Source organism: Colletes latitarsis, unplaced genomic scaffold, assembly GCF_051014445.1.
Source record: "Colletes latitarsis isolate SP2378_abdomen unplaced genomic scaffold, iyColLati1 scaffold0006, whole genome shotgun sequence".
Lineage (NCBI taxonomy): Eukaryota > Metazoa > Arthropoda > Insecta > Hymenoptera > Colletidae > Colletes > Colletes latitarsis.
Genome location: NW_027488366.1, coordinates 13,221,177 through 13,293,265, shown reverse-complemented (window position 1 = coordinate 13,293,265; position 72,089 = coordinate 13,221,177).

Below are 72,089 nucleotides of genomic sequence, written 5' to 3'. Positions count from 1 at the left end.
CACGTAGTAATGTGGTACCACACTGAAACAGTCGATTAAACCTGGTTTCGATCAATATTTTAGAGGATAACGCAAGTTAAGTCTTGGATTGGTCTGGGATTTGACCTCATCAGACTCATACTTTCGCACACTTCACATACTCGTTGAACAGATCCTGGGTTATTTTCTGGTTTGGATCACATAGTAATGTGGTACCACACTGAAACGGTCGATTAAACCAGGTTTCGATCAATATTTTTGAGGATAACACATGTTAGGTCTAGGTTAGGCCTGGGATTTTCACTCATCAGACACATACTTTCGCATTCTTCACATACTTGTTGAACGGATCCTGGGTTTTTTCTGGTTTGGATCACGTAGTAATGTGGGTCCACACTGAAACAATCAATTAAACCTGGTCTTGATAAATATTTTAGAGGATAACGCATGTTAGGTCTGGGATAGGTCTGGGATTTGCCCTCATCAGACTCATACTTTCGCACACTTCACATACTCGTTGAACAGACCCTGGGTTATTTTCTGGTTTGGATCACATAGTAATGTGGTGCTAAACTGAAACATTCAATTAAACCTGGTCTTGATAAACATTTTAGAGGATAACGCATGTTAGGTCTGGGTTAGGTCTGGGATTTGCTCTCATCAGGCACATTCTTTCGCATATTTCTCGTACTGGATGGCTAGATCCTGGGCTGTTTCTGGATTGTATGACGTAGTAATGTGGTACCACACTGAAACAGTCAATTAAACCTGGTTTCGATCAATATTTTAGAGGATAACGCAAGTTAGGTCTAGGTTAGGCCTAGGATTTGCACTCATCAGGGTCATACTTTCGCAGTTTTAACATACATGTTGACCTGATCGAGGGTTTATTCTGCTTTGGATCACGTAGTAAAGTGGTACCACACTGAAACATTCAATTAAACCTGGTCTTGTTAAATATTTTAGAGGATAACGCATGTTAGGTCTAGGTTAGGTCTGGGATTTGCTCTCATCAGGCTCATTCTTTCGCATATTTCTCATACTTGATGGCTATATCCTGGGCTTTTTCTGGACTGCATCACGTAGTAATGAAGTACAACACTGAAACAGTCAATTAAACCTGGTTTCCATCAATATCTTAGAGGACAACGCAAGTTAGGTCTGGCATAGGTATGGGATTCGCCCTCATCAGGCTCACAGTTTCGCGTTTTTCACATACTTGTTGAACAGATCCTGGGTTTTTTCTGGTTTGGATCACGTAGTAATATGGGTACACACTGATACAATCAACTAAACCTGGTCTTGATAAATATTTTAGAGGATAACGCATGTTAGGTCTGGGTTACGTCTAGGATTTGCCCTCATCTGGCTCATACTTTCGCATATTTCTCATACTTCATGGCTAGATCCTGGGCTGTTTCTGAATTGTATCACGTAGTAATGTGGTACCACGCTGAAACAGTCAATTAAACCTGGTTTCGATCAATATTTTAGAGGATAACGCAAGTTAGGTCTGGGATAGGTCTAGGATTTGCCCTCATCAGGCTCTTACTATCGCATATTTCTCATAGTTCATGGCTAGATCCTGGGCTATTTCTGGATTGGATCACGTAGTAAAGTGGTACCACACTGAAACATTCAATGAAACCTGTTCTGGATAAATATTTTAGAGGATAACGCATCTTAGGTCTGGGTTAGGTCTAGGATTTGCCCTCATCAGGCTCATACTTTCGCATATTTCTCATACTTCATGGCTAGATCCTTGGCTATTTCTGGATTGGATCACGTAGTAAAGTGGTACCACACTGAAACATTCAATGAAACCTGGTCTGGATAAATATTTTAGAGGATAACGCATCTTAGGTCTGGGTTAGGTCCAAGATTTGCCCACATCAGACTCATACTTTCGCACATTTCTCATACTTTATGGCTAGATCCTGGGCTATTTCTGGATTGGATTACGTAGTAATGTGGTACCACACTGAAACAGTCAATTAAACCTGGTATCGATCAATATTTTAGAGGATAACGCAAGTTAGGTCTGGGATAAGTCTGGGATTTGCCCTCATCAGGCTCATACTTTCGCGTTTTTCACATACTTGTTGAACAGATCCTGGGTTTTTTCTGGTTTGGATCACGTAGTAATATGGGTACACACTGATACAATCAACTAAACCTGGTCTTGATAAATATTTTAGAGGATAACGCATGTTAGGTCTGGGATAGGTCTGGGATTTGCCCTCATCAGGCTCATACTTTCGCGTTTTTCACATACTTGTTGAACAGATCCTGGGTTTTTTCTGGTTTGGATCACGTAGTAATATGGGTACACACTGATACAATCAACTAAACCTGGTCTTGATAAATATTTTAGAGGATAGCGCATGTTAGGTCTGGGATAGGTCTGGGATTTGCCCTCATCAGACTCATACTTTTGCACACTTCACATACTCGTTGAACAGATCCTGGGTTATTTTCTGGTTTGGATCACATAGTAATGTGGTACCAAACTGAAACAGTCGGTTAAACCTAGTTTCGATCAATATTTTAGAGGATAACGCAAGTTAGGTCTGGGATAGGTGTGGGATTTGCCCTCATCAGACTCATACTTACGCACACTTCACATACTTGTTGAACAGATCCTGGGTTTTTTCTGGTTTGGATCACATAGTAATGTGGTACCAAACTGAAACAGTCGATTAAACCAGGTTTCGATAAATATTTTAGAGGATAACGCATGTTAGGTCTGGGATAGGTCTGGGATTTTCACTCATCAGACTCATACTTTCGCATTCTTCTCATACCTGTTGAACTGATCCTGGGTTTTTTCTGGTTTGGATCACGTAGTAATGTGGTACCGCACTGAAACAGTCGATTAAACCTGGTTTCGATCAATATTTTAGAGGAAAACGCAAGTTAGGTCTGGGATAGGTCTAGGATTTGCCCTCATCAGGCTCTTACTATCGCATATTTCTCATAGTTCATGGCTAGATCCTGGGCTATTTCTGGATTGGATCACGTAGTAAAGTGGTACCACACTGAAACATTCAATGAAACCTGTTCTGGATAAATATTTTAGAGGATAACGCATCTTAGGTCTGGGTTAGGTCTAGGATTTGCCCTCATCAGGCTCATACTTTCGCATATTTCTCATACTTCATGGCTAGATCCTTGGCTATTTCTGGATTGGATCACGTAGTAAAGTGGTACCACACTGAAACATTCAATGAAACCTGGTCTGGATAAATATTTTAGAGGATAACGCATCTTAGGTCTGGGTTAGGTCCAAGATTTGCCCACATCAGACTCATACTTTCGCACATTTCTCATACTTTATGGCTAGATCCTGGGCTATTTCTGGATTGGATTACGTAGTAATGTGGTACCACACTGAAACAGTCAATTAAACCTGGTATCGATCAATATTTTAGAGGATAACGCAAGTTAGGTCTGGGATAAGTCTGGGATTTGCCCTCATCAGGCTCATACTTTCGCGTTTTTCACATACTTGTTGAACAGATCCTGGGTTTTTTCTGGTTTGGATCACGTAGTAATATGGGTACACACTGATACAATCAACTAAACCTGGTCTTGATAAATATTTTAGAGGATAACGCATGTTAGGTCTGGGATAGGTCTGGGATTTGCCCTCATCAGGCTCATACTTTCGCGTTTTTCACATACTTGTTGAACAGATCCTGGGTTTTTTCTGGTTTGGATCACGTAGTAATATGGGTACACACTGATACAATCAACTAAACCTGGTCTTGATAAATATTTTAGAGGATAACGCATGTTAGGTCTGGGATAGGTCTGGGATTTGCCCTCATCAGACTCATACTTTTGCACACTTCACATACTCGTTGAACAGATCCTGGGTTATTTTCTGGTTTGGATCACATAGTAATGTGGTACCAAACTGAAACAGTCGGTTAAACCTAGTTTCGATCAATATTTTAGAGGATAACGCAAGTTAGGTCTGGGATAGGTGTGGGATTTGCCCTCATCAGACTCATACTTACGCACACTTCACATACTTGTTGAACAGATCCTGGGTTTTTTCTGGTTTGGATCACATAGTAATGTGGTACCAAACTGAAACAGTCGATTAAACCAGGTTTCGATAAATATTTTAGAGGATAACGCATGTTAGGTCTGGGATAGGTCTGGGATTTTCACTCATCAGACTCATACTTTCGCATTCTTCTCATACCTGTTGAACTGATCCTGGGTTTTTTCTGGTTTGGATCACGTAGTAATGTGGTACCGCACTGAAACAGTCGATTAAACCTGGTTTCGATCAATATTTTAGAGGAAAACGCAAGTTAAGTCTGGGATTGGTCTGGGATTTGACCTCATCAGACTCATACTTTCGCACAATTCACATACTCGTTGACAAGATCCTGGGTTTTGTTCTGGTTTGGATCACGTAGTAATGTGGTTCCACACTGAAACAGTCGATTAAACCTGGTTTCGATCAATATTTTAGAGGATAACGCAAGTTGGGTCTGGGATAGGTCTGGGATTTGCCCTCATCAGGCTCATACTTTCGCGTTTTTCACATACTAGTTGAACAGATCCTGGGTTTTTTCTGGTTTGGATACCGTAGTAGTGTGGTACCACACTGAAACAGTCCATTAAACCTGGTTTCGCTCAATATTTTAGAGGATAACGCATGTTAGGTCTAGGTCAGGCCTGGTTTTTTCACTCATCAGACTCATACTTTCGCATTCTTCACATACTTGTTGAACGGATCCTGGGTTTTTTCTGGTTTGGGTCACGTAGTAATGTGGGACCACACTGAAACAGTCAATTAAACCTGGTTTCGACCAATATTTTAGAGAATAATTCATGTTGGGTCAAGGTTAGGTCTGGGATTTGCTCTCATCAGGCTCATACTTTCGCACACTTCACATACTTGTTGAACGGATCCTGGGTTTTTTCTGGTTTGGATCACGTAGTAGTGTGGTACCACACTGAAACAGTCCATTAACCCTGGTTTCGCTCAATATTTTAGACGATAACGCATGTTAGGTCTAGGTCAGGCCTGGGATTTTCACTCATCAGGCTCATACTTTCGCATTCTTCACATACTTGTTGAACGGATCCTGGGTTTTTTCTGGTTTGGATCACGTAGTAATGTGGGTCCACACTGAAACAATCAATTAAACTTATTCTTGATAAATATTTTAGAGGATAACGCATGTTAGGTCTGGGATAGGTCTGGGATTTGCCCTCATCAGGCTCATACTTTCGCACACTTCACATACTCGTTGAACAGATCCTGCGTTATTTTCTGGTTTGGATCACATAGTAATGTGGTACCACACTGAAACATTCAATTAAACCTGGTCTTGATAAATATTTTAGAGGATGACGCATGTTAGGTCTGGGTTAGGTCTAGGATTTGCCCTCATCTGGCTCATACTTTCGCATATTTCTCATACTTCAAGGCTAGATCCTGGGCTATTTCTGAATTGGATCACGTAGTAAAGTGGTACCACACTGAAACATTCAATGAAACCTGGTCTGGATAAATATTTTAGAGGACAACGCATCTTAGGTCTGGGATAGGTCTAAGATTTGCCCTCATCAGGCTCACAGTTTCGCGTTTTTCATATACTTGTTGAACAGATCCTGGATTTTTTCTGGTTTGGATCACGAAGTAGTGTGGTACCACACTGAAACCGTCCATTAAACCTGGTTTCGCTCATTATTTTAGAGGATAACGCATGTTAGGTCTAGGTTAGGTCTGGGATTTGCTCTCATCAGGCTCATTCTTTCGCATATTTCTCATACTTGATGGCTAGATCCTGGGCTTTTTCTGGATTGCATCACGTAGTAATGTGGTACCACGCTGAAACAGTCAATTAAACCTGGTTTCGATCAATACTTTAGAGGATAACGCAAGTTAGGTCTGGGATAGGTCTTGGATTTGCCCTCATCAGGCTCTTACTATCGCATATTTCTCATACTTCATGGCTAGATCCTGGACTATTTCTGGATTGGATCACGTAGTAAAGTGGTACCACACTGAAACATTCAATGAAACCTGGTCTGGATAAATATTTTAGAGGATAACGCATCTTAGGTCTGGGTTAGGTCTAAGATTTGCCCTCATCAGGCTCACAGTTTCGCGTTTTTCACATACTTGTTGAACAGATCCTGGGTTTTTTCTGGTTTGGATCACGTAGTAATGTGGTACCACACTAAAACAGTCGATTAAACCTGGTTTCGATGAATATTTTAGAGGATAACGCAAGTTAGGTCTGGGATAGGTCCGGGATTTGCCCTCATCAGGCTCATACTTTCGCATTCTTCTTATACTTGTTGAACTGATCCTGGGTTTTTTCTGGTTTGGATCACGTAGTAATGTGGGTCCTCACTGAAACAATCAATTAAACCTGGTCTTGATAAATATTTTAGAGGATAACGCAAGTTAGGTCTAGGTAAGGCCTGGGATTTTCACTCATCAGACTCATACATTCGCATTCCTCACATACTTGTTGAACGGATCCTGGGTTTTTTCTGGTTTGTATCACGTAGTAATGTGGTACCACACTGAAACAGTCCATTAAACCTGGTTTGGATTAATATTTTAGAGGATAACGCATGTTAGGTCTAGGTTAGCCCTGGGATTTTCACTCATCAGACTCATACTTTCGCATTCTTCTTATACTTGTTGAACTGATCCTGGGTTTTTTCTCGTTTGGATCACGTAGTAATGTGGTACCACACTGAAACAGTCGATTAAACCTGGTTTCGATCAATATTTTAGAGGATAACGCAAGTTAAGTCTGGGATTGGTCTGGGATTTGACCTCATCAGACTCATACTTTCGCACACTTCACATACTCGTTGAACAGATCCTGGGTTATTTTCTGGTTTGGGTCACGTAGTAATGTAGTACCACACTGAAACATTCAATTAAACCTGGTCTTGATAAATATTTTAGAGGATAACGCATGTTAGGTCTAGGTTAGGTCTGGGATTTGCTCTCATCAGGCTCATTCTTTCGCATATTTCTCATACTTGATGGCTATATCCTGGGCTTTTTCTGGACTGCATCACGTAGTAATGAAGTACAACACTGAAATAGTCAATTAAACCTGGTTTCCATCAATATCTTAGAGGATAACGCAAGCTAGGTCTGGGATAGGTCTGGGATTAACCCTCATCAGACTCATACTTTCGCACAATTCACATACTCGTTGACAAGATCCTGGGTTTTTTTCTGGTTTGGATCACGTAATAATGTGGTTCCACACTGAAACAGTCGATTAATCCTGGTTTCGATCAATATTTTAGAGGATAACGCAAGTTAGGTCTGGGATAGGTCTGGGATTTGCCCTCATCAGGCTCATACTTTCGCGTTTTTCACATACTAGTTGAACAGATCCTGGGTTTTTTCTGGTTTGGATCCCGTAGTAGTGTGGTACCACACTGAAACAGTCCATTAAACCTGGTTTCGCTCAATATTTTAGAGGATAGCGCATGTTAGGTCTAGGTCAGGCCTGGTTTCTTCACTCATCAGAATCATACTTTCGCATTCTTCACATACTTGTTGAACGGATCCTGGGTTTTTTCTGGTTTGGATCACGTAGTAATGTGGGTCCACACTGAAACAATCAATTAAACCTGGTCTTGATAAATATTTTAGAGGATAACGCATGTTAGGTCTGGGATAGGTCTGGGATTTGCCCTCATCAGGCTCATACTTTCGCACACTTCGCATACTCGTTGAACAGATCCTGCGTTATTTTCTGGTTTGGATCACATAGTAATGTGGTACCACACTGAAACATTCAATTAAACCTGGTCTTGATAAATATTTTAGAGGATGACGCATGTTAGGTCTGGGTTGGGTCTAGGATTTGCCCTCATCAGGCTCATACTTTCGCATATTTCTCATACTTCAAGGCTAGATCCTGGGCTATTTCTGAATTGGATCACGTAGTAAAGTGGTACCACACTGAAACATTCAATGAAACCTGGTCTGGATAAATATTTTAGAGGACAACGCATCTTAGGTCTGGGATAGGTCTAAGATTTGCCCTCATCAGGCTCACAGTTTCGCGTTTTTCATATACTTGTTGAACAGATCCTGGGTTTTTTCTGGTTTGGATTACGAAGTAGTGTGGTACCACACTGAAACCGTCCATTAAACCTGGTTTCGCTCAATATTTTAGAGGATAACACATGTTAGGTCTAGGTTAGGTCTGGGATTTGCTCTCATCAGGCTCATTCTTTCGCATATGTCTCATACTTGATGGCTAGATCCTGTGCTTTTTCCGGATTGCATCACGTAGTAACGTAGTACCACACTGAAACAGTCAACGAAACCTGGTTTCCATCAATATTTTAGAGGACAACGCAAGTTAGGTCTAGGTAAGGCCTGAGATTTTCACTGATCAGACTCATACATTCGCATTCTTCACATACTTGTTGAACGGATCCGGGGTTTTTTCTGGTTTGGATCACGTAGTAATGTGGTACCACACTGAAACATTCTATTAAACCTGGTCTTGATAAATATTTTAGAGGATAACGCATGTTAGGTCTGGGTTACGTCTAGGATTTGCCCTCATCAGGCTCATATTTTCGCATATTTCTCATACTTCATGGCTAGATCCTGGGCTGTTTCTGCATTGTTTCACGTAGTAATGTGATACCACGTTGAAACAGTCAATTAAACCTGGTTTCGATCAATACTTTAGAGGATAACGCAAGTTAGGTCTGGGATAGGTCTAGGATTTGCCCTCAGCAGGCTCTTACTATCGCATATTTCTCATACTTCATGGCTAGATCCTGGGCTATTTCTGGATTGGATCACGTAGTAAAGTGGTACCACACTGAAACATTCAATGAAACCGGGTCTGGATAAATATTTTAGAGGATAACGCATCTTAGGTCTGGGTTAGGTCTAAGATTTGCCCTCATCAGGCTCACAGTTTCGCGTTTTTCACATACTTGTTGAACAGATCCTGGGTTTTTTCTGGTTTGGATCACGTAGTAATGTGGTACCACACTAAAACAGTCAATTAAACCTGGTTTCGATCAATATTTTGGAGGATAACGCAAGTTAGGTCTGGGATAGGTCTGGGATTTGCTCTCATCAGGCTCATTCTTTCGCATATTTCTCATACTTGATGGCTAGATCCTGAGCTTTTTCTGGATTGCATCACGTAGTAATGAAGTACAGCACTGAAACAGTCAATTAAACCTGGTTTCCATCAATATTTTAGAGGACAACGCAAGTTAGGTCTGGGATAGTTCTGGGATTTGCCCTCATCAGGCTCATACTGTCGCGTTTTTCACATACTTGTTGAACAGATCCTGGGTTTTTTCTGGTTTGGATCCCGTAGTAGTGTGGTACCACACTGAAACAGTCCATTAAACCTGGTTTCGCTCAATATTTTAGAGGATAACGCATGTTAGGTCTAGGTCAGGCCTGGTTTTTTCACTCATCAGAATCATACTTTCGCGTTCTTCACATACCTGTTGAACGGATCCTGGGTTTTTTCTGGTTTGGATCACGTAGTAATGTGGGTCCACACTGAAACAATCAATTAAACCTGGTCTTGATAAATATTTTAGAGGATAACGCAAGTTATGTCTGGGATAGGTCTGGGATTTGCCCTCATCAGACTCATACTTTTGCTCACTTCACATACTCGTTGAACAGATCCTGGGTTATTTTCTGGTTTGGATCACATAGTAATGTGGTACCACACTGAAACAGTCGATTAAACCTGGTTTCGATGAATATTTTAGAGGATAACGCAAGTTAGGTCTGGGATAGGTCCGGGATTTGCCTTCATCAGGCTCATACTTTCGCATTCTTCTTATACTTGTTGAACTGATCCTGGGTTTTTTCTGGTTTGGATCACGTAGTAATGTGGGTCCACACTGAAACAATCAATTAAACCTGGTCTTGATAAATATTTTAGAGGATAACGCAAGTTAGGTCTAGGTAAGGCCTGGGATTTTCACTCATCAGACTCATACATTCGCATTCCTCACATACTTGTTGAACGGATCCTGGGTTTTTTCTGGTTTGTATCACGTAGTAATGTGGTACCACACTGAAACAGTCCATTAAACCTGGTTTGGATCAATATTTTTGAGGATAACGCATGTTAGGTCTAGGTTAGCCCTGGGATTTTCACTCATCAGACTCATACTTTCGCATTCTTCTCATAATAGCTGAACTGATCCTGGGTTTTTTCTGGTTTGGGTCACGTAGTAATGTGGGACCACACTGAAACAGTCAATTAAACCTGGTTTCGACCAATATTTTAGAGAATAATTCATGTTGGGTCTAGGTTAGGTCTGGGATTTGCTCTCATCAGGCTCATACTTTCGCACACTTCACATACTTGTTGAACGGATCCTGGGTTTTTTCTGGTTTGGATCACGTAGTAGTGAGGTACCACACTGAAACAGTCCATTAACCCTGGTTTCGCTCAATATTTTAGGCGATAACGCATGTTAGGTCTAGGTCAGGCCTGGGATTTTCACTCATCAGACTCATACTTTCGCATTCTTCACATACTTGTTGAACGGATCCTGGGTTTTTTCTGGTTTGGATCACGTAGTAATGTGGGTCCACACTGAAACAATCAATTAAACTTATTCTTGATAAATATTTTACAGGATAACGCATATTAGGTCTGGGATAGGTCTGGGATTTGCCCTCATCAGGCTCATACTTTCGCACACTTCACATACTCGTTGAACAGATCCTGCGTTATTTTCTGGTTTGGATCACATAGTAATGTGGTACCACTCTGAAACATTCAATTAAACCTGGTCTTGATAAATATTTTAGAGGATGACGCATGTTAGGTCTGGGTTAGGTCTAGGATTTGCCCTCATCAGGCTCATACTTTCGCATATTTCTCATACTTCAAGGCTAGATCCTGGGCTATTTCTGAATTGGATCACGTAGTAAAGTGGTACCACACTGAAACATTCAATGAAACCTGGTCTGGATAAATATTTTAGAGGACAACGCATCTTAGGTCTGGGATAGGTCTAAGATTTGCCCTCATCAGGCTCACAGTTTCGCGTTTTTCATATACTTGTTGAACAGATCCTGGATTTTTTCTGGTTTGGATCACGAAGTAGTGTGGTACCACACTGAAACCGTCCATTAAACCTGGTTTCGCTCATTATTTTAGAGGATAACGCATGTTAGGTCTAGGTTAGGTCTGGGATTTGCTCTCATCAGGCTCATTCTTTCGCATATTTCTCATACTTGATGGCTAGATCCTGGGCTTTTTCTGGATTGCATCACGTAGTAATGTGGTACCACGCTGAAACAGTCAATTAAACCTGGTTTCGATCAATACTTTAGAGGATAACGCAAGTTAGGTCTGGGATAGGCCTTGGATTTGCCCTCATCAGGCTCTTACTATCGCATATTTCTCATACTTCATGGCTAGATCCTGGACTATTTCTGGATTGGATCACGTAGTAAAGTGGTACCACACTGAAACATTCAATGAAACCTGGTCTGGATAAATATTTTAGAGGATAACGCATCTTAGGTCTGGGTTAGGTCTAAGATTTGCCCTCATCAGGCTCACAGTTTCGCGTTTTTCACATACTTGTTGAACAGATCCTGGGTTTTTTCTGGTTTGGATCACGTAGTAATGTGGTACCACACTAAAACAGTCGATTAAACCTGGTTTCGATGAATATTTTAGAGGATAACGCAAGTTAGGTCTGGGATAGGTCCGGGATTTGCCCTCATCAGGCTCATACTTTCGCATTCTTCTTATACTTGTTGAACTGATCCTGGGTTTTTTCTGGTTTGGATCACGTAGTAATGTGGGTCCACACTGAAACAATCAATTAAACCTGGTCTTGATAAATATTTTAGAGGATAACGCAAGTTAGGTCTAGGTAAGGCCTGGGATTTTCACTCATCAGACTCATACATTCGCATTCCTCACATACTTGTTGAACGGATCCTGGGTTTTTTCTGGTTTGTATCACGTAGTAATGTGGTACCACACTGAAACAGTCCATTAAACCTGGTTCGGATTAATATTTTAGAGGATAACGCATGTTAGGTCTAGGTTAGCCCTGGGATTTTCACTCATCAGACTCATACTTTCGCATTCTTCTTATACTTGTTGAACTGATCCTGGGTTTTTTCTCGTTTGGATCACGTAGTAATGTGGTACCACACTGAAACAGTCGATTAAACCTGGTTTCGATCAATATTTTAGAGGATAACGCAAGTTAAGTCTGGGATTGGTCTGGGATTTGACCTCATCAGACTCATACTTCCGCACACTTCACATACTCGTTGAACAGATCCTGGGTTATTTTCTGGTTTGGATCACATAGTAATGTGGTACCACACTGAAACAGTCGATTAAACCAGGTTTCGATCAATATTTTTGAGGATAACGCATGTTAGGTCTAGGTTAGTCCTGGGATTTTCACTCATCAGACTCATACTTTCGCATTCTCCACATACTTGTTGAACGGATCCTGGGTTTTTTCTGGTTTGGAACACGTAGTAATGTGGGTCCACACTGAAACAATCAATTAAACCTGGTCTTGATAAATATTTTAGAGGATAACGAATGTTAGGTCTGGGATAGGTCTGGGATTTGCCCTCATCAGACTCATAATTTCGCACACTTCACATACTCGTTGAACAGATCCTGGGTTATTTTCTGGTTTGGATCACGTAGTAATGTGGGTCCACACCGAAACAATCAATTAAACCTGGTCTTGATAAATATTTTAGAGGATAACGCATGTTAGGTCTGGGATAGGTCTGGGATTTGCCCTCATCAGGCTCATACTTTCGCACACTTCACATACTCGTTGAACAGAACCTGGGATATTTTCTGGTTTGGGTCACGTAGTAATGTAGTACTACACTGAAACATTCAATTAAACCTGGTCTTGATAAATATTTTAGAGGATAACGCAAGTTAGGTCTGGGATAGGTCTAGGATTTGCCCTCATCAGGCTCTTACTATCGCATATTTCTCATACCTCATGGCTAGATCCCGGGCTATTTCTGGATTGGATCACGTAGTAAAATGGTACCACACTGAAACATTCAATGAAACCTGTTCTGGATAAATATTTTAGAGGACAACGCAAGTTAGGTCTGGCATAGGTCTGGGATTAGCCCTCATCAGACTCATACTTTCGCACAATTCACATACTCGTTGACAAGATCCTGGGTTTTTTTTCTGGTTTGGATCACGTAGTAATGTGGTTCCACACTGAAACAGTCGATTAATCCTGGTTTCGATCAATATTTTTGAGGATAACGCATGTTAGGTCTTGGTCAGGCCTGGTTTTTTCACTCATCAGACTCATACTTTCGCATTCTTCACATACTTGTTGAACGGATCCTCGGTTTTTTCTGGTTTGGATCACGTAGTAGTGTGGTACCACACTGAAACAGTCCATTAACCCTGGTTTCGCTCAATATTGTAGACGACAACGCATGTTAGGTCTAGGTCAGGCCTGGGATTTTCACTCATCAGACTCATACTTTCGCATTCTTCACATACTTGTTGAACGGATCCTGGGTTTTTTCTGGTTTGGATCACGTAGTAATGTGGGTCCACACTGAAACAATCAATTAAACCTGGTCTTGATAAATATTTTAGAGGATAACGCATGTTAGGTCTGGGATAGGTCTGGGATTTGCCCTCATCAGGCTCATACTTTCGCACACTTCGCATACTCGTTGAACAGATCCTGCGTTATTTTCTGGTTTGGATCACATAGTAATGTGGTACCACACTGAAACATTCAATTAAACCTGGTCTTGATAAATATTTTAGAGGATGACGCATGTTAGGTCTGGGTTGGGTCTAGGATTTGCCCTCATCAGGCTCATACTTTCGCATATTTCTCATACTTCAAGGCTAGATCCTGGGCTATTTCTGAATTGGATCACGTACTAAAGTGGTACCACACTGAAACATTCAATGAAACCTGGTCTGGATAAATATTTTAGAGGACAACGCATCTTAGGTCTGGGATAGGTCTAAGATTTGCCCTCATCAGGCTCACAGTTTCGCGTTTTTCATATACTTGTTGAACAGATCCTGGGTTTTTTCTGGTTTGGATCACGAAGTAGTGTGGTACCACACTGAAACCGTCCATTAAACCTGGTTTCGCTCAATATTTTAGAGGATAACACATGTTAGGTCTAGGTTAGGTCTGGGATTTGCTCTCATCAGGCTCATTCTTTCGCATATGTCTCATACTTGATGGCTAGATCCTGTGCTTTTTCCGGATTGCATCACGTAGTAACGTAGTACCACACTGAAACAGTCAACAAAACCTGGTTTCCATCAATATTTTAGAGGACAACGCAAGTTAGGTCTAGGTAAGGCCTGAGATTTTCACTGATCACACTCATACATTCGCATTCTTCACATACTTGTTGAACGGATCCGGGGTTTTTTCTGGTTTGGATCACGTAGTAATGTGGTACCACACTGAAACATTCTATTAAACCTGGTCTTGATAAATATTTTAGAGGATAACGCATGTTAGGTCTGGGTTACGTCTAGGATTTGCCCTCATCAGGCTCATATTTTCGCATATTTCTCATACTTCATGGCTAGATCCTGGGCTGTTTCTGCATTGTTTCACGTAGTAATGTGGTACCACGCTGAAACAGTCAATTAAACCTGGTTTCGATCAATACTTTAGAGGATAACGCAAGTTAGGTCTGGGATAGGTCTAGGATTTTCCCTCAGCAGGCTCTTACTATCGCATATTTCTCATACTTCATGGCTAGATCCTGGGCTATTTCTGGATTGGATCACGTAGTAAAGTGGTACCACACTGAAACATTCAATGAAACCGGGTCTGGATAAATATTTTAGAGGATAACGCATCTTAGGTCTGGGTTAGGTCTAAGATTTGCCCTCATCAGGCTCACAGTTTCGCGTTTTTCACATACTTGTTGAACAGATCCTGGGTTTTTTCTGGTTTGGATCACGTAGTAATGTGGTACCACACTAAAACAGTCAATTAAACCTGGTTTCGATCAATATTTTGGAGGATAACGCAAGTTAGGTCTGGGATAGGTCTGGGATTTGCTCTCATCAGGCTCATTCTTTCGCATATTTCTCATACTAGTTGAACAGATCCTGGGTTATTTTCTGGTTTGGATCACATAGTAATGTGGTACCACACTGAAACAGTCGATTAAACCTGGTTTCGATGAATATTTTAGAGGATAACGCAAGTTAGGTCTGGGATAGGTCCGGGATTTGCCTTCATCAGGCTCATACTTTCGCATTCTTCTTATACTTGTTGAACTGATCCTGGGTTTTTTCTGGTTTGGATCACGTAGTAATGTGGGTCCACACTGAAACAATCAATTAAACCTGGTCTTGATAAATATTTTAGAGGATAACGCAAGTTAGGTCTAGGTAAGGCCTGGGATTTTCACTCATCAGACTCATACATTCGCATTCCTCACATACTTGTTGAACGGATCCTGGGTTTTTTCTGGTTTGAATCACGTAGTAATGTGGTACCACACTGAAACAGTCCATTAAACCTGGTTTGGATCAATATTTTTGAGGATAACGCATGTTAGGTCTAGGTTAGCCCTGGGATTTTCACTCATCAGACTCATACTTTCGCATTCTTCTCATAATTGCTGAACTGATCCTGGGTTTTTTCTGGTTTGGATCACGTAGTAATGTGGTACCACACTGAAACGGTCGATTTAACCTGGTTTCGATCAATATCGTAGAGGATAACGCAAGTTAAGTCTGGGATTGGTCTGGGATTTGACCTCATCAGACTCATACTTTCGCACACTTCACATACTCGTTGAACAGATCCTAGGTTATTTTCTGGTTTGGATCACATGGTAATGTGGTTCCACACTGAAACAGTCGATTAAACCAGGTTCCCATCAATATTTTAGAGGACAACGCAAGTTAGGTCTAGGTAAGGCCTGAGATTTTCACTGATCAGACTCATACATTCGCATTCTTCACATACTTGTTGAACGGATCCCGGGTTTTTTCTGGTTTGGATCACGTAGTAATGTGGCACCACACTGAAACACTCAATTAAACCAGGTTTCGATCAATATTTTTGAGGATAACGCATGTTAGGTCTAGGTTAGGCCTGGGATTTTCACTCATCAGACTCATACTTTCGCATTCTTCACATACTTGGTGAACGGATCCTGGGTTTTTTCTGGTTTGGATCACGTAGTAATGTGGGTCCACACTGAAACAATCAATTAAACCTGGTCTTGATAAATATTTTAGAGGATAACGCATGTTAGGTCTGGGATAGGTCTGGGATTTGCCCTCATCAGACTCATACTTTCGCATTCTTCACATACTTGTTGAACGGATCCTGGGTTATTTTCTGGTTTGGATCACATAGTAATGTGGTACCACACTGAAACAGTCGATTAAACCTGGTTTCGATGAATATTTTAGAGGATAACGCAAGTTAGGTCTGGGATAGGTCCGGGATTTGCCCTCATCAGGCTCATACTTTCGCGTTTTTCACATACTTGTTGAACAGATCCTGGGTTTTTTCTGGTTTGGGTCACGTAGTAGTGTGATACCACACTGAAACATCCAATTAAACCTGGTTTCGATGAATATTTTAGAGGATAACGCAAGTTAGGTCTGGGATAGGTCCGGGATTTGCCCTCATCAGGCTCATACTTTCGCGTTTTTCACATACATGTTGAACATATCCTGGGTTTTTTCTGGTTTGGATCCCGTAGTAGTGTGGTACCACACTGAAACTGTCCATTAAACCTGGTCTTGATAAATATTTTAGAGGATAACGCATGTTAGGTCTGGGTTACGTCTAGGATTTGCCCTCATCAGGCTCATACTTTCGCATATTTCTCATACTTCATGGCTAGATCCTGGGCTGTTTCTGCATTGTATCACGTAGTAATGTGGTACCACGCTGAAACAGTCAATTAAACCTGGTTTCGATCAATATTTTAGAGGATAACGCAAGTTAGGTCTGGGATAGGTCTAGGATTTGCCCTCATCAGGCTCTTACTATCGCATATTTCTCATACTTCATGGCTAGATCCCGGGCCATTTCTGGATTGGATCACGTAGTAAAATGGTACCACACTGAAACATTCAATGAAACCTGTTCTGGATAAATATTTTAGACGACAACGCAAGTTAGGTCTGGCATAGGTCTGGGATTCGCCCTCATCAGGCTCATACTTTCGCGTTTTTCACATACTTGTTGAACAGATCCTGGGTTTTTTCTGGTTTGTATCACGTAGTAGTGTGGTACCACACTGAAACAGTCCATTAAACCTGGTTTGGATCAATATTTTAGAGGATAACGCATGTTAGGTCTAGGTTAGCCCTGGGATTTTCACTCATCAGACTCATACTTTCGCATTCTTCTCATACTTGCTGAACTGATCCTGGGTTTTTTCTGGTTTGGATCACGTAGTTATGTGGTACCACACTGAAACAGTCGATTAAACCTGGTTTCGATCAATATCTTAGAGGATAACGCAAGTTAAGTCTGGGATTGGTCTGAGATTTGACCTCATCAGACTCATACTTTCGCACACTTCACATACTCGTTGAACAGATCCTGGGTTATTTTCTGGTTTGGATCACATGGTAATGTGGTGCCACACTGAAACAGTCGATTAAACCAGGTTCCGATCAATATTTTTGAAGATAACGAATGTTAGGTCTAGGTTAGGCCTGGGATTTTCACTCTTCAGACTCATACTTTCGCATTCTTCACATACTTGTTGAACGGATCCTGGGTTTTTTCTGGTTTGGATCACGTAGTAATGTGGGTCCACACTGAAACAATCAATTAAACCTGGTCTTGATAAATATTTTAGAGGATAACGCATGTTAGGTCTGGGTTAGGTCTGGGATTTGCTCTCATCAGGCTCATTCTTTCGCATATTTCTCATACTTGATGGCTATATACTGGGCTTTTTCTGGACTGCATCACGTAGTAATGAAGTACAACACTGAAATAGTCAATTAAACCTGGTTTCCATCAATATCTTAGAGGACAACGCAAGTTAGGTCTGGCATAGGTCTGGGATTCGCCCTCATCAGGCTCATACTTTCGCGTCTTTCACATATTTGTTGAACAGATCCTGGGTTTTTTCTGGTTTGTATCACGTAGTAATGAAGTACAACACTGAAACAGTCAATTAAACCTGGTTTCCATCAATATCTTAGAGGACAACGCAAGTTAGGTCTGGCATAGGTCTGGGATTCGCCCTCATCAGGCACACAGTTTCGCGTTTTTCACATACTTGTTGAACAGATCCTGGGTTTTTTCTGGTTTGGATCACGAAGTAGTGTGGTACCACACTGAAACAGTCCATTAAACCTGGTTTCGCTCATTATTTTAGAGGATAACGCATGTTAGGTCTAGGTTAGGTCTGGGATTTGCTCTCATCAGGCTCATTCTTTCGCATATTTCTCATACTTGATGGCTAGATCCTGGGCTTTTTCTGGATTACCTCACGTAGTAATGTAGTACCACACTGAAGCAGTCAATGAAACCTGGTTTCCATCAATATTTTAGAGGACAACGCAAGTTAGGTCTTGGTAAGGCCTGAGATTTTCACTGATCAGACTCATACATTCGCATTCTTCACATACTTGTTGAACGGATCCTGGGTTTTTTCTGGTTTGGATCACGTAGTAATGTGGTACCTCACTGAAACATTCTATTAAACCTGGTCTTGATAAATATTTTAGAGGATAACGCATGTTAGGTCTGGGTTACGTCTAGGATTTGCCCTCATCTGGCTCATACTTTCGCATATTTCTCATACTTCATGGCTAGATCCTGGGCTGTTTCTGAATTGTATCACGTAGTAATGTGGTACCACGCTGAAACAGTCAATTAAACCTGGTTTCGATCAATATTTTAGAGGATAACGCAAGTTAGGTCTGGGATTGGTCTAGGATTTGCCCTCATCAGGCTCTTACTATCGCATATTTCTCATAGTTCATGGCTAGATCCTGGGCTATTTCTGGATTGGATCACGTAGTAAAGTGGTACCACACTGAAACATTCAATGAAACCTGTTCTGGATAAATATTTTAGAGGATAACGCATCTTAGGTCTGGGTTAGGTCTAGGATTTGCCCTCATCAGGCTCATACTTTCGCATATTTCTCATACTTCATGGCTAGATCCTTGGCCATTTCTGGATTGGATCACGTAGTAAAGTGGTACCACACTGAAACATTCAATGAAACCTGGTCTGGATAAATATTTTAGAGGATAACGCATCTTAGGTCTGGGTTAGGTCCAAGATTTGCCCACATCAGACTCATACTTTCGCACATTTCTCATACTTCATGGCTAGATCCTGGGCTATTTCTGGATTGGATTACGTAGTAATGTGGTACCACACTGAAACAGTCAATTAAACCTGGTATCGATCAATATTTTAGAGGATAACGCAAGTTAGGTCTGGGATAAGTCTGGGATTTGCCCTCATCAGGCTCATACTTTCGCGTTTTTCACATACTTGTTGAACAGATCCTGGGTTTTTTCTGGTTTGGATCACGTAGTAATATGGGTACACACTGATACAATCAACTAAACCTGGTCTTGATAAATATTTTAGAGGATAACGCATGTTAGGTCTGGGATAGGTCTGGGATTTGCCCTCATCAGGCTCATACTTTCGCGTTTTTCACATACTTGTTGAACAGATCCTGGGTTTTTTCTGGTTTGGATCACGTAGTAATATGGGTACACACTGATACAATCAACTAAACCTGGTCTTGATAAATATTTTAGAGGATAACGCATGTTAGGTCTGGGATAGGTCTGGGATTTGCCCTCATCAGACTCATACTTTCGCACACTTCACATACTCGTTGAACAGACCCTGGGTTATTTTCTGGTTTGGATCACATAGTAATGTGGTACCAAACTGAAACAGTCGGTTAAACCTAGTTTCGATCAATATTTTAGAGGATAACGCAAGTTAGGTCTGGGATAGGTGTGGGATTTGCCCTCATCAGACTCATACTTACGCACACTTCACATACTTGTTGAACAGATCCTGGGTTTTTTCTGGTTTGGATCACATAGTAATGTGGTACCAAACTGAAACAGTCGATTAAACCAGGTTTCGATAAATATTTTAGAGGATAACGCATGTTAGGTCTGGGATAGGTCTGGGATTTTCACTCATCAGACTCATACTTTCGCATTCTTCTCATACCTGTTGAACTGATCCTGGGTTTTTTCTGGTTTGGATCACGTAGTAATGTGGTACCGCACTGAAACAGTCGATTAAACCTGGTTTCGATCAATATTTTAGAGGAAAACGCAAGTTAAGTCTGGGATTGGTCTGGGATTTGACCTCATCAGACTCATACTTTCGCACAATTCACATACTCGTTGACAAGATCCTGGGTTTTGTTCTGGTTTGGATCACGTAGTAATGTGGTTCCACACTGAAACAGTCGATTAAACCTTGTTTCGATCAATATTTTAGAGGATAACGCAAGTTAGGTCAGGGATAGGTCTGGGATTTGCCCTCATCAGGCTCATACTTTCGCGTTTTTCACATACTAGTTGAACAGATCCTGGGTTTTTTCTGGTTTGGATACCGTAGTAGTGTGGTACCACACTGAAACAGTCCATTAAACCTGGTTTCGCTCAATATTTTAGAGGATAACGCATGTTAGGTCTAGGTCAGGCCTGGTTTTTTCACTCATCAGACTCATACTTTCGCATTCTTCACATACTTGTTGAACGGAACCTGGGTTTTTTCTGGTTCGGGTCACGTAGTAATGTGGGACCACACAGAAACAGTCAATTAAACCTGGTTTCGACCAATATTTTCGAGAATAATTCATGTTGGGTCTAGGTTAGGTCTGGGATTTGCACATATCAGGCTCATACTTTCGCACACTTCACATACTTGTTGAACGGATCCTGGGTTTTTTCTGGTTTGGATCACGTAGTAGTGTGGTACCACACTGAAACAGTCCATTAACCCTGGTTTCGCTCAATATTTTAGACGATAACGCATGTTAGGTCTACGTCAGGCCTGGGATTTTCACTCATCAGACTCATTCTTTCGCATTCTTCACATACTTGTTGAACGGATCCTGGGTTTTTTCTGGTTTGGATCACGTAGTAATGTGGGTCCACACTGAAACAATCAATTAAACTTATTCTTGATAAATATTTTAGAGGATAACGCATGTTAAGTCTGGGATAGGTCTGGGATTTGCCCTCATCAGGCTCATACTTTCGCACATTTCACATACTCGTTGAACAGATCCTGTGTTATTTTCTGGTTTGGATCACATAGTAATGTGGTACCACACTGAAACATTCAATTAAACCTGGTCTTGATAAATATTTTAGAGGATGACGCATGTTAGGTCTGGGTTAGGTCTAGGATTTGCCCTCATCACGCTCATACTTTCGCATATTTCTCATACTTCAAGGCTAGATCCTGGGCTATTTCTGAATTGGATCACGTAGTAAAGTGGTACCACACTGAAACATTCAATGAAACCTGGTCTGGATAAATATTTTAGAGGACAACGCATCTTAGGTCTGGGATAGGTCTAAGATTTGCCCTCATCAGGCTCACAGTTTCGCGTTTTTCATATACTTGTTGAACAGATCCTGGATTTTTTCTGGTTTGGATCACGAAGTAGTGTGGTACCACACTGAAACCGTCCATTAAACCTGGTTTCGCTCATTATTTTAGAGGATAACGCATGTTAGGTCTAGGTTAGGTCTGGGATTTGCTCTCATCAGGCTCATTCTTTCGCATATTTCTCATACTTGATGGCTAGATCCTGGGCTTTTTCTGGATTGCATCACGTAGTAATGTGGTACCACGCTGAAACAGTCAATTAAACCTGGTTTCGATCAATACTTTAGAGGATAACGCAAGTTAGGTCTGGGATAGGTCTTGGATTTGCCCTCATCAGGCTCTTACTATCGCATATTTCTCATACTTCATGGCTAGATCCTGGACTATTTCTGGATTGGATCACGTAGTAAAGTGGTACCACACTGAAACATTCAATGAAACCTGGTCTGGATAAATATTTTAGAGGATAACGCATCTTAGGTCTGGGTTAGGTCTAAGATTTGCCCTCATCAGGCTCACAGTTTCGCGTTTTTCACATACTTGTTGAACAGATCCTGGGTTTTTTCTGGTTTGGATCACGTAGTAATGTGGTACCACACTAAAACAGTCGATTAAACCTGGTTTCGATGAATATTTTAGAGGATAACGCAAGTTAGGTCTGGGATAGGTCCGGGATTTGCCCTCATCAGGCTCATACTTTCGCATTCTTCTTATACTTGTTGAACTGATCCTGGGTTTTTTCTGGTTTGGATCACGTAGTAATGTGGGTCCACACTGAAACAATCAATTAAACCTGGTCTTGATAAATATTTTAGAGGATAACGCAAGTTAGGTCTAGGTAAGGCCTGGGATTTTCACTCATCAGACTCATACATTCGCATTCCTCACATACTTGTTGAACGGATCCTGGGTTTTTTCTGGTTTGTACCACGTAGTAATGTGGTACCACACTGAAACAGTCCACTAAACCTGGTTTGGATTAATATTTTAGAGGATAACGCATGTTAGGTCTAGGTTAGCCCTGGGATTTTCACTCATCAGACACATACTTTCGCATTCTTCTTATACTTGTTGAACTGATCCTGGGTTTTTTCTCGTTTGGATCACGTAGTAATGTGGTACCACACTGAAACAGTCGATTAAACCTGGTTTCGATCAATATTTTAGAGGATAACGCAAGTTAAGTCTGGGATTGGTCTGGGATTTGACCTCATCAGACTCATACTTTCGCACACTTCACATACTCGTTGAACAGATCCTGGGTTATTTTCTGGTTTGGATCACATAGTAATGTGGTACCACACTGAAACAGTCGATTAAACCAGGTTTCGATCAATATTTTTGAGGATAACGCATGTTAGGTCTAGGTTAGTCCTGGGATTTTCACTCATCAGACTCATACTTTCGCATTCTTCACATACTTGTTGAACGGATCCTGGGTTTTTTCTGGTTTGGAACACGTAGTCATGTGGGTCCACACTGAAACAATCAATTAAACCTGGTCTTGATAAATATTTTAGAGGATAACGAATGTTAGGTCTGGGATAGGTCTGGGATTTGCCCTCATCAGACTCATACTTTCGCACACTTCACATACTCGTTGAACAGATCCTGGGTTATTTTCTGGTTTGGATCACGTAGCAATGTGGGTCCACACCGAAACAATCAATTAAACCTGGTCTTGATAAATATTTTAGAGGATAACGCATGTTAGGTCTGGGATAGGTCTGGGATTTGCCCTCATCAGGCTCATACTTTCGCGTTTTTCACATACTTGTTGAACAGATCCTGGGTTTTTTCTGGTTTGGGTCACGTAGTAATGTAGTACCACACTGAAACATTCAATTAAACCTGGTCTTGATAAATATTTTAGAGGATAACGCATGTTAGGTCTAGGTTAGGTCTGGGATTTGCTCTCATCAGGCTCATTCTTTCGCATATTTCTCATACTTGATGGCTATATCCTGGGCTTTTTCTGGACTGCATCACGTAGTAATGAAGTACAACACTGAAATAGTCAATTAAACCTGGTTTCCATCAATATCTTAGAGGATAACGCAAGCTAGGTCTGGGATAGGTCTGGGATTAGCCCTCATCAGACTCATACTTTCGCACAATTCACATACTCGTTGACAAGATCCTGGGTTTTTTTTCTGGTTTGGATCACGTAGTAATGTGGTTCCACACTGAAACAGTCGATTAATCCTGGTTTCGATCAATATTTTAGAGGATAACGCAAGTTAGGTCTGGGATAGGTCTGTGATTTGCCCTCATCAGGCTCATACTTTCGCGTTTTTCACATACTAGTTGAACAGATCCTGGGTTTTTTCTGGTTTGGATCCCGTAGTAGTGTGGTACCACACTGAAATAGTCCATTAACCCTGGTTTCGCTCAATATTGTAGACGACAACGCATGTTAGGTCTAGGTCAGGCCTGGGATTTTCACTCATCAGACTCATACTTTCGCATTCTTCACATACTTGTTGAACGGATCCTGGGTTTTTTCTGGTTTGGATCACGTAGTAATGTGGGTCCACACTGAAACAATCAATTAAACCTGGTCTTGATAAATATTTTAGAGGATAACGCATGTTAGGTCTGGGATAGGTCTGGGATTTGCCCTCATCAGGCTCATACTTTCGCACACTTGGCATACTCGTTGAACAGATCCTGCGTTATTTTCTGGTTTGGATCACATAGTAATGTGGTACCACACTGAAACATTCAATTAAACCTGGTCTTGATAAATATTTTAGAGGATGACGCATGTTAGGTCTGGGTTGGGTCTAGGATTTGCCCTCATCAGGCTCATACTTTCGCATATTTCTCATACTTCAAGGCTAGATCCTGGGCTATTTCTGAATTGGATCACGTAGTAAAGTGGTACCACACTGAAACATTCAATGAAACCTGGTCTGGATAAATATTTTAGAGGACAACGCATCTTAGGTCTGGGATAGGTCCAAGATTTGCCCTCATCAGGCTCACAGTTTCGCGTTTTTCATATACTTGTTGAACAGATCCTGGGTTTTTTCTGGTTTGGATCACGAAGTAGTGTGGTACCACACTGAAACCGTCCATTAAACCTGGTTTCGCTCAATATTTTAGAGGATAACACATGTTAGGTCTAGGTTAGGTCTGGGATTTGCTCTCATCAGGCTCATTCTTTCGCATATGTCTCATACTTGATGGCTAGATCCTGTGCTTTTTCCGGATTGCATCACGTAGTAACGTAGTACCACACTGAAACAGTCAACGAAACCTGGTTTCCATCAATATTTTAGAGGACAACGCAAGTTAGGTCTAGGTAAGGCCTGAGATTTTCACTGATCAGACTCATACATTCGCATTCTTCACATACTTGTTGAACGGATCCGGGGTTTTTTCTGGTTTGGATCACGTAGTAATGTGGTACCACACTGTAACATTCTATTAAACCTGGTCTTGATAAATATTTTAGCGGATAACGCATGTTAGGTCTGGGTTACGTCTAGGATTTGCCCTCATCAGGCTCATATTTTCGCATATTTCTCATACTTCATGGCTAGATCCTGGGCTGTTTCTGCATTGTTTCACGTAGTAATGTGGTACCACGCTGATACAGTCAATTAAACCTGGTTTCGATCAATACTTTAGAGGATAACGCAAGTTAGGTCTGGGATAGGTCTAGGATTTGCCCTCATCAGGCTCATTCTTTCGCATATTTCTCATACTTGATGGCTAGATCCTGAGCTTTTTCTGGATTGCATCACGTAGTAATGAAGTACAGCACTGAAACAGTCAATTAAACCTGGTTTTCATCAATATTTTAGAGGACAACGCAAGTTAGGTCTGGGATAGTTCTGGGATTTGCCCTCATCAGGCTCATACTGTCGCGTTTTTCACATACTTGTTGAACAGATCCTGGGTTTTTTCTGGTTTGGATCCCGTAGTAGTGTGGTACCACACTGAAACAGTCCATTAAACCTGGTTTCGCTCAATATTTTAGAGGATAACGCATGTTAGGTCTAGGTCAGGCCTGGTTTTTTCACTCATCAGAATCATACTTTCGCGTTCTTCACATACCTGTTGAACGGATCCTGGGTTTTTTCTGGTTTGGATCACGTAGTAATGTGGGTCCACACTGAAACAATCAATTAAACCTGGTTTCGATGAATATTTTAGAGGATAACGCAAGTTAGGTCTGGGATAGGTCCGGGATTTGCCTTCATCAGGCTCATACTTTCGCATTCTTCTTATACTTGTTGAACTGATCCTGGGTTTTTTCTGGTTTGGATCACGTAGTAATGTGGGTCCACACTGAAACAATCAATTAAACCTGGTCTTGATAAATATTTTAGAGGATAACGCAAGTTAGGTCTAGGTAAGGCCTGGGATTTTCACTCATCAGACTCATACATTCGCATTCTTCACATACTTGTTGAACGGATCCTGGGTTATTTTCTGGTTTGGATCACATGGTAATGTGGTTCCACACTGAAACAGTCGATTAAACCAGGTTCCCATCAATATTTTAGAGGACAACGCAAGTTAGGTCTAGGTAAGGCCTGAGATTTTCACTGATCAGACTCATACATTCGCATTCTTCACATACTTGTTGAACGGATCCTGGGTTTTTTCTGGTTTGGATCACGTAGTAATGTGGGTCCACACTGAAACAATCAATTAAACCTGGTCTTGATAAATATTTTAGAGGATAACGCATGTTAGGTCTGGGATAGGTCTGGGATTTGCCCTCATCAGACTCATACTTTCGCATTCTTCACATACTTGTTGAACGGATCCTGGGTTATTTTCTGGTTTGGATCACATAGTAATGTGGTACCACACTGAAACAGTCGATTAAACCTGGTTTCGATGAATATTTTAGAGGATAACGCAAGTTAGGTCTGGGATAGGTCCGGGATTTGCCCTCATCAGGCTCATACTTTCGCGTTTTTCACATACTTGTTGAACAGATCCTGGGTTTTTTCTGGTTTGGGTCACGTAGTAGTGTGATACCACACTGAAACATCCAATTAAACCTGGTTTCGATGAATATTTTAGAGGATAACGCAAGTTAGGTCTGGGATAGGTCCGGGATTTGCCCTCATCAGGCTCATACTTTCGCGTTTTTCACATACTTGTTGAACAGATCCTGGGTTTTTTCTGGTTTGGATCCCGTAGTAGTGTGGTACCACACTGAAACATTCCATTAAACCTGGTTTCGCTCAATATTTTAGTGGATAACGCATGTTAGGTCTAGGTCAGGCCTGGTTTTTTCACTCATCAGACTCATACTTTCGCATTCTTCACATACTTGTTGAACGGATCCTGGGTTTTTTCTGGTTTGGATCACGTAGTAATGTGGGTCCACACTGAAACAATCAATTAAACCTGGTCTTGATAAATATTTTAGTGGATAACGCATGTTAGGTCTGGGATAGGTCTGGGATTTGCCCTCATCAGACTCATACTTTCGCACACTTCACATACTCGGTGAACAGATCCTGGGTTTTTTCTGGTTTGGATCACGTAGTCATGTGGTACCACACTGAAACAGTCGATTAAACCTGGTTTCGATCAATATCTTAGAGGATAACGCAAGTTAAGTCTGGGATTGGTCCGGGATTTGACCTCATCAGACTCATACTTTCGCACACTTCACATACTCGTTGAACAGATCCTGGGTTATTTTCTGGTTTGGATCACATAGTAATGTGGTACCACACTGAAACAGTCGATTAAACCTGATTTTGATCAATATTTTAGAGGATAACGCATAGTTAGGTTTGGGATAGGTCTGGGATTTGACCTCATCAGACTCATACTTTCGCACACTTCACATACTCGTTGAACAGATCCTGGGTTATTTTCTGGTTTGGATCACATAGTAATGTGGTACCACACTGAAACAGTCGATTAAACCTGGTTTCGATCAATATTTTAGAGAATAATTCATGTTAGGTCTAGGTTAGGTCTGGGATTTGCTCTCATCAGGCTCGTTCCTTCGCATATTTCTCATACTTGATGGCTAGATCCTGGGCTTTTTCTGGATTGCATCACGTAGTAATGAAGTACAACACTGAAACAGTCAATTAAACCTGGTTTCCATCAATATCTTAGAGGACAACGCAAGTTAGGTCTGGGATTGGTCTGGGATTTGCCCTCATCAGGCTCATACTTTCGTGTTTTTCACATACTTGTTGAACAGATCCTGGCTTTTCTCTGGTTTGGATCACGTAGTAGTGTGGTACCACACTGAAACAGTCCATTAAACCTGGTTTGGATCAATATTTTAGAGGATAACGCATGTTAGGTCTAGGTTAGGTCTGGAATTTGCCCTCATCAGGGTCATACTTTCGCAGTTTTAACATACATGTTGACCTGACCGAGGGTTTTTTCTGCTTTGGATCACGTAGTAAAGTGGTACCACACTGAAACATTCAATTAAACCTGGTCTTGATAAATATTTTAGAGGATAACGCAAGTTAAGTCTGGGATTGGCCTGGGATTTGGGCTCATCAGACTCATACTTTCGCACACTTCACATACTCGTTGAACAGATCCTGGGTTACTTTCTGGTTTGGATCACATAGTAATGTGGTACCGCACTGAAACAGTCGATTAAACCAGGTTTCGATCAATATTTTTGAGGATAACGCATGTTAGGTCTAGGTTAGGCCTGGGATTTTCACTCATCAGACTCATACTTTCGCATTCTTCACATACTTGTAGAACGGATCCTGGGCTTTTCTGGTTTGGATCACGTAGTAATGTGGGACCACACTGAAACAGTCAATTAAACCTGGTCTTGAAAAATATTTTAGAGGATAACGCATGTTAGGTCTGGATCAGGTCTAGAATTTGCCCTCATCATGCTCATACTTTCGCATCTTTCTCATACATCATGGCTAGATCCTGGGCTATTTCTGGAATGTATCACGTAGTAATGTGGTACCACGCTGAAACAGTCGATGAAACCTGGTTCCGATCAATATTTTAGAGGATAACGCAAGTTAAGTCTGGGATTGGTCTGGGATTTGACCTCATCAGACTCATACTTTCGCACACTTCACATACTTGTTGAACAGATCCTGGGTTTTTTCTGGTTTGGATCCCGTAGTAGTGTGGTACCACACTGAAACAGTCCATTAAACCTGGTTTCGCTCAATATTTTAGAGGATAACGCATGTTAGGTCTAGGTCAGGCCTGGGATTTTCACTCATCAGACTCATACTTTCGCATTCTTCACATACTTGTTGAACGGATCCTGGGTTTTTTCTGGTTTGGATCAGCTAGTAATGTGGGTCCACACTGAAACAATCAATTAAACCTGGTCTTGATAAATATTTTATAGGAAAACGCATGTTAGGTCTGGGATAGGTATGGGATTTGTCCTCATCAGACTCATACTTTCGTGTTTTTCACATACTTGTTGAACAGATCCTGGCTTTTCTCTGGTTTGGATCACGTAGTAGTGTGGTACCACACTGAAACAGTCCATTAAACCTGGTTTGGATCAATATTTTAGAGGACATCGCATGTTAGGTCTAGGTCAGGCCTGGGATTTTCACTCATCAGACTCATACCTTCGCATTCTTCACATACTTGTTGAACTGATCCTGGGTTTTTTCTGGTTTGGATCACGTAGTAATGTGGTACCACACTGAAACAGACGATTATACCTGGTTTCGATCAATATCTTAGAGGATAACGAAAGTTAAGTCTGGGATTGGTCTGGGATTTGACCTCATCAGGCTCATACTTTCGCGTTTTTCACATACTTGTTGAACAGATCCTGGGTTTTTTCTGGTTTGGATCCCGTAGTAGTGTGGTACCACACTGAAACTGTCCATCAAACCTGGTTTCGCACAATATTTTAGAGGATAACGCATGTTAGGTCTAGGTTAGGTCTGGGATTTGCTCTCATTAGGCTCATTCTTTCGCATATTTCTCATACTTGATGGCTAGATCATGTGCGTTTTCTGGATTGCATCACGTAGTACTGTAGTACCACACTGAAACAGTGAATGAAACCTGGTTTCCATCAATATTTTAGAGGACAACGCAAGTTAGGTCTAGGTAAGGCCTGAGATTGTCACTGATCAGACTCATACTTTCGCCTTCTTCACATACTTGTTGAACGGATCCTGGGTTTTTTCTGGTTTGGAACACGTAGTAATGTGGTACCACACTGAAACATTCAATTAAACCTGGTCTTGATAAGTATTTTAGAGAATAACGCATGTTAGGTCTGGGTTAGGTCTAGGATTTGCCCTCATCAGGCTCATACTTTCGCATATTTCTCATACTTCATGGCTAGATCCTGGGCTATTTCTGGATTGGATCACGTAGTAAAGTGGTACCACACTGAAACATTCAATGAAACCTGGTCTGGATAAAAATTTTAGAGGATAACGCATGTTAGGTCAAGGTTAGGTCTAAGATTTGCCCTTATCAGGCTCACAGTTACGCGTTTTTCACATACTTGTCGAACAGATCCTGGGTTTTTTGTGGTTTGGATCACGTAGTAATGTGGGACCACACTGAAACAGTCAATTAAACCTGGTTTCGATCAATATTTTAGAGAATAATTCATATTAGGTCTAGGTTAGGTCTGGGTTAGACTCATACTTACGCACACTTCACATATTCGTTGACGAGATCCTGGGTTTTTTTCTAGTTTGGATCACGCAGTAATGTGGTACCACACTGAAACAGTCGATTAAACCTGGTTTCGATCAATATTTTTGAGGATAACGCATGTTAGGTCTAGATTAGGTCTGGGATTTGCTCTCATCAGGCTCACACTTTCGCGTTTTTCACATACTTGTTGAACAGATCCTGGGTTTTTTCTGGTTTGGATCCCGTAGTAATGTGGTACCACACTGAAACATTCAATTAAACCTGGTCTTGATAAACATTTTAGAGGATAACGCATGTTAGGTCTGGGATAGGTCTGGGTTAGACTCATACTTTCGCACACTTCTCATACTCGTTGACGAGATCCTGGGTTTTTTTCTAGTTTGGATCACGCAGTAATGTGATACCACACTGAAACAGTCGATTAAACCTGGTTTCGATCAATATTTTTGAGGATAACGCATGTTAGGTCTGGGATAGGTCTGGGATTAGCCCTCATCAGACTCATACTTTCGCTTTCTTCACATACTTGTTGAACGGATCCTGGGCTTTTTCTGGATTGCATCACGTAGTAATGTAGTACCACACTGAAACAGTCAATGAAACCTGGTTTCCATCAATATTTTAGAGGACAACGCGAGATAGGTCTAGGTAAGGCCTGAGATTTTCACTGATCAGACTCATAAATTCGCATTCTTCACATACTTGTTGAACGGATCCTGTGTTTTTGTCTGGTTTGGATCACGTAGTAATGTGGTACCACACTGAAACATTCAATTAAACCTGGTCTTGATAAATATTTTAGAGGATAACGCATGTTAGGTCTGGGTTACGTCTAGGATTTGCCCTCATCAGGCTCATACTATCGCATATTTCTCATACTTCATGGTTAGATCCTGGGCTGTTTATGCATTGTATCACGTAGTAATGTGGTACCACGCTGAAACAGTCAATTATACCTGGTTTCGATCAATATTTTAGAGGATAACGCAAGTTAGGTCTGGGATAGGTCTAGGATTTGCCCTCATCAGGCTCTTACTATCGCATATTTCTCATACTTCATGGCTAGATCCTGGGCTATTTCTGGATTGGATCACGTAGTAAAGTGGTACCACACTGAAACATTCAGTGAAACCTGTTCTGGATAAATATTTTAGAGGATAAAGCATCTTAGGTCTGGGTTAGGTCTAAGATTTGCCCTCATCAGGCTCACAGTTTCGCGTTTTTCACATACTTGTCGAACAGATCCTGGGTTTTTTCAGGTTTGGATCACGTAGTAATGTGGGGCCACACTGAAACAATCAATTAAACCTGGTCTTGATAAATATTTTAGAGGACAACGCATCTTAGGTCTGGGTTAGGTCTAAGATTTGCCCTCATCAGGCTCACAGTTTCGCGATTTTCACATACTTGTTGAACAGATCCTGGGTTTTTTCTGGTTTGGATCACGAAGTAGTGTGGTACCACACTGAAACAGTCCATTAAACCTGTTTTCGCTCAAATTTTTAGAGGATAACGCATGTTAGGTCTAGATTAGGTCTGGGATTTGCTCTCATCAGGCTCATTCTTTCGCATATTTCTCATACTTGATGGCTATATCCTGGGCTTTTTCTGGATTGCATCACGTAGTAACGTAGTACCACACTGAAACAGTCAATGAAACCTGGTTTCCATCAATATTTTAGAGGACAACGCAAGTTAGGTCTAGGTAAGGCCTGAGATTTTCACTGATCAGACTCATACTTTCGCCTTCTTCACATACTTGTTGAACGGATCCTGGGTTTTTTCTGGTTTGGAACACGTAGTAATGTGGTACCACACTGAAACATTCAATTAAACCTGGTCTTGATAAATATTTTAGAGAATAACGCATGTTAGGTCTGGGTTAGGTCTAGGATTTGCCCTCATCAGGCTCATACTTTCGCATATTTCTCATACTTCATGGCTAGATCCTGGGCTATTTCTGGATTGGATCACGTAGTAAAGTGGTACCACACTGAAACATTCAATGAAACCTGGTCTGGATAAGAATTTTAGAGGATAACGCATGTTAGGTCAAGGTTAGGTCTAAGATTTGCCCTCATCAGGCTCACAGTTTCGCGTTTTTCACATACTTGTCGAACAGATCCTGGGTTTTTTGTGGTTTGGATCACGTAGTAATGTGGTACCACACTGAAACATTCAATTAAACCTGGTCTTGATAAATATTTTAGAGGATAACGCATGTTAGGTCTGGGATAGGTCTGGGATTAGCCCTTATCAGACTCATACTTTCGCACACTTCACATACTCGTTGACGAGATCCTGGGTTTTTTTCTAGTTTGGATCACGCAGTAATGTGGTACCACACTGAAACAGTCGATTAAACCTGGTTTCGATCAATATTTTTGAGGATAACGCATGTTATGTCTGGGATAGGTCTGGGATTAGCCCTCATCAGACTCATACTTTCGCTTTCTTCATACTTGTTGAACGGATCCTGGGCTTTTTCTGGATTGCATCACGTAGTAATGTAGTACCACACTGAAACAGTCAATGAAACCTGGTTTCCATCAATATTTTAGAGGACAACGCAAGTTAGGTCTAGGTAAGGCCTGAGATTTTCACTGATCAGACTCATACATTCGCATTCTTCACATACTTGTTGAACGGATCCTGGGTTTTTTCTGGTTTGGATCACGTAGAAATGTGGTACCACACTGAAACATTCAATTAAACCTGGTCTTGATAAATATTTTAGAGGATAACGCATGTTAGGTCTGGGTTACGTCTAGGATTTGCCCTCATCAGGCTCATACCTTCGCATATTTCTCATACTTCATGGCTAGATCCTGGGCTGTTTCTGCATTGTATCACGTAGTAATGTGGTACCACACTGAAACATTCAATTAAACCTGGTCTTGATAAATATTTTAGAGGATCACGCAAGCTAGGTCTGGGATAGGTCTGGGATTAGCCCTCATCAGACTCATACTTTCGCACACTTCACATACTCGTTGACAAGATCCTGGGTTTTTTCCTGGCTTGGATCACGTAGTAATGTGGTTCCACACTGAAACAGTCGATTAAACTTGGCTTCGATCAATATTTTAGAGGATAACGCAAGTTAGGTCTGGGATAGGTCTGGGATTTGCCCTCATCAGGCTCATACTTTCGCGTTTTTCACATACTTGTTGAACGGATCCTGGGTTTTTTCTGGTTTGGGTCACGTAGTAATGTGGTACCACACTGAAACATTCAATTAAACCTGGTCTTGATAAATATTTTAGAGGATCACGCAAGCTAGGTCTGGGATAGGTCTGGGATTAGCCCTCATCAGACTCATACTTTCGCACACTTCACATACTCGTTGACAAGATCCTGGGTTTTTTCCTGGCTTGGATCACGTAGTAATGTGGTTCCACACTGAAACAGTCGATTAAACTTGGCTTCGATCAATATTTTAGAGAATAACGCATGTTAGGTCTGGGTTAGGTCTAGGATTTGCCCTCATCAGGCTCATACTTTCGCATATTTCTCATACTTGTTGAACGGATCCTGGGTTTTTTCTGGTTTTGATCACGTAGTAATGTGGGACCACACTGAATCAATCAATTAAACCTGGTCTTGATAAATATTTTAGAGGATAACGCATGTTAGGTCTGGGATAGGTCTGGGATTAGCCCTCATCAGACTCATACTTTCGCACACTTCACATACTCGTTGACGAGATCCTGGGTTTTTTTCTAGTTTGGATCACGCAGTAATGTGGTTCCAAACTGAAACAGTCCATTAAACCTGGTTTGGATCAATATTTTAGAGGATAACGCATGTTAGGTCTAGGTTAGGCCCGGGATTTTCACTCATCAGACTCATATTTCGCATTCTTCACATACTTGTTGAACGGATCCTGGGTTTTTTCTGGTTTTGATCACGTAGTAATGTGGGACCACACTGAATCAATCAATTAAACCTGGTCTTGATAAATATTTTAGAGGATAACGCATGTTAGGTTTGGCTTAGGTCTAGGATTTGCCCTCATCAGGCTCACAGTTTCGCGTTTTTCACATACTTGTTGAACAGATCCTGGGTTTTTTCTGGTTTGGATCACGTAGTAATGTGGTACCACACTAAAACAGTCAATTAAACCAGGTTTCGATCAATATTTTTGAGGATAACGCATGTTAGGTCTAGGTTAGGCCTGGGATTTTCACTCATCAGACTCATATATTCGCATTCTTCACATACTTTTTGAACGGATCCTGGGTTTTTTCTGGTTTGGATCACGTAGTAATGTGGGTCCACACTGAAACAATCAATTAAACCTGGTCTTGATATATATTTTAGAGGATAACGCATGTTAGGTCTGGGATAGGTCTGGGATTTGCCCCCATCAGACTCATACTTTCGCATTCTTCACATACTTGTTGAACTGATCCTGGGTTTTTTCCGGTTTGGATCACGTAGTAATGTGGTTCCAAACTGAAACAGTCCATTAAACCTGGTTTGGATCAATATTTTAGAGGATAACGCATGTTAGGTCTAGGTTAGCCCTGGGATTTTCACCCATCAGACTCATACTTTCGCATTCTTCTTATACTTGTTGAACTGATCCTGGGTTTTTTCTGGTTTGGATCACGTAGTAATGTGGTACCACACTGAAACAGTCGATTAAACCTGGTTTCGATCAATATTTTAGAGGATAACGCAAGTTAGGTCTAGGTTAGGCCCGGGATATTCACTCATCAGACTCATATTTCGCATTCTTCACATACTTGTTGAACGGATCCTGGGTTTTTTCTGGTTTTGATCACGTAGTAATTTGGGACCACACTGAATCAATCAATTAAACCTGGTCTTGATAAATATTTTAGAGGATAACGCATGTTAGGTTTGGCTTAGGTCTAGGATTTGCCCTCATCAGGCTCACAGTTTCGCGTTTTTCACATACTTGTTGAACAGATCCTGGGTTTTTTCTGGTTTGGATCACGTAGTAATGTGGTACCACACTAAAACAGTCAATTAAACCAGGTTTCGATCAATATTTTTGAGGATAACGCATGTTAGGTCTAGGTTAGGCCTGGGATTTTCACTCATCAGACTCATATATTCGCATTCTTCACATACTTTTTGAACGGATCCTGGGTTTTTTCTGGTTTATATCACGTAGTAATGTGGTACCACACTGAAACAGTCCATTAAACCTGGTTTGGATCAATATTTTAGAGGATAACGCATGTTAGGTCTAGGTTAGCCCTGGGATTTTCACCCATCAGACTCATACTTTCGCATTCTTCTTATACTTGTTGAACTGATCCTGGGTTTTTTCTGGTTTGGATCACGTAGTAATGTGGTACCACACTGAAGCAGTCGATTAAACCTGGTTTCGATCAATATTTTAGAGGATAACGCAAGTTAAGTCTGGGATTGGTCTGGGATTTGACCTCATCAGCCTCATACTTTCGCACACTTCACATTCTCGTTGAACAGATCCTGGGTTTTCTTCTGGTTTGGATCACATAGTAATGTGGCACCGCACTGAAACAGTCGATTAAACCCCGTTTCGATCAATATTTTTGAGGATAACGCATGTTAGGTCTAGGTTAGGCCCGGGATTTTCACTCATCAGACACATATTTCACATTCTTCACATACTTGTTGAACGGATCCTGGGTTTTTTCTGGTTTGGATCACGTAGTAATGTGGGACCACACTGAATCAGTCAATTAAACCTGGTTTCGACCAATATTTTAGAGAATAATTCATGTTAGGTCTAGGTTAGGTCTGGGATTTTCTCTCATCACGCTCATTCTTTCGCATATTTCTCATACTTGAGGGCTAGATCCTGGGCTTTTTCTGGATTGGATCACGTAGTAATGAAGTACAACACTGAAACAGTCAATTAAACCTGGTTTCCATCAATATTTTAGAGGACAGCGCATGTTAGGTCTAGGTTAGGCCTGGGATTTGCCCTGATCAGGGTCATACTTTCGCAGTTTTAACATACATGTTGACCTGATCGAGGGTTTTTTCTGCTTTGGATCACGTAGTAAAGTGGTACCACACTGAAACAGTCCATTAAACCTGGTTTGGATCAATATTTTAGAGGATAACGCATGTAAGGTCTAGGTTAGGTCTGGGATTTTCGCTCATGAGACTCATACTTTCGCATTCTTCACATACTTGTTGAACGGATCCTGGGTTTTTTCTGGTTTGGTTCATGTAGTAATGTGGTACCACACTGAAACAATCAATTAAACCTGGTCTTGATAAATATTTTAGAGGATAACGCATGTTAGGTTTGGCTTAGGTCTAGGATTTGCCCCCAGCAGGCTCATACTTTCGCATATTTCTCATACCTCATGGCTAGATCTTGGGCTGTTTCTGGTTTGTATCACGTAGTAATGTGGTACCACGCTGAAACAGTCAATTAAACCTGGTTTCGATCAATATTTTAGAGGATAACGCAAGTTAAGTCTGGGAATGGTCTGGGATTTGACCACATCAGACACATACTTTCGCACACTTCACATACTCGTTGAACAGATCCTGGGTTATTTTCTGGTTTGGATCACATAGTAATGTGGTACCACACTGAAACAGTCGATTAAACCTGGTTTCACTCAATATTTTAGAGGATAACGCATGTTAGGTCTAGGTCAGGCCTGGGATTTTCACTCATCAGACTCATACTTTCGCATTCTTCACATACGTGTTGAACGGATGCTGGGTTTTTTCTGGTTTGGATCACGTAGTAATGTGGGTCCACAGTGAAACAATCAATTAAACCTGGTCTTGATAAATATTTTAGAGGCTAACGCATGTTAGGTCTGGGATAGGTATGGGATTTGCCCTCATCAGACTCATACTTTCGCACACTTCACATACCCGTTGAACAGGTCCTGGGTTATTTTCTGGTTTGGATCACATAGTAATGTGGTACAACACTGGAACAGTCGATTAAACCAGGTTTCGATCTATATTTTTGAGGATAACGCATGTTAGGTCTGGGATAGGTCTGGGATTTGCCCTCATCAGGCTCATACTTTCGCGTTTTTCACATACTTGTTGAACAGATCCTGGGTTTTTTCTGGTTTGGATCCCGTAGTAGTGTGGTACCACAATAAAACAGTCAATTAAACATGGTTTCGATCAATATTTTAGAGGATATCGCAAGTTAGGTCTGGGATAGGTCTGGGATTAGCCCTCATCAGACTCATACTTTCGCTTTCTTCACATACTCGTTGAACAGATCCTGGGTTTTTTCTGGTTTGGATCCCGTAGTAGTGTGGTACCACAATAAAACAGTCAATTAAACCTGGTTTCGATCAATATTTTAGAGGATATCGCAAGTTAGGTCTGGGATAGGTCTGGGATTAGCCCTCATCAGACTCATACTTTCGCTTTCTTCACATACTCGTTGAACAGATCCTGTGTTATTTTCTGGTTTGGATCACATAGTAATGTGGTACCACACTGAAACAGTCGATTAAACCAGGTTTCGAACAATATTTTTGAGGATAACGCATGTTAGGTCTGGGATAGGTCTGGGATTTGCTCTCATCAGGCTCATTCTTTCGCATATTTCTCATACTTGATGGCTAGATCCTGAGCTTTTTCTGGATTGCATCACGTAGTAATGAAGTACAACACTGAAACAGTCAATTAAACCTGGTTTCCATCAATGTTTTAGAGGACAACGCAAGTTAGGTCTGGGATAGGTCTGGGATTTGCTCTCATCAGGCTCATTCTTTCGCATATTTCTCATACTTGATGGCTAGATCCTGAGCTTTTCTGGATTGCATCACGTAGTAATGAAGTACAACACTGAAACAGTCAATTGAACCTGGTTTCCATCAATATTTTAGAGGACAACGCAAGTTAGGTCTGGGATAGGTCTGGGATTTGCCCTCATCAGGCCCATACTGTCGCGTTTTTCACATACTTGTTGAACAGATCCCGGGTTTTTTCTGGTTTGGATCCCGTAGTAGTGTGGTACCACACTGAAACAGTCCATTAAACCTGGTTTCGCTCAATATTTCAGAGGATAACGCATGTTAGGTCTAGGTCAGGCCTGGTTTTTTCATTCATCAGACTCATACTTTCGCATTCTTCACATACTTGTTGAACGGATCCTGGGTTTTTTCTGGTTTGGATCACGTAGTTATGTGGGCCCACACTGAAACAATCAATTAAACCTGGTCTTGATAAATATTTTAGAGGATAACGCATGTTAGGTCTGGGATAGGTCTGGGATTTGCGCTCATCAGACTCATACTTTCGCACACTTCACATACTCGTTGAACAGATCCTGGGTTATCTTCTGGTTTGGATCACATAGTAATGTGGTACCGCACTGAAACAGTCGATTAAACCAGGTTTCGATCAATAATTTTTAGGATAACGCATGTTAGGTCTAGGTTAGGCCTGGGATTTTCACTCATCAGACTCATACTTTCGCATTCTTCGCATACCTGTTGAACGGATCCTGGGTTTTTTCTGGTTTGGATCACGTAGTAATGTGGGTCCACACTGAAACAATCAATTAAACCTGGTCTTGATAAATATTTTAGAGGATAACGCATGTTAGGTCTGGGATAGGTCTGGGATTAGCCCTCATCAGACTCATACTTTCGCACACTTCACATACTCGTTGAACAGATCCTGGGTTTTTACTGGTTTGGATCACATAGTAATGTGGTACCACACTGAAACAGTCGATTAAACCAGGTTTCGATCAATATTCTTGAGGATAACGCATGTTAGGTCTAGGTTAGGCCTGGGATTTTCACTCATCAGACTCATACTTTCGCATTCCTCACATACTTGTTGAACGGATCCTGGGTTTTTTCTGGTTTATATCACGTAGTAATGTGGTACCACACTGAAACAGTCCATTAAACCTGGTTTGGATCAATATTTTAGAGGATAACGCATGTTAGGTCTAGGTTAGCCCTGGGATTTTCACCCATCAGACTCATACTTTCGCATTCTTCTTATACTTGTTGAACTGATCCTGGGTTTTTTCTGGTTTGGATCACGTAGTAATGTGGTACCACACTGAAGCAGTCGATTAAACCTGGTTTCGATCAATATTTTAGAGGATAACGCAAGTTAAGTCTGGGATTGGTCTGGGATTTGACCTCATCAGCCTCATACTTTCGCACACTTCACATTCTCGTTGAACAGATCCTGGGTTTTTTTCTGGTTTGGATCACATAGTAATGTGGCACCACACTGAAACAGTCGATTAAACCACGTTTCGATCAATATTTTTGAGGATAACGCATGTTAGGTCTAGGTTAGGCCCGGGATTTTCACTCATCAGACACATATTTCACATTCTTCACATACTTGTTGAACGGATTCTGGGTTTTTTCTGGTTTGGATCACGTAGTAATGTGGGACCACACTGAATCAGTCAATTAAACCTGGTTTCGACCAATATTTTAGAGAATAATTCATGTTACGTCTAGGTTAGGTCTGGGATTTTCTCTCATCAGGCTCATTCTTTCGCATATTTCTCATACTTGAGGGCTAGATCCTGGGCTTTTTCTGGATTGGATCACGTAGTAATGAAGTACAACACTGAAACAGTCAATTAAACCTGGTTTCCATCAATATTTTAGAGGACAGCGCATGTTAGGTCTAGGTTAGGCCTGGGACTTGCCCTGATCAGGGTCATACTTTCGCAGTTTTAACATACATGTTGACCTGATCGAGGGTTTTTTCTGCTTTGGATCACGTAGTAAAGTGGTACCACACTGAAACAGTCCATTAAACCTGGTTTGGATCAATATTTTAGAGGATAACGCATGTTAGGTCTAGGTTAGGTCTGGGATTTTCGCTCATGAGACTCATACTTTCGCATTCTTCACATACTTGTTGAACGGATCCTGGGTTTTTTCTGGTTTGGTTCACGTAGTAATGTGGTACCACACTGAAACAATCAATTAAACCTGGTCTTGATAAATATTTTAGAGGATAACGCATGTTAGGTTTGGCTTAGGTCTAGGATTTGCCCCCAGCAGGCTCATACTTTCGCATATTTCTCATACTTCATGGCTAGATCCTGGGCTGTTTCTGGTTTGTATCACCTAGTAATGTGGTACCACGCTGAAACAGTCAATTAAGCCTGGTTTCGATCAATATTTTAGAGGATAACGCAAGTTAGGTCTAGGTCAGGCCTGGGATTTTCACTCATCAGACTCATACTTTCGCATTCTTCACATACGTGTTGAACGGATGCTGGGTTTTTTCTGGTTTGGATCACGTAGTAATGTGGGTCCACAGTGAAACAATCAATTAAACCTGGTCTTGATAAATATTTTAGAGGATAACGCATGTTAGGTCTGGGATAGGTATGGGATTTGCCCTCATCAGACTCATACTTTCGCACACTTCACATACTCGTTGAACAGGTCCTGGGTTATTTTCTGGTTTGGATCACATAGTAATGTGGTACCACACTGAAACAGTCGATTAAACCAGGTTTCGATCTATATTTTTGAGGATAACGCATGTTAGGTCTGGGATAGGTCTGGGATTTGCCCTCATCAGGCTCATACTTTCGCGTTTTTCACATACTTGTTGAACAGATCCTGGGTTTTTTCTGGTTTGGATCCCGTAGTAGTGTGGTACCACAATAATACAGTCAATTAAACCTGGTTTCGATCAATATTTTAGAGGATATCGCAAGTTAGGTCTGGGATAGGTCTGGGATTAGCCCTCATCAGACTCATACTTTCGCTTTCTTCACATACTCGTTGAACAGATCCTGGGTTTCTTCTGGTTTGGATCCCGTAGTAGTGTGGTACCACAATAAAACAGTCAATTAAACCTGGTTTCGATCATTATTTTAGAGGATATCGCAAGTTAGGTCTGGGATAGGTCTGGGATTAGCCCTCATCAGACTCATACTTTCGCTTTCTTCACATACTCGTTGAACAGATCCTGTGTTATTTTCTGGTTTGGATCACATAGTAATGTGGTACCACACTGAAACAGTCGATTAAACCAGGTTTCGAACAATATTTTTGAGGATAACGCATGTTAGGTCTGGGATAGGTCTGGGATTTGCTCTCATCAGGCTCATTCTTTCGCATATTTCTCATACTTGATGGCTAGATCCTGAGCTTTTTCTGGATTGCATCACGTAGTAATGAAGTACAACACTGAAACAGTCAATTAAACCTGGTTTCCATCAATGTTTTAGAGGACAACGCAAGTTAGGTCTGGGATAGGTCTGGGATTTGCTCTCATCAGGCTCATTCTTTCCCATATTTCTCATACTTGATGGCTAGATCCTGAGCTTTTCTGGATTGCATCACGTAGTAATGAAGTACAACACTGAAACAGTCAATTAAACCTGGTTTCCATCAATATTTTAGAGGACAACGCAAGTTAGGTCTGGGATAGGTCTGGGATTTGCCCTCATCAGGCCCATACTGTCGCGTTTTTCACATACTTGTTGAACAGATCCTGGGTTTTTTCTGGTTTGGATCCCGTAGTAGTGTGGTACCACACTGAAACAGTCCATTAAACCTGGTTTCGCTCAATATTTCAGAGGATAACGCATGTTAGGTCTAGGACAGGCCTGGTTTTTTCATTCATCAGACTCATACTTTCGCATTCTTCACATACTTGTTGAACGGATCCTGGGTTTTTTCTGGTTTGGATCACGTAGTTATGTGGGTCCACACTGAAACAATCAATTAAACCTGGTCTTGATAAATATTTTAGAGGAGAACGCATGTTAGGTCTGGGATAGGTCTGGGATTTGCCCTCATCAGACTCATACTTTCGCACACTTCACATACTCGTTGAACAGATCCTGGGTTTTTACTGGTTTGGATCACATAGTAATGTGGTACCACACTAAAACAGTCGATTAAACCAGGTTTCGATCAATATTTTTGAGGACAACGCATGTTAGGTCTAGGTTAGGCCTGGGATTTTCACTCATCAGACTCATACTTTCGCATTCCTCACATACTTGTTGAACGGATCCTGGGTATTTTTGTCTGGTTTGGATCACGTAGTAATGTGGTACCACGCTGAAACAGTCAATTAAACCTGGTTTCGATCAATATTTTAGAGGATAACGCAAGTTAGGTCTGGGATAGGTCTAGGATTTGCCCTCATCAGGCTCTTACTATCGCATATTTCTCATACTTCATGGCTAGATCCTGGGCTATTTCTGGATTGGATCACGTAGTAAAGTGGTACCACACTGAAACATTCAATGAAACCTGTTCTGGATAAATATTTTAGAGGATAAGGCATCTTAGGTCTGGGTTAGGCCTGGGATTTTCACTCATCAGACTCATACTTTCGCATTCTTCACATACTTGTTGAACGGATCCTGGGTTTTTTCTGGTTTGGATCACGTAGTAATGTGGGTCCACACTGAAACAATCAATTAAACCTGGTCTTGATAAATATTTTAGAGGATAACACATGTTAGGTCTGGGATAGGTCTGGGTTTGCCCTCATCAGACTCATACTTTCGCACACTTCGCATACTCGTTGAACAGATCCCGAGTTATTTTCTGGTTTGGATCACATAGTAATGTGGTACCACACAGAAACATTCAATTAAACCTGGTTTCGATCAATATTTTAGATGATAACGCAAGTTAGGTCTGGGATAGGTCCGGGATTTGCCCTCATCAGGCTCATACTTTCGCGTTTTTCACATACTCGTTGAACAGATCCTGGGTTATTTTCTGGTTTGGATCACATAGTAATGTCGTACCACACTGAAACAGTCGATTAAACCAGGTTTCGAACAATATTTTTGAGGATAACGCATGTTAGGTCTGGGATAGGTCTGGGATTTGCTCTCATCAGGCTCATTCTTTCGCATATTTCTCATACTTGATGGCTAGATCCTGAGCTTTTTCTGGATTGCATCACGTAGTAATGAAGTACAACACTGAAACAGTCAATTAAACCTGGTTTCCATCAATGTTTTAGAGGACAACGCAAGTTAGGTCTGGGATAGGTCTGGGATTTGCTCTCATCAGGCTCATTCTTTCGCATATTTCTCATACTTGATGGCTAGATCCTGTGCTTTTTCTGGATTGCATCACGTAGTAATGAAGTACAACACTGAAACAGTCGATTAAACCTGGTTTCGATCAATATTTTAGAGGATAACGCAAGTTAGGTCTGGGATAGGTCTAGGATTTGCCCTCATCAGGCTCTTACTATCGCATTCTTCACATACTTCATGGCTAGATCCTGGGCTATTTCTGGATTGGATCACGTAGTAAAGTGGTACCACACTGAAACATTCAATGAAACCTGTTCTGGATAAATATTTTAGAGGATAAAGCATCTTAGGTCTGGGTTAGGCCTGGGATTTTCACTCATCAGACTCATACTTTCGCATTCTTCACATACTTGTTGAACGGATCCTGGGTTTTTACTGGTTTCGATCACGTAGTAATGTGGTACCACACAGAAACATTCAATTAAACCTGGTTTCGATCAATATTTTAGAGGATAACGCAAGTTAGGTCTGTGATAGGTCCGGGATTTGCCCTCATCAGGCTCATACTTTCGCGTTTTTCACATACTTGTTGAACAGATCCTGGGTTTTTTCTGGTTTGGGTCACGTAGTAGTGTGATACTACACTCAAACAGTCGACTAAACCAGGTTTCGATCAATATTTTTGAGGATAACGCATGTTAGGTCTAGGTTAGGCCTGGGATTTTCACTCATCAGACTCATACTTTCGCATTCTTCACATACTTCTTGAACTGATCCTGGGTTTTTTCTGGTTTGGACCACGTAGTAATGTGGTTCCACACTGAAACAGTCGGTTAAACCTGGTTTCGATCAATATTTTAGAGGATAACGCAAGTTAGGTCTGGGATAGGTCTGGGATTAGCCCTCATCAGACTCATACTTTCGCACACTTCACATACTCGTTGAACAGATCCTGGGTTATTTTCTGGTTTGGATCACATAGTAATGTGGTACCAAACTGAGACAGTCGATTAAACCAGGTTTCGATCAATATTTTAGAGGATAACGCATGTTAGGTCTAGGTTAGCCCTGGGATTTTCACTCATCAGACTCATACTTTCGCATTCTTCTTATACTTGTTGAACTGATCCTGGGTTTTTTCTGGTTTGGATCACGTAGTAATATGGTACCACACTGAAACAGCCGATTAAACCTGGTTTCGATCAATATTTTAGAGGATAACGCAAGTTAAGTCTGGGATTGGTCTGGGATTTGACCTCATCAGACTCATACTTTCGCACACTTCACATACTCGTTGAACAGATCCTGGGTTATTTTCTGGTTTGGATCACATAGTAATGTGGTACCACACTGAAACAGTCGATTAAACCAGGTTTCGATCAATATCTTTCAGGATAACGCATGTTAGGTCTAGGTTAGGCCTGGGATTTTCACTCATCAGACTCATACTTTCACATTCTTCACATACTTGTTGAACGGATCCTGGGTTATTTTCTGGTTTGGATCACATAGTAATGTGGTACCACACTGAAACAGTCGATTAAACCAGGTTTCGATCAATATTTTTGAGGATAACGCATGTTAGGTCTAGGTTAGGCCTGGGATTTTCACTCATCAGACTCATACATTCGCATTCCTCACATACTTGTTAAACGGATCCTGGGTTTTTACTGGTTTGGATCACGTAGTTATGTGGTACCACACTGAAACATTCAATGAAACCTGGTCTGGATAAATATTTTAGAGGACAACGCATCTTAGGTCTGGGTTAGGTCTAAGATTTGCCCTCATCAGGCTCACAGTTTCGCGTTTTTCACATACTCGTTGAACAGATCCTGGGTTTTTTCCAGGTTTGGATCACGTAGTAATGTGGTACCACACTAAAACAGTCAATTAAACCTGGTTTCGATCAATATTTTAGAGGATAACGCATGTTAGGTCTAGGTTAGCCCTGGGATTTTCACCCATCAGACTCATACTTTCGCATCCTTCTTATACTTGTTGAACTGATCCTGGGTTTTTTCTGGTTTGGATCACGTAGTAATGTGGGTCCACACTGAAACAGTCGATTAAACCTGGTTTGGATCAATATTTTAGAGGATAACGCATGTTAGGTCTAGGTTAGCCCTGGGATTTTCACCCATCAGACTCATACTTTCGCATCCTTCTTATACTTGTTGAACTGATCCTGGGTTTTTTCTGGTTTGGATCACGTAGTAATGTGGTACCACACTGAAACAGTCGATTAAACCTGGTTTCGATCAATATTTTAGAGGATAACGCAAGTTAGGTCTGGGATAGGTCTAGGATTTGCCCTCATCAGGCTCTTACTATCGCATATTTCTCATACTTCATGGCTAGATCCTGGGCTATTTCTGGATTGTATCACGTAGTAAAGTGGTACCACACTGAAACACTCAATGAAACCTGGTCTGGATAAATATTTTAGAGGATAACGCGTGTTAGGTCTGGGATAGGTCTGGGATTTGCCCTCATCAGACTCATACTTTCGCACACTTCACATACTCGCTGAACACATCCTGGGTTATTTTCTGGTTTGGATCACATAGTAATGTGGTACCACACTGAAACAGTCGATTAAACCAGGTTTCGATCAATATTTTTGAGGATAACGCATGTTAGGTCTAGGTTAGGCCTGGGATTTTCACTCATCAGACTCATACATTCGCATTCTTCACATACTTTTTGAACGGATCCTGGGTTTTTTCTGGTTTGGATCACGTAGTAATGTGGGTCCACACTGAAACAATCAATTAAACCTGGTCTTGATATATATTTTAGAGGATAACGCATGTTAGGTTTGGCTTAGGTCTAGGATTTGCCCCCAGCAGGCTCATACTTTCGCATATTTCTCATACTTGATGGCTAGATCCTGGGCTTTTTCTGGATTGGATCACGTAGTAATGAAGTACAACACTGAAACAGTCAATTAAACCAGGTTTCGATCAATATTTTTGAGGATAACACATGTTAGGTCTGGGATAGGTCTGGGTTTGCCCTCATCAGACTCATACTTTCGCACACTTCGCATACTCGTTGAACAGATCCCGGGTTATTTTCTGGTTTGGATCACATAGTAATGTGGTACCACACAGAAACATTCAATTAAACCTGTTCTGGATAAATATTTTAGAGGATAAAGCATCTTAAGTCTGGGTTAGGCCCGGGATTTTCACTCATCAGACTCATATTTCGCATTCTTCACATACTTGTTGAACGGATCCTGGGTTTTTTCTGGTTTTGATCACGTAGTAATGTGGGACCACACTGAATCAATCAATTAAACCTGGTCTTGATAAATATTTTAGAGGATAACGCATGTTAGGTTTGGCTTAGGTCTAGGATTTGCCCCCAGCAGGCTCATACTTTCGCATATTTCTCATACTTGATGGCTAGATCCTGGGCTTTTTCTGGATTGGATCACGTAGTAATGAAGTACAACACTGAAACAGTCAATTAAACCAGGTTTCCATCAATATTTTAGAGGACAGCGCATGTTAGGTCTAGGTTAGGCCTGGGATTTGCCCTGATCAGGGTCATACTTTCGCAGTTTTAACATACATGTTGACCTGATCGAGGGTTTTTTCTGCTTTGGATCACGTAGTAAAGTGGTACCACACTGAAACAGTCCATTAAACCTGGTTTGGATCAATATTTTAGAGGATAACGCATGTTAGGTCTAGGTTAGGTCTGGGATTTTCGATCATGAGACTCATACTTTCGCATTGTTCACATACTTGTTGAAGTGATCCTGGGTTTTTTCTGGTTTGGATCACGTAGTAATGTGGTACCACACTGAAGCAGTCGATTAAACCTGGTTTCGATCAATATTTTAGAGGATAACGCAAGTTAAGTCTGGGATTGGTCTGGGATTTGACCTCATCAGCCTCATACTTTCGCACACTTCACATTCTCGTTGAACAGATCCTGGGTTTTTTTCTGGGTTGGATCACATAGTAATGTGGCACCACACTGAAACAGTCGATTAAACCACGTTTCGATCAATATTTTTGAGGATAACGCATGTTAGGTCTAGGTTAGGCCCGGGATTTTCACTCATCAGACACATATTTCACATTCTTCACATACTTGTTGAACGGATCCTGGGTTTTTTCTGGTTTGGATCACGTAGTAATGTGGGACCACACTGAATCAGTCAATTAAACCTGGTTTCGACCAATATTTTAGAGAATAATTCATGTCAGGTCTAGGTTAGGTCTGGGATTTTCTCTCATCAGGCTCATTCTTTCGCATATTTCTCATACCTGAGGGCTAGATCCTGGGCTTTTTCTGGATTGGATCACGTAGTAATGAAGTACAACACTGAAACAGTCAATTAAACCTGGTTTCCATCAATATTTTAGAGGACAGCGCATGTTAGGTCTAGGTTAGGCCTGGGACTTGCCCTGATCAGGGTCATACTTTCGCAGTTTTAACATACATGTTGACCTGATCGAGGGTTTTTTCTGCTTTGGATCACGTAGTAAAGTGGTACCACACTGAAACAGTCCATTAAACCTGGTTTGGATCAATATTTTAGAGGATAACGCATGTTAGGTCTAGGTTAGGTCTGGGATTTTCGCTCATGAGATTCATACTTTCGCATTCTTCACATACTTGTTGAACGGATCCTGGGTTTTTTCTGGTTTGGTTCACGTAGTAATGTGGTACCACACTGAAACAATCAATTAAACCTGGTCTTGATAAATATTTTAGAGGATAACGCATGTTAGGTTTGGCTTAGGTCTAGGATTTGCCCCCAGCAGGCTCATACTTTCGCATATTTCTCATACTTCATGGCTAGATCCTGGGCTGTTTCTGGTTTGTATCACCTAGTAATGTGGTACCACGCTGAAACAGTCAATTAAGCCTGGTTTCGATCAATATTTTAGAGGATAACGCAAGTTAGGTCTAGGTCAGGCCTGGGATTTTCACTCATCAGACTCATACTTTCGCATTCTTCACATACGTGTTGAACGGATGCTGGGTTTTTTCTGGTTTGGATCACGTAGTAATGTGGGTCCACAGTGAAACAATCAATTAAACCTGGTCTTGATAAATATTTTAGAGGATAACGCATGTTAGGTCTGGGATAGGTATGGGATTTGCCCTCATCAGACTCATACTTTCGCACACTTCACATACTCGTTGAACAGGTCCTGGGTTATTTTCTGGTTTGGATCACATAGTAATGTGGTACCACACTGAAACAGTCGATTAAACCAGGTTTCGATCTATATTTTTGAGGATAACGCATGTTAGGTCTGGGATAGGTCTGGGATTTGCCCTCATCAGGCTCATACTTTCGCGTTTTTCACATACTTGTTGAACAGATCCTGGGTTTTTTCTGGTTTGGATCCCGTAGTAGTGTGGTACCACAATAAAACAGTCAATTAAACCTGGTTTCGATCATTATTTTAGAGGATATCGCAAGTTAGGTCTGGGATAGGTCTGGGATTAGCCCTCATCAGACTCATACTTTCGCTTTCTTCACATACTCGTTGAACAGATCCTGTGTTATTTTCTGGTTTGGATCACATAGTAATGTGGTACCACACTGAAACAGTCGATTAAACCAGGTTTCGAACAATATTTTTGAGGATAACGCATGTTAGGTCTGGGATAGGTCTGGGATTTGCTCTCATCAGGCTCATTCTTTCGCATATTTCTCATACTTGATGGCTAGATCCTGAGCTTTTTCTGGATTGCATCACGTAGTAATGAAGTACAACACAGAAACAGTCAATTAAACCTGGTTTCCATCAATGTTTTAGAGGACAACGCAAGTTAGGTCTGGGATAGGTCTGGGATTTGCTCTCATCAGGCTCATTCTTTCGCATATTTCTCATACTTGATGGCTAGATCCTGAGCTTTTCTGGATTGCATCACGTAGTAATGAAGTACAACACTGAAACAGTCAATTAAACCTGGTTTCCATCAATATTTTAGAGGACAACGCAAGTTAGGTCTGGGATAGGTCTGGGATTTGCCCTCATCAGGCCCATACTGTCGCGTTTTTCACATACTTGTTGAACAGATCCTGGGTTTTTTCTGGTTTGGATCCCGTAGTAGTGTGGTACCACACTGAAACAGTCCATTAAACCTGGTTTCGCTCAATATTTCAGAGGATAACGCATGTTAGGTCTAGGACAGGCCTGGTTTTTTCATTCATCAGACTCATACTTTCGCATTCTTCACATACTTGTTGAACGGATCCTGGGTTTTTTCTGGTTTGGATCACGTAGTTATGTGGGTCCACACTGAAACAATCAATTAAACCTGGTCTTGATAAATATTTTAGAGGAGAACGCATGTTAGGTCTGGGATAGGTCTGGGATTTGCCCTCATCAGACTCATACTTTCGCACACTTCACATACTCGTTGAACAGATCCTGGGTTTTTACTGGTTTGGATCACATAGTAATGTGGTACCACACTAAAACAGTCGATTAAACCAGGTTTCGATCAATATTTTTGAGGACAACGCATGTTAGGTCTAGGTTAGGCCTGGGATTTTCACTCATCAGACTCATACTTTCGCATTCCTCACATACTTGTTGAACGGATCCTGGGTATTTTTGTCTGGTTTGGATCACGTAGTAATGTGGTACCACGCTGAAACAGTCAATTAAACCTGGTTTCGATCAATATTTTAGAGGATAACGCAAGTTAGGTCTGGGATAGGTCTAGGATTTGCCCTCATCAGGCTCTTACTATCGCATATTTCTCATACTTCATGGCTAGATCCTGGGCTATTTCTGGATTGGGTCACGTAGTAAAGTGGTACCACACTGAAACATTCAATGAAACCTGTTCTGGATAAATATTTTAGAGGATAAGGCATCTTAGGTCTGGGTTAGGCCTGGGATTTTCACTCATCAGACTCATACTTTCGCATTCTTCACATACTTGTTGAACGGATCCTGGGTTTTTTCTGGTTTGGATCACGTAGTAATGTGGGTCCACACTGAAACAATCAATTAAACCTGGTCTTGATAAATATTTTAGAGGATAACACATGTTAGGTCTGGGATAGGTCTGGGTTTGCCCTCATCAGACTCATACTTTCGCACACTTCGCATACTCGTTGAACAGATCCCGAGTTATTTTCTGGTTTGGATCACATAGTAATGTGGTACCACACAGAAACATTCAATTAAACCTGGTTTCGATCAATATTTTAGATGATAACGCAAGTTAGGTCTGGGATAGGTCCGGGATTTGCCCTCATCAGGCTCATACTTTCGCGTTTTTCACATACTCGTTGAACAGATCCTGGGTTATTTTCTGGTTTGGATCACATAGTAATGTCGTACCACACTGAAACAGTCGATTAAACCAGGTTTCGAACAATATTTTTGAGGATAACGCATGTTAGGTCTGGGATAGGTCTGGGATTTGCTCTCATCAGGCTCATTCTTTCGCATATTTCTCATACTTGATGGCTAGATCCTGAGCTTTTTCTGGATTGCATCACGTAGTAATGAAGTACAACACTGAAACAGTCAATTAAACCTGGTTTCCATCAATGTTTTAGAGGACAACGCAAGTTAGGTCTGGGATAGGTCTGGGATTTGCTCTCATCAGGCTCATTCTTTCGCATATTTCTCATACTTGATGGCTAGATCCTGAGCTTTTTCTGGATTGCATCACGTAGTAATGAAGTACAACACTGAAACAGTCGATTAAACCTGGTTTCGATCAATATTTTAGAGGATAACGCAAGTTAGGTCTGGGATAGGTCTAGGATTTGCCCTCATCAGGCTCTTACTATCGCATTCTTCACATACTTCATGGCTAGATCCTGGGCTATTTCTGGATTGGATCACGTAGTAAAGTGGTACCACACTGAAACATTCAATGAAACCTGTTCTGGATAAATATTTTAGAGGATAAAGCATCTTAGGTCTGGGTTAGGCCTGGGATTTTCACTCATCAGACTCATACTTTCGCATTCTTCACATACTTGTTGAACGGATCCTGGGTTTTTACTGGTTTCGATCACGTAGTAATGTGGTACCACACAGAAACATTCAATTAAACCTGGTTTCGATCAATATTTTAGAGGATAACGCAAGTTAGGTCTGTGATAGGTCCGGGATTTGCCCTCATCAGGCTCATACTTTCGCGTTTTTCACATACTTGTTGAACAGATCCTGGGTTTTTTCTGGTTTGGGTCACGTAGTAGTGTGATACTACACTCAAACAGTCGACTAAACCAGGTTTCGATCAATATTTTTGAGGATAACGCATGTTAGGTCTAGGTTAGGCCTGGGATTTTCACTCATCAGACTCATACTTTCGCATTCTTCACATACTTCTTGAACTGATCCTGGGTTTTTTCTGGTTTGGACCACGTAGTAATGTGGTTCCACACTGAAACAGTCGGTTAAACCTGGTTTCGATCAATATTTTAGAGGATAACGCAAGTTAGGTCTGGGATAGGTCTGGGATTAGCCCTCATCAGACTCATACTTTCGCACACTTCACATACTCGTTGAACAGATCCTGGGTTATTTTCTGGTTTGGATCACATAGTAATGTGGTACCAAACTGAGACAGTCGATTAAACCAGGTTTCGATCAATATTTTAGAGGATAACGCATGTTAGGTCTAGGTTAGCCCTGGGATTTTCACTCATCAGACTCATACTTTCGCATTCTTCTTATACTTGTTGAACTGATCCTGGGTTTTTTCTGGTTTGGATCACGTAGTAATATGGTACCACACTGAAACAGCCGATTAAACCTGGTTTCGATCAATATTTTAGAGGATAACGCAAGTTAAGTCTGGGATTGGTCTGGGATTTGACCTCATCAGACTCATACTTTCGCACACTTCACATACTCGTTGAACAGATCCTGGGTTATTTTCTGGTTTGGATCACATAGTAATGTGGTACCACACTGAAACAGTCGATTAAACCAGGTTTCGATCAATATCTTTCAGGATAACGCATGTTAGGTCTAGGTTAGGCCTGGGATTTTCACTCATCAGACTCATACTTTCACATTCTTCACATACTTGTTGAACGGATCCTGGGTTATTTTCTGGTTTGGATCACATAGTAATGTGGTACCACACTGAAACAGTCGATTAAACCAGGTTTCGATCAATATTTTTGAGGATAACGCATGTTAGGTCTAGGTTAGGCCTGGGATTTTCACTCATCAGACTCATACATTCGCATTCCTCACATACTTGTTAAACGGATCCTGGGTTTTTACTGGTTTGGATCACGTAGTTATGTGGTACCACACTGAAACATTCAATGAAACCTGGTCTGGATAAATATTTTAGAGGACAACGCATCTTAGGTCTGGGTTAGGTCTAAGATTTGCCCTCATCAGGCTCACAGTTTCGCGTTTTTCACATACTCGTTGAACAGATCCTGGGTTTTTTCCAGGTTTGGATCACGTAGTAATGTGGTACCACACTAAAACAGTCAATTAAACCTGGTTTCGATCAATATTTTAGAGGATAACGCATGTTAGGTCTAGGTTAGCCCTGGGATTTTCACCCATCAGACTCATACTTTCGCATCCTTCTTATACTTGTTGAACTGATCCTGGGTTTTTTCTGGTTTGGATCACGTAGTAATGTGGGTCCACACTGAAACAGTCGATTAAACCTGGTTTGGATCAATATTTTAGAGGATAACGCATGTTAGGTCTAGGTTAGCCCTGGGATTTTCACCCATCAGACTCATACTTTCGCATCCTTCTTATACTTGTTGAACTGATCCTGGGTTTTTTCTGGTTTGGATCACGTAGTAATGTGGTACCACACTGAAACAGTCGATTAAACCTGGTTTCGATCAATATTTTAGAGGATAACGCAAGTTAGGTCTGGGATAGGTCTAGGATTTGCCCTCATCAGGCTCTTACTATCGCATATTTCTCATACTTCATGGCTAGATCCTGGGCTATTTCTGGATTGTATCGCGTAGTAAAGTGGTACCACACTGAAACACTCAATGAAACCTGGTCTGGATAAATATTTTAGAGGATAACGCGTGTTAGGTCTGGGATAGGTCTGGGATTTGCCCTCATCAGACTCATACTTTCGCACACTTCACATACTCGCTGAACACATCCTGGGTTATTTTCTGGTTTGGATCACATAGTAATGTGGTACCACACTGAAACAGTCGATTAAACCAGGTTTCGATCAATATTTTTGAGGATAACGCATGTTAGGTCTAGGTTAGGCCTGGGATTTTCACTCATCAGACTCATACATTCGCATTCTTCACATACTTTTTGAACGGATCCTGGGTTTTTTCTGGTTTGGATCACGTAGTAATGTGGGTCCACACTGAAACAATCAATTAAACCTGGTCTTGATATATATTTTAGAGGATAACGCATGTTAGGTCTGGGATAGGTCTGGGATTTGCCCCCATCAGACTCATACTTTCGCATTCTTCACATACTTGTTGAACTGATCCTGGGTTTTTTCCGGTTTGGATCACGTAGTAATGTGGTACCAAACTGAAACAGTCCATTAAACCTGGTTTGGATCAATATTTTAGAGGATAACGCATGTTAGGTCTAGGTTAGCCCTGGGATTTTCACCCATCAGACTCATACTTTCGCATTCTTCTTATACTTGTTGAACTGATCCTGGGTTTTTTCTGGTTTGGATCACGTAGTAATGTGGTACCACACTGAAACAGTCGATTAAACCTGGTTTCGATCAATATTTTAGAGGATAACGCAAGTTAGGTCTAGGTTAGGCCGGGGATTTTCACTCATCAGACTCATATTTCGCATTCTTCACATACTTGTTGAACGGATCCTGGGTTTTTTCTGGTTTTGATCACGTAGTAATGTGGGACCACACTGAATCAGTCAATTAAACCTGGTCTTGATAAATATTTTAGAGGATAACGCATGTTAGGTTTGGCTTAGGTCTAGGATTTGCCCCCAGCAGGCTCATACTTTCGCATATTTCTCATACTTGATGGCTAGATCCTGGGCTTTTTCTGGATTGGATCACGTAGTAATGAAGTACAACACTGAAACAGTCAATTAAACCTGGTTTCCATCAATATTTTAGAGGACAGCGCATGTTAGGTCTAGGTTAGGCCTGGGATTTGCCCTGATCAGGGTCATACTTTCGCAGTTTTAACATACATGCTGACCTGATCGAGGGTTTTTTCTGCTTTGGATCACGTAGTAAAGTGGTACCACACTGAAACAGTCCATTAAACCTGGTTTGGATCAATATTTTAGAGGATAACGCATGTTGGGTCTAGGTTAGGTCTGGGATTTTCGATCATGAGACTCATACTTTCGCATTGTTCACATACTTGTTGAACGGGTCCTGGGTTTTTTCTGGTTTGGTTCATGTAATAATGTGATACCACTCTGAAACATTCAATTAAACCTGGTCTTAATAAATATTTTAGAGGATAACGCATGTTAGGTTTGGCTTAGGTCTAGGATTTGCCCCCAGCAGGCTCATACTTTCGCATATTTCTCACACTTCATGGCTAGATCCTGAGCTGTTTCTGGTTTGTATCACGTAGTAATGTGGTACCACGCTGAAACAGTCAATTAAACCTGGTTTCGATCAATATTTTAGAGGATAACGCAAGTTAGGTCTGGCATAGGTCTGGGATTCGCCCTCATCAGGCTCATACTTTCGCGTTTCTCACATACTTGTTGAACAGATCCTGGGTTTTTTCTGGTTTGTATCACGTAGAAATGTGGTACCAAACTGAAACAGTCGATTAAACCAGGTTTCGACCAATATTTTTGAGGACAACGCATGTTAGGTCTAGGTTAGGCCTGGAATTTTCACTCATCAGACTCATACTTTCGCATTCCTCACATACTTGTTGAACGGATCCTGGGTTTTTTCTGGTTTATATCACGTAGTAATGTGGTACCACACTGAAACAGTCCATTAAACCTGGTTTGGATCAATATTTTAGAGGAGAACGCATGTTAGGTCTAGGTTAGCCCTGGGATTTTCACCCGTCAGACTCATACTTTCGCATTCTTCTTATACTTGTTGAACTGATCCTGGGTTTTTTCTGGTTTGGATCACGTAGTAATGTGGTACCACACTGAAGCAGTCGATTAAACCTGGTTTCGATCAATATTTTAGAGGATAACGCAAGTTAAGTCTGGGATTGGTCTGGGATTTGACCTTATCAGCCTCATACTTTCGCACACTTCACATACTCGTTGAACAGATCCTGGGTTTTTTTCTGGTTTGGATCACATAGTAATGTGGCACCACACTGAAACAGTCGATTAAACCACGTTTCGATCAATATTTTTGAGGATAACGCATGCTAGGTCTAGGTTAGGCCCGGGATTTTCACTCATCAGACACATATTTCACATTCTTCACATACTTGTTGAACGGATCCTGGGTTTTTTCTGGTTTGGATCACGTAGTAATGTGGGACCACACTGAATCAGTCAATTAAACCTGGTTTCGACCAATATTTTAGAGAATAATTCATGTTAGGTCTAGGTTAGGTCTGGGATTTTCTCTCATCAGGCTCATTCTTTCGCATATTTCTCATACTTGAGGGCTCGATCCTGGGCTTTTTCTGGATTGGATCACGTAGTAATGAAGTACAACACTGAAACAGTCAATTAAACCTGGTTTCCATCAATATTTTAGAGGACAGCGCATGTTAGGTCTAGGTTAGGCCTGGGATTTGCCCTGATCAGGGTCATTCTTTCGCAGTTTTAACATACATGTTGACCTGATCGAGGGTTTTTTCTGCTTTGGATCACGTAGTAAAGTGGTACCACACTGAAGCAGTCCATTATACCTGGTTTGGATCAATATTTTAGAGGATAACGCATGTTAGGTCTAGGTTAGGTCTAGGATTTTCGCTCATGAGACTCATACTTTCGCATTCTTCACATACTTGTTGGACGGATCCTGGGTTTTTTCTGGTTTGGTTCATGTAGTAATGTGGTACCACACTGAAACAATCAATTAAACCTGGTCTTGATAAATATTTTAGAGGATAACGCATGTTAGGTTTGGCTTAGGTCTAGGATTTGCCCCCAGCAGGCTCATACTTTCGCATATTTCTCATACTTCATGGCTAGATCCTGGCCTGTTTCTGGTTTGTATCACGTAGTAATGTGGTACCACGCTGAAACAGTCAATTAAACCTGGTTTCGATCAATATTTTAGAGGATAACGCAAGTTAGGTCTGGCATAGGTCTGGGATTCGCCCTCATCAGGCTCATACTTTCGCGTTTTTCACATACTTGTTGAACAGATCCTGGGTTTTTTCTGGTTTGTATCACGTAGTAGTGTGGTACCACACTGAAACAGTCCATTAAAGCTGGTTTGGATCAATTGCTTAGTGGATAACGCATGTTAGGTCTAGGTTAGCCCTGGGATTTTCACTCATCAGACTCATACTTTCGCATTCTTCTCATACTTGTTGAACTGATCCTGGGTTTTTTCTGGTTTGGATCACGTAGTAATTTGGTACCACACTGAAGCAGTGGATTAAACCTGGTTTCGATCAATATTTTAGAGAAAAATTCATGTAAGGTCTAGGTTAGGTCTGGGATTTGCTCTCATCAGGCTCATTCTTTCGCATATTTCTCATACATGTTGAACAGATCCTGGGTTTTTTCTGGTTTGGATCACGTAATAATGTGGGACCACACTGAAACCATCAACTAAACCTGGTTTCCATCAATATTTTAGGGGACAACGCAAGTTAGGTCTGGGATAGGTCTGGGATTTGCCCTGATCAGGCTCATACCTTCGCATTCCTCACATACGTGTTGAACGGATGCTGGGTTTTTTCTGGTTTGGATCACGTAGTAATGTGGGTCCACAGTGAAACAATCAATTGAACCTGGTCTTGATAAATATTTTAGAGGATAACATATGTTAGGTCTGGGATAGGTCTGGGATTTGCCCTCATCAGACTCATACTTTCGCACACTTCACATACTCGTTGAACAGATCCCGGGTTATTTTCTGGTTTGGATCACATAGTAATGTGGTACCACACTGAAACAGTCGATTAAACCAGGTTTCGATCAATATTTTTCAGGATAACGCATGTTAGGTCTAGGTTAGGCCTGGGATTTTCACTCATCAGACTCATACTTTCGCATTCTTCACATACTTGTAGAACGGATCCTGGGTTTTTACTGGTTTCGATCACGTAGTAATGTGGTACCACACAGAAACATTCAATTAAACCTGGTTTCGATCAATATTTTAGAGGATAACGCAAGTTAGGTCTGTGATAGGTCCGGGATTTGCCCTCATCAGGCTCATACTTTCGCGTTTTTCACATACTTGTTGAACAGATCCTGGGTTTTTTCTGGTTTGGGTCACGTAGTAGTGTGATACTACACTCAAACAGTCGACTAAACCAGGTTTCGATCAATATTTTTGAGGATAACGCATGTTAGGTCTAGGTTAGGCCTGGGATTTTCACTCATCAGACTCATACTTTCGCATTCTTCACATACCTCTTGAACTGATCCTGGGTTTTTTCTGGTTTGGACCACGTAGTAATGTGGTTCCACACTGAAACAGTCGGTTAAACCTGGTTTCGATCAATATTTTAGAGGATAACGCAAGTTAGGTCTGGGATAGGTCTGGGATTAGCCCTCATCAGACTCATACTTTCGCACACTTCACATACTCGTTGAACAGATCCTGGGTTATTTTCTGGTTTGGATCACATAGTAATGTGGTACCAAACTGAGACAGTCGATTAAACCAGGTTTCGATCAATATTTTAGAGGATAACGCATGTTAGGTCTAGGTTAGCCCTGGGATTTTCACTCATCAGACTCATACTTTCGCATTCTTCACATACTTGTTGAACGGATCCTGGGTTATTTTCTGGTTTGGATCACATAGTAATGTGGTACCACACTGAAACAGTCGATTAAACCAGGTTTCGATCAATATTTTTGAGGATAACGCATGTTAGGTCTAGGTTAGGCCTGGGATTTTCACTCATCAGACTCATACATTCGCATTCCTCACATACTTGTTAAACGGATCCTGGGTTTTTACTGGTTTGGATCACGTAGTTATGTGGTACCACACTGAAACATTCAATGAAACCTGGTCTGGATAAATATTTTAGAGGACAACGCATCTTAGGTCTGGGTTAGGTCTAAGATTTGCCCTCATCAGGCTCACAGTTTCGCGTTTTTCACATACTCGTTGAACAGATCCTGGGTTTTTTCTGGTTTGGATCACGTAGTAATGTGGTACCACACTAAAACAGTCAATTAAACCTGGTTTCGATCAATATTTTAGAGGATAACGCATGTTAGGTCTAGGTTAGCCCTGGGATTTTCACCCATCAGACTCATACTTTCGCATCCTTCTTATACTTGTTGAACTGATCCTGGGTTTTTTCTGGTTTGGATCACGTAGTAATGTGGGTCCACACTGAAACAGTCGATTAAACCTGGTTTGGATCAATATTTTAGAGGATAACGCATGTTAGGTCTAGGTTAGCCCTGGGATTTTCACCCATCAGACTCATACTTTCGCAACCTTCTTATACTTGTTGAACTGATCCTGGGTTTTTTCTGGTTTGGATCACGTAGTAATGTGGTACCACACTGAAACAGTCGATTAAACCTGGTTTCGATCAATATTTTAGAGGATAACGCAAGTTAGGTCTAGGTTAGGCCGGGGATTTTCACTCATCAGACTCATATTTCGCATTCTTCACATACTTGTTGAACGGATCCTGGGTTTTTTCTGGTTTTGATCACGTAGTAATGTGGGACCACACTGAATCAGTCAATTAAACCTGGTCTTGATAAATATTTTAGAGGATAACGCATGTTAGGTTTGGCTTAGGTCTAGGATTTGCCCCCAGCAGGCTCATACTTTCGCATATTTCTCATACTTGATGGCTCGATCCTGGGCTTTTTCTGGATTGGATCACGTAGTAATGAAGTACAACACTGAAACAGTCAATTAAACCTGGTTTCCATCAATATTTTAGAGGACAGCGCATGTTAGGTCTAGGTTAGGTCTGGGATTTGCTCTCATCAGGCTCATTCTTTCGCATATTTCTCATACATGTTGAACAGATCCTGGGTTTTTTCTGGTTTGGATCACGTAATAATGTGGGACCACACTGAAACCATCAACTAAACCTGGTTTCCATCAATATTTTAGGGGACAACGCAAGTTAGGTCTGGGATAGGTCTGGGATTTGCCCTGATCAGGCTCATACCTTCGCATTCCTCACATACGTGTTGAACGGATGCTGGGTTTTTTCTGGTTTGGATCACGTAGTAATGTGGGTCCACAGTGAAACAATCAATTGAACCTGGTCTTGATAAATATTTTAGAGGATAACATATGTTAGGTCTGGGATAGGTCTGGGATTTGCCCTCATCAGACTCATACTTTCGCACACTTCACATACTCGTTGAACAGATCCCGGGTTATTTTCTGGTTTGGATCACATAGTAATGTGGTACCACACTGAAACAGTCGATTAAACCAGGTTTCGATCAATATTTTTCAGGATAACGCATGTTAGGTCTAGGTTAGGCCTGGGATTTTCACTCATCAGACTCATACTTTCGCATTCTTCACATACTTGTAGAACGGATCCTGGGTTTTTACTGGTTTCGATCACGTAGTAATGTGGTACCACACGGAAACATTCAATTAAACCTGGTTTCGATCAATATTTTAGAGGATAACGCAAGTTAGGTCTGTGATAGGTCCGGGATTTGCCCTCATCAGGCTCATACTTTCGCGTTTTTCACATACTTGTTGAACAGATCCTGGGTTTTTTCTGGTTTGGGTCACGTAGTAGTGTGATACTACACTCAAACAGTCGACTAAACCAGGTTTCGATCAATATTTTTGAGGATAACGCATGTTAGGTCTAGGTTAGGCCTGGGATTTTCACTCATCAGACTCATACTTTCGCATTCTTCACATACTTCTTGAACTGATCCTGGGTTTTTTCTGGTTTGGACCACGTAGTAATGTGGTTCCACACTGAAACAGTCGGTTAAACCTGGTTTCGATCAATATTTTAGAGGATAACGCAAGTTAGGTCTGGGATAGGTCTGGGATTAACCCTCATCAGACTCATACTTTCGCACACTTCACATACTCGTTGAACAGATCCTGGGTTATTTTCTGGTTTGGATCACATAGTAATGTGGTACCAAACTGAGACAGTCGATTAAACCAGGTTTCGATCAATATTTTAGAGGATAACGCATGTTAGGTCTAGGTTAGCCCTGGGATTTTCACTCATCAGACTCATACTTTCGCATTCTTCTTATACTTGTTGAACTGATCCTGGGTTTTTTCTGGTTTGGATCACGTAGTAATATGGTACCACACTGAAACAGTCGATTAAACCTGGTTTCGATCAATATTTTAGAGGATAACGCAAGTTAAGTCTGGGATTGGTCTGGGATTTGACCTCATCAGACTCATACTTTCGCACACTTCACATACTCGTTGAACAGATCCTGGGTTATTTTCTGGTTTGGATCACATAGTAATGTGGTACCACACTGAAACAGTCGATTAAACCAGGTTTCGATCAATATCTTTCAGGATAACGCATGTTAGGTCTAGGTTAGGCCTGGGATTTTCACTCATCAAACTCATACTTTCGCATTCTTCACATACTTGTTGAACGGATCCTGGGTTATTTTCTGGTTTGGATCACATAGTAATGTGGTACCACACTGAAACAGTCGATTAAACCAGGTTTCGATCAATATTTTTGAGGATAACGCATGTTAGGTCTAGGTTAGGCCTGGGATTTTCACTCATCAGACTCATACATTCGCATTCCTCACATACTTGTTAAACGGATCCTGGGTTTTTACTGGTTTGGATCACGTAGTTATGTGGTACCACACTGAAACATTCAATGAAACCTGGTCTGGATAAATATTTTAGAGGATAACGCATGTTAGGTCTAGGTTAGCCCTGGGATTTTCACCCATCAGACTCATACTTTCGCATCCTTCTTATACTTGTTGAACTGATCCTGGGTTTTTTCTGGTTTGGATCACGTAGTAATGTGGGTCCACACTGAAACAGTCGATTAAACCTGGTTTGGATCAATATTTTAGAGGATAACGCATGTTAGGTCTAGGTTAGCCCTGGGATTTTCACCCATCAGACTCATACTTTCGCAACCTTCTTATACTTGTTGAACTGATCCTGGGTTTTTTCTGGTTTGGATCACGTAGTAATGTGGTACCACACTGAAACAGTCGATTAAACCTGGTTTCGATCAATATTTTAGAGGATAACGCAAGTTAGGTCTAGGTTAGGCCGGGGATTTTCACTCATCAGACTCATATTTCGCATTCTTCACATACTTGTTGAACGGATCCTGGGTTTTTTCTGGTTTTGATCACGTAGTAATGTGGGACCACACTGAATCAGTCAATTAAACCTGGTCTTGATAAATATTTTAGAGGATAACGCATGTTAGGTTTGGCTTAGGTCTAGGATTTGCCCCCAGCAGGCTCATACTTTCGCATATTTCTCATACTTGATGGCTAGATCCTGGGCTTTTTCTGGATTGGATCACGTAGTAATGAAGTACAACACTGAAACAGTCAATTAAACCTGGTTTCCATCAATATTTTAGAGGACAGCGCATGTTAGGTCTAGGTTAGGCCTGGGATTTGCCCTGATCAGGGTCATACTTTCGCAGTTTTAACATACATGCTTACCTGATCGAGGGTTTTTTCTGCTTTGGATCACGTAGTAAAGTGGTACCACACTGAAACAGTCCATTAAACCTGGTTTGGATCAATATTTTAGAGGATAACGCATGTTGGGTCTAGGTTAGGTCTGGGATTTTCGATCATGAGACTCATACTTTCGCATTGTTCACATACTTGTTGAACGGGTCCTGGGTTTTTTCTGGTTTGGTTCATGTAATAATGTGATACCACTCTGAAACATTCAATTAAACCTGGTCTTGATAAATATTTTAGAGGATAACGCATGTTAGGTTTGGCTTAGGTCTAGGATTTGCCCCCAGCAGGCTCATACTTTCGCATATTTCTCATACTTCATGGCTAGATCCTGGGCTGTTTCTGGTTTGTATCACGTAGTAATGTGGTACCACGCTGAAACAGTCAATTAAACCTGGTTTCGATCAATATTTTAGAGGATAACGCAAGTTAGGTCTGGCATAGGTCTGGGATTCGCCCTCATCAGGCTCATACTTTCGCGTTTCTCACATACTTGTTGAACAGATCCTGGGTTTTTTCTGGTTTGTATCACGTAGAAATGTGGTACCAAACTGAAACAGTCCATTAAACCTGGTTTGGATCAATATTTTAGAGGATAACGCATGTTGGGTCTAGGTTAGGTCTGGGATTTTCGATCATGAGACTCATACTTTCGCATTGTTCACATACTTGTTGAACGGGTCCTGGGTTTTTTCTGGTTTGGTTCATGTAATAATGTGATACCACTCTGAAACATTCAATTAAACCTGGTCTTGATAAATATTTTAGAGGATAACGCATGTTAGGTTTGGCTTAGGTCTAGGATTTGCCCCCAGCAGGCTCATACTTTCGCATATTTCTCATACTTCATGGCTAGATCCTGGGCTGTTTCTGGTTTGTATCACGTTGTAATGTGGTACCACGCTGAAACAGTCAATTAAACCTGGTTTCGATCAATATTTTAGAGGATAACGCAAGTTAGGTCTGGCATAGGTCTGGGATTCGCCCTCATCAGGCTCATACTTTCGCGTTTCTCACATACTTGTTGAACAGATCCTGGGTTTTTTCTGGTTTGTATCACGTAGAAATGTGGTACCAAACTGAAACAGTCGATTAAACCAGGTTTCGACCAATATTTTTGAGGATAACGCATGTTAGGTCTAGGTTAGGCCTGGGATTTTCACTCATCAGACTCATACTTTCGCATTCCTCACATACTTGTTGAACGGATCCTGGGTTTTTTCTGGTTTATATCACGTAGTAATGTGGTACCACACTGAAACAGTCCATTAAACCTGGTTTGGATCAATATTTTAGAGGATAACGCATGTTAGGTCTAGGTTAGCCCTGGGATTTTCACCCATCAGACTCATACTTTCGCATTCTTCTTATACTTGTTGAACTGATCCTGGGTTTTTTCTGGTTTGGATCACGTAGTAATGTGGTACCACACTGAAGCAGTCGATTAAACCTGGTTTCGATCAATATTTTAGAGGATAACGCAAGTTAAGTCTGGGATTGGTCAGGGATTTGACCTCATCAGCCTCATACTTTCGCACACTTCACATACTCGTTGAACAGATCCTGGGTTTTTTTCTGGTTTGGATCACATAGTAATGTGGCACCACACTGAAACAGTCGATTAAACCACGTTTCGATCAATATTTTTGAGGATAACGCATGCTAGGTCTAGGTTAGGCCCGGGATTTTCACTCATCAGACACATATTTCACATTCTTCACATACTTGTTGAACGGATCCTGGGATTTTTCTGGTTTGGATCACGTAGTAATGTGGGACCACACTGAATCAGTCAATTAAACCTGGTTTCGACCAATATTTTAGAGAATAATTCATGTTAGGTCTAGGTTAGGTCTGGGATTTTCTCTCATCAGGCTCATTCTTTCGCATATTTCTCATACTTGAGGGCTCGATCCTGGGCTTTTTCTGGATTGGATCACGTAGTAATGAAGTACAACACTGAAACAGTCAATTAAACCTGGTTTCCATCAATATTTTAGAGGACAGCGCATGTTAGGTCTAGGTTAGGCCTGGGATTTGCCCTGATCAGGGTCATACTTTCGCAGTTTTAACATACATGTTGACCTGATCGAGGGTTTTTTCTGCTTTGGATCACGTAGTAAAGTGGTACCACACTGAAACAGTCCATTATACCTGGTTTGGATCAATATTTTAGAGGATAACGCATGTTAGGTCTAGGTTAGGTCTAGGATTTTCGCTCATGAGACTCATACTTTCGCATTCTTCACATACTTGTTGGACGGATCCTGGGTTTTTTCTGGTTTGGTTCATGTAGTAATGTGGTACCACACTGAAACAATCAATTAAACCTGGTCTTGATAAATATTTTAGAGGATAACGCATGTTAGGTTTGGCTTAGGTCTAGGATTTGCCCCCAGCAGGCTCATACTTTCGCATATTTCTCATACTTCATGGCTAGATCCTGGCCTGTTTCTGGTTTGTATCACGTAGTAATGTGGTACCACGCTGAAACAGTCAATTAAACCTGGTTTCGATCAATATTTTAGAGGATAACGCAAGTTAGGTCTGGCATAGGTCTGGGATTCGCCCTCATCAGGCTCATACTTTCGCGTTTTTCACATACTTGTTGAACAGATCCTGGGTTTTTTCTGGTTTGTATCACGTAGTAGTGTGGTACCACACTGAAACAGTCCATTAAAGCTGGTTTCGATCAATATTTTTCAGGATAACGCATGTTAGGTCTAGGTTAGGCCTGGGATTTTCACTCATCAGACTCATACTTTCGCATTCTTCACATACTTGTAGAACGGATCCTGGGTTTTTACTGGTTTCGATCACGTAGTAATGTGGTACCACACAGAAACATTCAATTAAACCTGGTTTCGATCAATATTTTAGAGGATAACGCAAGTTAGGTCTGTGATAGGTCCGGGATTTGCCCTCATCAGGCTCATACTTTCGCGTTTTTCACATACTTGTTGAACAAATCCTGGGTTTTTTCTGGTTTGGGTCACGTAGTAGTGTGATACTACACTCAAACAGTCGACTAAACCAGGTTTCGATCAATATTTTTGAGGATAACGCATGTTAGGTCTAGGTTAGGCCTGGGATTTTCACTCATCAGACTCATACTTTCGCATTCTTCACATACTTCTTGAACTGATCCTGGGTTTTTTCTGGTTTGGACCACGTAGTAATGTGGTTCCACACTGAAACAGTCGGTTAAACCTGGTTTCGATCAATATTTTAGAGGATAACGCAAGTTAGGTCTGGGATAGGTCTGGGATTAGCCCTCATCAGACTCATACTTTCGCGTTTTTCACATACTTGTTGAACAGATCCTGGGTTATTTTCTGGTTTGGATCACATAGTAATGTGGTACCAAACTGAGACAGTCGATTAAACCAGGTTTCGATCAATATTTTAGAGGATAACGCATGTTAGGTCTAGGTTAGCCCTGGGATTTTCACTCATCAGACTCATACTTTCGCATTCTTCTTATACTTGTTGAACTGATCCTGGGTTTTTTCTGGTTTGGATCACGTAGTAATATGGTACCACACTGAAACAGTCGATTAAACCTGGTTTCGATCAATATTTTAGAGGATAACGCAAGTTAAGTCTGGGATTGGTCTGGGATTTGACCTCATCAGACTCATACTTTCGCTCACTTCACATACTCGTTGAACAGATCCTGGGTTACTTTCTGGTTTGGATCACATAGTAATGTGGTACCACACTGAAACAGTCGATTAAACCAGGTTTCGATCAATATCTTTCAGGATAACGCATGTTAGGTCTAGGTTAGGCCTGGGATTTTCACTCATCAGACTCATACTTTCGCATTCTTCACATACTTGTTGAACGGATCCTGGGTTATTTTCTGGTTTGGATCACATAGTAATGTGGTACCACACTGAAACAGTCGATTAAACCAGGTTTCGATCAATATTTTTGAGGATAACGCATGTTAGGTCTAGGTTAGGCCTGGGATTTTCACTCATCAGACTCATACATTCGCATTCCTCACATACTTGTTAAACGGATCCTGGGTTTTTACTGGTTTGGATCACGTAGTTATGTGGTACCACACTGAAACATTCAATGAAACCTGGTCTGGATAAATATTTTAGAGGACAACGCATCTTAGGTCTGGGTTAGGTCTAAGATTTGCCCTCATCAGGCTCACAGTTTCGCGTTTTTCACATACTCGTTGAACAGATCCTGGGTTTTTTCTGGTTTGGATCACGTAGTAATGTGGTACCACACTAAAACAGTCAATTAAACCTGGTTTCGATCAATATTTTAGAGGATAACGCATGTTAGGTCTAGGTTAGCCCTGGGATTTTCACCCATCAGACTCATACTTTCGCATCCTTCTTATACTTGTTGAACTGATCCTGGGTTTTTTCTGGTATGGATCACGTAGTAATGTGGGTCCACACTGAAACAGTCGATTAAACCTGGTTTGGATCAATATTTTAGAGGATAACGCATGTTAGGTCTAGGTTAGCCCTGGGATTTTCACCCATCAGACTCATACTTTCGCATCCTTCTTATACTTGTTGAACTGATCCTGGGTTTTTTCTGGTTTGGATCACGTAGTAATGTGGTACCACACTGAAACAGTCGATTAAACCTGGTTTCGATCAATATTTTAGAGGATAACGCAAGTTAGGTCTAGGTTAGGCCGGGGATTTTCACTCATCAGACTCATACTTTCGCACACTTCACATACTCGTTGAACAGATCCTGGGTTATTTTCTGGTTTGGATCACATAGTAATGTGGCACCACACTGAAAGAGTCGATTAAACCACGTTTCGATCAATATTTTTGAGGATAACGCATGTTAGGTCTAGGTTAGGCCTGGGATTTTCACACATCACACTCATACTTTCGCATTCTTCACATACTTGTTGAACGGATCCTGGGTTTTTTCTGGTTTGGATCACGTAGTAATGTGGTACCACACTGAAACAGTCGATTAAACCTGGTTTCGATCAATATTTTTGAGGATAACTCATGTTAGGTCTAGGATAGCCCTGGGATTTTCACCCATCAGACTCATACTTTCGCATTCTTCACATACTTCTTGAACTGATCCTGGGTTTTTTCTGGTTTGGATCACGTAGTAATGTGGTACCACACTGAAACAGTCGATTAAACCTGGTTTCGATCAATATTTTTGAGGATAACTCATGTTAGGTCTAGGTTAGGCCTGGGATTTTCACTCATCAGACTCATACATTCGCATTCTTCACATACTTTTTGAACGGATCCTGGGTTTTTTCTGGTTTGGATCACGTAGTAATGTGGGTCCACACTGAAACAATCAATTAAACCTGGTCTTGATAAATCTTTTAGAGGATAACGCATGTTAGGTCTGGGATAGGTCTGGGATTTGTCCTCATCAGACTCATACTTTCGCACACTTCACATACTCGTTGAACAGATCCTGGGTTATTTTCTGGTTTGGATCACATAGTAATGTGGTACCAAACTGAAACAGTCGATTAAACCAGGTTTCGATCAATATTTTTGAGGATAACGCATGTTAGGTCTAGGTTAGGCCTGGGATTTTCACTCATCAGACTCATACTTTCGCATTCCTCACATACTTGTTGAACGGATCCTGTGTTATGTCTGGCTTGTATCACGTAGTAATGTGGTACCACACTGAAACAGTCCATTAAACCTGGTTTGGATCAATATTTTAGAGAATAACGCATGTTAGGTCTAGGTTAGCCCTGGGATTTTCACTCATCAGACTCATACTTTCGCATTCTTCTTATACTTGTTGAAGTGATCCTGGGTTTTTTCTGGTTTGGATCACGTAGTAATGTGGTACCACACTGAAACAGTCGATTAAACCTCGTTTCGATCAATATTTTAGAGGATAACGCAAGTTAAGTCTGGGATTGGTCTGGGATTTGACCTCATCAGACTCATACTTTCGCACACTTCACATACTCGTTGAACAGATCCTGGGTTATTTTCTGGTTTGGATCACATAGTAATGTGGCACCACACTGAAAGAGTCGATTAAACCGCGTTTCGATCAATATTTTTGAGGATAACGCATGTTAGGTCTAGGTTAGGCCTGGGATTTTCACACATCACACTCATACTTTCGCATTCTTCACATACTTGTTGAAAGGATCCTGGGTTTTTTCTGGTTTGGATCACGTAGTAATGTGGTACCACACTGAAACAGTCGATTAAACCTGGTTTCGATCAATATTTTTGAGGATAACTCATGTTAGGTCTAGGTTAGGCCTGGGATTTTCACTCATCAGACTCATACATTCGCATTCTTCACATACTTTTTGAACGGAACCTGGGTTTTTTCTGGTTTGGATCACGTAGTAATGTGGGTCCACACTGAAACAATCAATTAAACCTGGTCTTGATATATATTTTAGAGGATAACGCATGTTAGGTCTGGGATAGGTCTGGGATTTGCCCCCATCAGACTCATACTTTCGCATTCTTCACATACTTGTTGAACTGATCCTGGGTTTTTCCCGGTTTGGATCACGTAGTAATGTGGTACCAAACTGAAACAGTCCATTAAACCTGGTTTGGATCAATATTTTAGAGGATAACGCATGTTAGGTCTAGGTTAGCCCTGGGATTTTCACCCATCAGACTCATACTTTCGCATTCTTCTTATACTTGTTGAACTGATCCTGGGTTTTTTCTGGTTTGGATCACGTAGTAATGTGGTACCACACTGAAACAGTCGATTAAACCTGGTTTCGATCAATATTTTAGAGGATAACGCAAGTTAGGTCTAGGTTAGGCCGGGGATTTTCGATCATGAGACTCATACTTTCGCATTGTTCACATACTTGTTGAACGGGTCCTGGGTTTTTTCTGGTTTGGTTCATGTAATAATGTGGTACCACTCTGAAACATTCAATTAAACCTGGTCTTGATAAATATTTTAGAGGATAACGCATGTTAGGTCTAGGATAGCCCTGGGATTTTCTCTCATCAGGCTCATTCTTTCGCATATTTCTCATACTTGAGGGCTCGATCCTGGGCTATTTCAGGATTGGATCACGTAGTAATGAAGTACAACACTGAAACAGTCAATTAAACCTGGTTTCCATCAATATTTTAGAGGACAGCGCATGTTAGGTCTAGGTTAGGCCTGGGATTTGCCCTGATCAGGGTCATACTTTCGCAGTTTTAACATACATGTTGACCTGATCGAGGGTTTTTTCTGCTTTGGATCACGTAGTAAAGTGGTACCACACTGAAACTGTCCATTAAACCTGGTTTGGATCAATATTTTAGAGGATAACGGATGTTAGGTCTAGGTTAGGTCTAGGATTTTCGCTCATGAGACTCATACTTTCGCATTCTTCACATACTTGTTGAACGGATCCTGGGTTTTTTCTGGTTTGGTTCATGTAGTAATGTGGTACCACACTGAAACAGTCAATTAAACCTGGTCTTGATAAATATTTTAGAGGATAACGCATGTTAGGTTTGGCTTAGGTCTAGGATTTGCCCCCAGCAGGCTCATACTTTCGCATATTTCTCATACTTCATGGCTAGATCCTGGGCTGTTTCTGGTTTGTATCACGTAGTAATGTGGTACCACGCTGAAACAGTCAATTAAACCTGGTTTCGATCAATATTTTAGAGGATAACGCAAGTTAGGTCTGGCATAGGTCTGGGATTCGCCCTCATCAGGCTCATACTTTCGCGTTTTTCACATACTTGTTGAACAGATCCTGGGTTTTTTCTGGTTTGTATCACGTAGTAGTGTGGTACCACACTGAAACAGTCCATTAAAGCTGGTTTGGATCAATTGCTTAGAGGATAACGGATGTTGGGTCTAGGTTAGGTCTAGGATTTTCGCTCATGAGACTCATACTTTCGCATTCTTCTCATACTTGTTGAACTGATCCTGGGTTTTTTCTGGTTTGGATCACGTAGTAATTTGGTACCACACTGAAGCAGTGGATTAAACCTGGTTTCGATCAATATTTTAGAGAAAAATTCATGTTAGGTCTAGGTTAGGTCTGGGATTTGCTCTCATCAGGCTCATTCTTTCGCATATTTCTCATACATGTTGAACAGATCCTGGGTTTTTTCTGGTTTGGATCACGTAATAATGTGGGACCACACTGAAACAATCAACTAAACCTGGTTTCCATCAATATTTTAGGGGACAACGCAAGTTAGGTCTGGGATAGGTCTGGGATTTGCCCTCATCAGGCTCATACTTTCGCGTTTTTCACATACTTGTTGAACGGATGCTGGGTTTTTTCTGGTTTGGATCACGTAGTAATGTGGGTCCACAGTGAAACAATCAATTAAACCTGGTCTTGATAAATATTTTAGTGGATAACGCATGTTAGGTCTGGGATAGGTATGGGATTTGCCCTCATCAGCCTCATACTTTCGCACACTTCACATACTCGTTTAACAGATCCTGGGTTATTTTCTGGTTTGGATCACATAGTAATGTGGTACCACCCTGAAACAGTCGATTAAACCAGGTTTCGATCTATATTTTTGAGGATAACGCATGTTAGGTCTAGGTTAGGCCTGGGATTTTCACTCATCAGACTCATACTTTCGCATTCCTCACATACGTGTTGAACGGATGCTGGTTTTTTTCTGGTTTGGATCACGTAGTTATGTGGGTCCACAGTGAAACAATCAATTAAACCTGGTCTTGATAAATATTTTAGAGGATAACGCATGTTAGGCTTGGGTTAGGTCTAGGATTTGCCCTCAGCAAGCTCATACTTTCGCATATCTCTCATACTTCATGGCTAGATCCTGGGCTGTTTCTGGATTGTACCACGTAGTAATGTGGTACAACACTGAAACAGTCAATTAAACCTGGTTTCCATCAATATTTTAGAGGACAACGCAAGTTAGGTCTGGGATAGGTCTGGGATTTGCCCTCATCAGGCTCATACTTTCGCGTTTTTCACATACTTGTTGAACAGATCCTGGGTTTTTTCTGGTTTGGATCCCGTAGTAGTGTGGTACCACAATAAAACAGTCAATTAAACCTGGTTTCGATCAATGTTTTAGAGGATATCGCAAGTTAGGTCTGGGATAGGTCTGGGATTAGCCCTCATCAGACTCATACTTTCGCTTTCTTCACATACTCGTTGAACAGATCCTGTGTCATTTTCTGGTTTGGATCACATAGTAATGTGGTACCACACTGAAACAGTCGATTAAACCAGGTTTCGAACAATATTTTTGAGGATAACGCATGTTAGGTCTGGGATAGGTCTGGGATTTGCTCTCATCAGGCTCATTCTTTCGCATATTTCTCATACTTGATGGCTAGATCCTGAGCTTTTTCTGGATTGCATCACGTAGTAATGAAGTACAACACTGAAACAGTCAATTAAACCTGGTTTCCATCAATGTTTTAGAGGACAACGCAAGTTAGGTCTGGGATAGGTCTGGGATTTGCTCTCATCAGGGTCATTCTTTCGCATATTTCTCATACTTGATGGCTAGATCCTGAGCTTTTCTGGATTGCATCACGTAGTAATGAAGTACAACACTGAAACAGTCAAGTAAACCTGGTTTCCATCAATATTTTAGAGGACAACGCAAGTTAGGTCTGGGATAGGTCTGGGATTTGCCCTCATCAGGCCCATACTGTCGCGTTTTTCACGTACTTGTTGAACAGATCCTGGGTTTTTTCTGGTTTGGATCCCGTAGTAGTGTGGTACCACACTGAAACAGTCCATTAAACCTGGTTTCGCTCAATATTTTAGAGGATAAAGCATCTTAGGTCTGGGTTAGGCCTGGGATTTTCACTCATCAGACTCATACTTTCGCATTCTTCACATACTTGTTGAACGGATCCTGTGTTTTTTCTGGTTTGGATCACGTAGTAATGTGGGTCCACACTGAAACAATCAATTAAACCTGGTCTTGATAAATATTTTAGAGGATAACACATGTTAGGTCTGGGATAGGTCTGGGATTTGACCTCATCAGACTCATACTTTCGCACACTTCACATACTCGTTGAACAGATCCTGGGTTATTTTCTGGTTTGGATCACATAGTAATGTGGTACCACACTGAAACAGTCGATTAAACCAGGTTTCGATCAAT